The 60,948-nt window shown below is 39.1% G+C and overlaps 4 protein-coding genes across 14 annotated transcripts; 2 read left to right on the top strand and 2 right to left on the bottom strand.

Annotated features, from left to right (window-relative positions):
- Nucleotides 1–4,252: 4,252 nt before the first annotated feature.
- On the bottom strand, nucleotides 4,253–31,608 carry LOC106080851 (thioredoxin reductase 1, mitochondrial). 4 transcript variants are annotated; one of them, XM_013242445.2, is made up of 6 exons: nucleotides 31,348–31,608; nucleotides 6,292–6,509; nucleotides 6,102–6,232; nucleotides 5,789–6,018; nucleotides 4,967–5,723; nucleotides 4,253–4,891 (listed from the first exon to the last, which is right to left on the bottom strand). In XM_013242445.2, exons 1-6 carry the CDS (start codon nucleotides 31,358–31,360, stop codon nucleotides 4,762–4,764), a joined length of 1,479 nt encoding a protein of 492 aa, XP_013097899.1. In that variant the 5' UTR covers nucleotides 31,361–31,608; the 3' UTR covers nucleotides 4,253–4,761. The 4 variants fall into 4 exon arrangements, with proteins under 4 accessions (XP_013097899.1, XP_013097897.1, XP_013097896.1 ...); XM_013242443.2 differs by lacking the exon at nucleotides 31,348–31,608 and adding an exon at nucleotides 29,321–29,626; XM_013242442.2 differs by lacking the exon at nucleotides 31,348–31,608 and adding an exon at nucleotides 22,761–22,929.
- LOC106080854 (C-signal) lies at nucleotides 27,097–40,453 on the top strand. 7 transcript variants are annotated; one of them, XM_013242452.2, is made up of 4 exons: nucleotides 27,097–27,321; nucleotides 30,931–31,186; nucleotides 33,069–33,120; nucleotides 33,194–33,808. In XM_013242452.2, exons 2-4 carry the CDS (start codon nucleotides 31,061–31,063, stop codon nucleotides 33,757–33,759), a joined length of 744 nt encoding a protein of 247 aa, XP_013097906.2. In that variant the 5' UTR covers nucleotides 27,097–27,321; nucleotides 30,931–31,060; the 3' UTR covers nucleotides 33,760–33,808. The 7 variants fall into 7 exon arrangements, with proteins under 7 accessions (XP_013097906.2, XP_013097902.2, XP_013097905.2 ...); XM_013242448.2 differs by lacking the exon at nucleotides 27,097–27,321 and adding an exon at nucleotides 29,021–29,267; XM_013242451.2 differs by lacking the exon at nucleotides 27,097–27,321 and adding an exon at nucleotides 29,352–29,436.
- A 486-nt stretch (nucleotides 40,454–40,939) lies between these two features.
- Nucleotides 40,940–42,292, bottom strand: LOC106080853 (steroid receptor RNA activator 1). The gene is made up of 2 exons (XM_013242446.2): nucleotides 42,086–42,292; nucleotides 40,940–41,964 (listed from the first exon to the last, which is right to left on the bottom strand). The coding sequence occupies exons 1-2, from the start codon at nucleotides 42,135–42,137 to the stop codon at nucleotides 41,141–41,143; spliced, it is 876 nt and encodes a 291-aa protein (XP_013097900.1). The 5' UTR covers nucleotides 42,138–42,292; the 3' UTR covers nucleotides 40,940–41,140.
- A 1,151-nt stretch (nucleotides 42,293–43,443) lies between these two features.
- LOC106080847 (putative uncharacterized protein DDB_G0277255) lies at nucleotides 43,444–52,629 on the top strand. 2 transcript variants are annotated; one of them, XM_013242436.2, is made up of 3 exons: nucleotides 43,444–43,539; nucleotides 51,442–51,889; nucleotides 51,955–52,629. In XM_013242436.2, the coding sequence occupies exons 2-3, from the start codon at nucleotides 51,881–51,883 to the stop codon at nucleotides 52,564–52,566; spliced, it is 621 nt and encodes a 206-aa protein (XP_013097890.2). In that variant the 5' UTR covers nucleotides 43,444–43,539; nucleotides 51,442–51,880; the 3' UTR covers nucleotides 52,567–52,629. The 2 variants fall into 2 exon arrangements, with proteins under 2 accessions (XP_013097890.2, XP_013097889.2); XM_013242435.2 differs by lacking the exon at nucleotides 43,444–43,539 and adding an exon at nucleotides 48,258–48,387.
- Nucleotides 52,630–60,948: the final 8,319 nt, after the last annotated feature.

The raw sequence follows: 60,948 nt of genomic DNA, 5'->3' as shown, positions 1-60,948 counted from the left end.
CCAATTCAGTCAGGAAACTAAATTGAAAGTGTCACATTCAGGAGCGAATTTCTAAAAATCAGCGTATTTTTGCCATTTCCAAAGTTAATTTCAATGGAAATTGGCAACAATGTGGTTTAGTATAATTATAATAAAAGATTTTATCGAATTATCGGAATGCAAAACAATTTTGAACAGTAAGCATATTCAAATCATATCTTTTGCGCCCTGAAACGCGTTCAAAGTTGAGAGTTGGTTAACTTATCCTGTCAGGTGCGTGCGTTCATTTTTTGTTTAAGGGTTGGTACCTATAACCATACCTACCTATTACGAATAATTTTAAAGCTTTTTTGGAGTAAGCTTAAAATGGACCCAGCAGCTGCGGTGGTGGCGTCAGACCGTAGCATGTTGTTCTCCCCTGCTATAGGTGTGGATGCTTTGGCACCTGTAGTCAAGAGTAATTCTTCAAGCGCACAACTAGTCGACTAATAAATGAGGAAGAGAAGGATAAACCAGAGGATTCAGACAACGACAGTGTTAATGAAACAGTCATCCCAGCCGAATTGAGAGATGAAGGCAGCGGGATGACCGCAAAAATGAGCCATGGCTTTGCTAAGCTCACCAGAAGACCGAGAAAACGATCCGGCGCACGACGACGAAGACTGTCGAAAGTGCAGGATGCTGGAAGGGATGGAACTGACTGACTAAAATGCTGAAGAAGTAAAAGAGCTCTCCACTTTCAAGTACTCTGTGGCACGACGACAGAGGCAGAGGAGTATGTACCGGTAGCGCATTCGGGCGAAAATGCATGATGATGGAAGGGATGGAACTGACTGACTAAAATGCTGAAGAAGGAAAAGAGCTCCCCGCTTTCAAGTACTCTGGGAAAACCAAGCCAGCCCTCCCGCAATGGAGACTTCAGTCGGTGTCCTGCTAAGGTACACAAAGTCGAACCGTAACGAAGAAGCGCGCACGACCCCTGAGTAGAGCTGGCAATATCGATAATCGCAACATTCGATATTTTCGATAGTTTTAATAATAAATATCAATACTATCGTTAATTTTCCATCACCTATGTTTCAAACGAAAATGAGAAGTAAAAAGAGAAGTAAAGAGAGAGGAGATCGATTTATAAAGAAGCGATATCAATGCACAGATCAAATAAAACCAAGTTTAAAAAAGTCAGTTGGAAGTCATGAGAGAAATCATTGTACGAAATGTTTGCCTAATTGGATGTTAAAATTGCGCCCTCTATAAGCGCGATGCATCTTAAGGGATACATTCAGTGTCGGATTGCTTATTTTTGCAAAACATTTATTTACATATTCAGTCAAAAAATTAAATATCGATATTTTGCCAGTTTACCCTTGAGCCTTCAAGGAGGTCTGTCTTTCTGGAGGTCTTACTTCTAAAAGTAAGCCACAGCCATCACGGAACGGGAAAATGGTCGCTGAAAAGGTAAGGATCCGCCCTCTTACGCCAGAATGGCAAGGAAGAACAACAGAGATGAGCTGACTTATGGAGTCATCAATATCGGCAGTGCAGACGGTAGGATTTCACCAGATCATCGGTCCCAAGTTGAGGATCTGGTTAACGAGCGGATTTTTGAACATGTGTGAAACTCTGTAGAGGGTTCACCTTTACAAAGGATGAGCTGCGAGTATAGAGGGGACATCTTTACGCTGTTTTGCGTCGGCGGAATATATTGATACCGTCACACAGCTCGTCGCAGGTATGCAAGCTACCTGGGAATTGCACAAAGTTCGACCCGGTGAGGAAGATGGATATCCCCCAGCTCACAAAGGCGAGGGGTCTTCATCGGGGGATGGGGCAGTAAATTTGGGACGGAACGCATGTTGGGATTCTTGGGCAAGCAAGACCAAGGTTTGTTCGTAGAGAAGTGGGATGTCTTCCACAGGGAGGAAAAGGAGGAAGGAACTCTCCTTATGGTTGGCATTAATCAAGTCTCCATGACAAGTTTGGCTAAGACTAAAGGTATGGCGCACTACGGGAGCAAGGCTGTCTTTTTCATGATTGGGAAGACTAGGATAGGCAAAAATCCTCATATTGAGATATCAGGCCGTGCAGTGGCAGGTGACTCAATACCGCCCAACAGACAGGGGGCTGACGGTTTCTCTCAATATTGGGAAGACAAAGATAACAAAGATCCTAATAATAAAATAAAACAACAGCAACAGGCAGTGCAGGGGCAAGAGAGCCAACACAGCCTAACGAACAGGGACCCGACGACGCACATTGGAATGGGAAAAAATAAGTGGAAATAAGTCTGCCATTTTGGAACGAATGGAGATATCTTTATGAAATTTTACATGGTTATAGCTGAGGTGTTATCCTGTTTATATGCTGGTCCCTAGATTTCCCAGGGGTCCATTGGTGGGCCTTCAAAGTTGGTCACCTCGGCCCCACAAATGGACAAATTTCTTGATGAAAACACCCAAAATCCCCACACTGGGGAAAGATGTTTGAAAAATTGGCATTTTTTAGTAAAATTTCTGTGTCCTGCTAAGGACACGGATGGCGCAAAAAATTTTTAGCATGCGATTAGTTTACTTGGGACAATGAAAATCTTTTATATAAAAATCAATCTGTGTTCGTTTGACGGTTTGTGTTTGCTTGTGTGTTCCTTATACTCAAAAACTGCTGAACCGATTTTCTTGAATTTTCACAGATGGTGCACAATGATACCGTGGTGAAAATAGGGTACTACATTATTCCCCTCAACCTTATTTTCAGAACGCCAGATCTCGGTGATGGGTGGTGCGATTAAAGCGAAATTAACCTAAAAATAAAAATTTGGTATTCAAATTTCGGATAGGGTACCTAGGGGGCCCCCATCCCCAAAATCTACCAAACATATATTTAGACCAATGAGGACAATATGGGTCTAAAATGAAAGGTTTTTTTTGGATCAAAAAAAGTATCTGATATCTAATTGTCGGACCAAGTGTTAGAAGAACCACCCCAACCCCCAAAACACCACTTAATCGGACATATTTACTGACCATGGCAATATGGGACTCAAATGAAAAGAATTTACGAGTAGAATACGAATCTGATATCCAAATGTGGGACCAAGTTTCTGGGGGTCCACCCCTTCCCCAAACAGGACTTATTTACGAATCATGGCAATATGAGGCTTAAATAAAAGGCATTTGAGTGTAGAATACTAATTTGATAAAAAAGTGGGGCCAAGAGTTTGGGGGGCCGCCCCTCTCGAAAACACCCCCCCCCCCAAAAAAAAAAAGACAATTTTATAACCATAGCAATATGGGGGTCAAATGAAAGGTGTTTGGGAGCAAAGCATGAATTTGATACCAAAATTCGGGTAAAAGTGTCTATGGGGCCACCCCACCCTCATAACACCACCCATTTAGGACATATTTGCTGACCATTCCAATATGGACCGGTCATGTTTGCGGACTATGGAAATATGGGATTCAAATGAAAGATATTTGGGGGTATACCACAAATCTGATATCAGCATTCGGGAACAACTGTCTAGGAGCCGTCCCACCCCCAAATAGTAAGTTCTTGCTCACCGTAACAATTTGCGCCTTAAAGGGAGTGGATCTCGATATTGTTTTTAGGGCCCATACCCCAAACCGGACATATTTGCGGACTTTTGCGATAAGGGGTTTAAATGGAAGGTATTTGAGATTAGAAAGCAAATTTGATATTAAATTTTGAGGCCAATGACAATATGCTGTTCAAATATATGGTATTTGAGAGTAGAGCACGATGCTGATATATTTTCAGGGCTAAGTGTTTGGGGGACATCCCCACTCTCCAAAACACCCCTAAATCGGGCATATTTACCGACCACGTCAATGTGGGGCTTAAATGAAAGATATTGAGGAGAATTGGTCCCCTTTTTCGGGACCAATTTTCTGGGGGTCTACCCCTTTTCCAAAACATCCCCCAAAGAGTAAAAATTTTGGGGCCAAGTGTTTGAAGAAAGTATTAAGGAGAATATTATACCAACCATGAGACAAACATCTCAACAATCAGTTTCTTCTTTATTGAACTATTCCAAGACAGTTGATTGTAAGTCGAGCAGAATTGGCTGGGAAAGTAAAAATGGTTACTTGTGGTCCCTGGTTAAAAGCGGGACAATAAACTTTTCAAATAATCATGTGAAGACAATTTGGCACTTTGATTACTTTAGTTATCTTAAATTGAAGCCATCCATCAAAATATGAAAAATAAAATTAAAATGGCTCAAAGTCGTTGCGGTTTAAACAAAAAAATCAAGTTGGTTTTTTTACATATCATATCCTTTTTATTGAACCGTGATGTTATTACAACTTTATTGGTGTTTATTTTTATTGTGAGTCTAAGAAAGCTTAAAAACACTAAGCTTGGCTTCGTATAAAACATGAAAATAATGAAGAAATCTAAGACAATCAGCAACTCACATTATATAATCGGGAAAGAAATAAATACAAACTAATGGGGATGGTGGGTTTCGAAAGCTACCTCCAGTATTTTGATGACAAAAACTAATTTTTCTCATCAAACTTCATAAGGATGATGATTTGGTGAAAATTTTCCTACTAACATAAACACTGACGGCCGTATTCACAAAACTTAATGAAGCCCCCAAATTAGATTCATTCGATAAGGAAAATCCGCCATATAAATCTATTTCCAAGCTACATTATGTTTTGTGCGCACCGGTGTGAACATTTTTGATGATTTTTAAGTTTCTTTTTGTTTCTAAACATATTTAAATTAGGCAGTACCCATCAAGTATTTAACAGCTTAACTGCAGCAAGAGGCGGGAGTGGGATCCATACCAGATCGCTTTGTAATCGAAAGACGAGTAAATTCTTCGGCGGTTGTGGGATGAATGCCCACAGTGTTCAAGAGGATTTTCATGGTGAGCCCAGATCTGTTAAAAGAAAATACCAAAAAAAAAAAAGGATGAAAATGCAAGTGCCAATGGTTATGTATAGCATCGTCTTACTTGACAGCGGCAGCGAAACCTTGAATAACTTCTCCAGCGACTGGTCCAACATAATGAAGACCCAATACCTTTTGATCTCCACTACGTTCAGCAACAGCCTTCACATAACAGTAGCGAACGCTCTTTTGAGGGATAAAGAATTCAGTGGGCTTATAGAAGCCGTGGAATACCTCAATGTTATCTTCGCCATATTTTTTGATAGCATCCTCTTCGGCCATACCGACACAAGCGTATTCCAAGGGGGAGAAAACTGTAGTAGCGACATCCGTATAGTCCATGATTTGCTTAGAACCACCAAACAAACGACGTGCCAATAACCGACCAGCGTGTATAGCCACAGGTGTCAATTCCGGACGACCATGGATAATGTCACCAATAGCATAAATATGGGGTACATTTGTTTGTTCGGCTTCATTTACGGCAATCTTGTCAGCTTTAACTTGAATTCCTGCAGCATCCAGGTTAAGGTCATCCACCAAACCTTTGCGACCAATGGCCCACAAAACAGTATCGTAAACATCGCTGCCTTCTTCTTGTGTCTCAGTATTGACATATTTGACCAAAAGTCGGCCATCCTCAGTTTTTTCCACAGACTTCGGTATGGTTTTGTGCAGGAAGGGTATACCACGTTCAACCATGGAATCAGCAACTATATTGGCCATTTGTTGGTCAAAGCCGCGCAGCACAATGGAACGAACCATAACGGTGGACTCATAACCCAAACCCTTCAGAAAACCTGCACATTCTAGGCCAATGTCTGCATAAAAATTGTGTTTTATTATTATAATATTTTTGATTAGGATTACAAAATTTCAGACTTACAGCCAGCTCCAACCACCAATGTCTTGCCTGGTGCTCTATCCAAACTGAAAAGATCATCACTGGTGATGCCATATTCTAAAGCGCCAGGAATATCGGGATACCGAGGACGACCACCGACAGCAATAACAATTTTGCTTGCCGTAATTGTGCGTTCGGTGTTATTCTTCAATTTCGCCACAACTGTATGGGGATCCTTGAAGAAACCCAATCCATTTATGTATTCGACTTTTCTAATTAGGCAGAAGGAGAAAATAAAAGCAAACATTTGCATTAAGACTTTTCCATCTTAAACTTTCCCAGCACTATCACTTACTTGTCCCGCAAATCAACACGCGTTACCCAGTTCACGGACTTAATGTGATTCTGCACAGATTGCACCAATTTCTCCCAGTCAGGTTTTATGGCCTCTTTGTTAGGAATTTCCCAGCCATAAGCGGCAGCCTCCTGTAAAATTATTTTGAGTATTACATCGTTTTCAAATTTCGGATAGATGTTTCACATACATGAACGGATTCTCCCAACAGTGACGCTTGGTGCATAAGTTTTTTGGGGATGCAGCCAACATTTACACAAGTTCCGCCAATGCCCCATTTGGTACCTAAAGGAGTGGGTTTGACAAAATCCAAGCAGGCAACTTTAGCACCATTAGCAACAGCTTCTTTTGCGCACGCTAGGCCACCGGAACCACCTCCAATTACAATTAAATCGTAATCATATTCATCTGCAATAAATGTTTCAATTTAAATGTTGTGCTTAGTTTTTGATTTTTTGTTTAAACCATTTGGCCTATTCCAAAAAGGAAATCATATAGAATGCAATGATGACTAGATGAAAAGTCTATATAAATAATTTCCCTCCATTGTCTTTCTTTCCAAATAGAGTACCTTATTGATCCCTTGGGGGAATTTATTTCTCAGGTCTTTGCGTCGATAAGCAAATAAATTTAACTCAATGGGAACCTCATTTAAGAATCGAGACAAATGGGCTACCCTTCCATAGTTGGAAAAATTTATTGATTTCAAGAGTTCAGCGTCGTTATCCGTACGTCACCTCACTTATAGGATCATCGCCGCTTTCTCCTTCTACAGATAGTAGAGATACTTTATTAGAGAAGCGTCCCCCCATAGTCAGGATGTTACGTCCCAAGGTTTGCAGTCGATGGTTAAGCGACTATATTCGAAAGGAGCCTTGCAGATAACTAGTTGCTTGAGCAAGTAATAGGCGATTTTGCTGCCAAGTACTGCGGTGGACCACTTCTCCGCTATACTCGGGAGAAGAATAATGAATGAAGACAATAAAAATACCAAAAACAATTACAATGACAACAATGACACCGATGATGATTGGTTTATCGGCGAGAAGGTGATGGTGAGACTATCGAGGTGGTTTCTGTTCGTCCGACTGATCCGTCCGCGAAGGATAACACCATAATGCAGTCAGAGATCGCTGGCAAGAAGGATGCAACTCTCTCACTACTGGTGGAATCGAAGAAGACAGATGGCGTTGGCTCGTCTGACAAAGGTCTCAGTGTCCGGGTGGGTAGAGGTGGCGCTCATGCTGCAACCAATGGCCCGTAACCAGTCGCAGTAACACCAGTGGAGACTGGGCTAAGAGAGAGAGGGAGTCTGGAGGCATGAAGGTGGTTGCACCAACTTTCTCGGCCTGGAGGAGTCCTCTGCCAATTGTCGAGGAGCCTTCTAACTCGCGACGGGCGGCTTCTCTCTCGCAATATACCTCATAGCAGTCTCCTATGGAGAGAATAACACTACAGGTAGCATGATTCCCACTGGGAATCCCACACGCACAATACCTTTCCGGTCGACAGGTTGGAAAGGGGCGAACAGGCCTTACGGACTAGAGATTGGCCATTGTGGAAGCTGATGGAAAGGTCAGCTCACTCCACTGGAAGGAGTTCGAAATCAGGTTAGTCAGGCTGATGCTTTCAGATAAGTGGGGCGATGATATAATGTTTGAGGAGAAGGATTGTGCCAGCGAAAAATTCAAGGATTTCTTGTGTTGGGCAATTGAGAACATTGAGTTCCCCTTGGTCAGGGGCGAAGCTCAAGGTTATATTAAAGACTGAATTGCCTGTTCGGATAGTGGCTACAGTATGGATCCCGACTGATGGTACTGAGTCGGACCTGCTGTCGTTGCTGAGGAAGCAGAAGGTCGGGCACTGCACAGACAGGTGGAAAGTTATTTCCACAAAACCCTGCGCAGAGTGAAGATCTGATTTTGAAGGCATATATTGACGAGGATTCGGAACGCTACCTGAGGGATAGAGAATGCAGACTAAAGTTTGGGTTTTCAGTTCTGCCGTGTCCGGCTCCAGAAGTCAAAAAAAGGGTTCGAACGGGTTCGTTCAAAAAAAGAAAGTAACACTCGGTGGCTGTCTCGAGCTAAGTTCTTCTTCGATTCTATAACTCCTCTGTAGAGAATTCAATGATTCAAAAACCTCTAGGTTGAGCAATGAGAATTAAACCATCTCGGGTGACAAGGCGGATAAGGACATGGATAAAAAGAGCTTAAATCTAATCGTTCAATCTAATTAAATCAATGACGATCTGACGGCGGTGAGATTAAAGAGGAGAAACTCGACCCCCTTGCTCATTTCATCTGTATACCTGCCCTATGAGGAAACGCACCCATCGGACCCAATGATGCGGTGCGGACGCTTGTGCGCTGATCTTGGAGGAGTTCTGATATCAATGGAGGAGTTCCGATATCAATGGAGGAGTTCTGATATCAATGAAAGAGGTGAGTAGATTTATGATTTTATCCTATTGTGTTGCCCAAAAAGTAATTGCGGATTTTTCATATAGTCGACGTTGACAAATTTTTTCACATCTTGTGACTCTGTAATTGCATTCTTTCTTCTGTCAGTTATCAGCTGTTACTTTTAGCTTGCTTTAGAAAGTGTAAAAGAAGTATATTTGATTAAAGTTCATTCTAAGTTTTATTAAAAATGCATTTACTTTCTTTTAAAAAAACCGCAATTGCTTTTTGGAGAACCAGTAGATTCTGGTCTGCCAGTGTTTTTTGTTGAATTTGGATTTGGATGTTGGGCCAGTGGTTTTTGTTGAATTCTTAAGAATTCGAATAGTCAGATTGACTTCTGTATGGGTGCAGTAGCTTTCAGGCAGAGGTTAACGTCATCCTTAGGGTTTTGGATGTGATCCTGAGTCAGGAGCGGCGGCTCTCTCAGACTGTTACCATTTATGTGGACAGTCAGAGAGGGTGCTGTCGGAGTGTGCTAGCATCAAAGGGTTATGGGTAACGAAGCAGCTGACGAGCTGGCCAGATTTGAGTCGCGGATGGACTTTGGAAGTGCGACGCCGATGGTAAACGCTCCTTTGTGTGGCTGTTTGGGATGGCGGATTCCTACTATGGACTGACATTGTAGGCTTGGACTGACATTGTAGGCTGCAGGTTTGCCAAGGCCCTGCGGCCGAGTTGGATTGTTGGCGGGAGTCTTGACCGACCACTGACCAGATCGCTGACATGGCGAGCCTATCGCCTCATCGGTAGGATGAGGATTTTTGCAGGGTCAATGGGAAGAGGAGGAATTGGATACAATTAAGCATCTGCTGAGCCAGTGCCCATCGATGACGGGGGGATTATGGGTGAATCTATCTCTACAGTCATTCGACCACCGAGTCATTCTAGAATATTGCAAGGGTCTGGGATGGCTGACGGGGCGACCTTCTAGTCGGCGAGACTTCTTTTGGTCTTTTTTCGTTTTTATTTATATTTTCTTAATAGCTTTCGTTTTTCTCTTCTTTCCTATTTTTTTCTTTCTAGGACGGACCAAATAGACCAGAGGTCTCCGAGTTGGCAACTGCGGTTGCCAGGCGCGAGCCCTTTAATATAACCTAACCTAACACGAAGTGACAATGTTGCTGCTACGAGTACATCTTTGGTGTGCTGAGAAAGTTTTATTCACATTCACACACTTTTGACCAAATCGTACCAATGTGGCAATTTTTCTTCAGTGTGACCTGTCTATAAACGATTTGTATATGTTATATTGTTCTTCTGTTTTTCCTATTTCTCTTGATTTATTTCGTTATTGCATTAATGCTCACACATGTTAATCAAGTTAAATTCAATGTTCTATTTGCTGTAATGACTAACTCATCACATACTATAAAAATAAAATTTTATTATTATAGTATGTGACTTTTTTTGTATGTGAAACCGTAATGAATAAATAAAAAAATTCAACTATTTATTTTAATTCAAGCTCAAGGTCGTTTTTTTATTTAAATTTTCAGTTTTTTTCAATGGGCGAAATATTGACAAATAAATGAAAATTTAAATCAAAAACAAAGACTTTGATCTATCTAAGGGGCGCCCCACCCATAAGCAAACCGCGAAAGGGATACACGGAGCGACCCAGTTTCGGCCACTTTAGTTCGCTAAACAATTAAAATGAAAAACACGTTAAGTTAGGCCGGACCAAAATCCTATTTATAACGCAAGAATTGTATTCGAGAAATCGATATACATTTATACAGCTGTATCACATTACGTTCCGATCTAGACTATAACCGGCAAGGGTTCGAGGTGTCAAAAACAACTTGCAGTTTCAAATTTTCTTTGATATCGAGTTTTTAGTACAATTTGGGCCCATCCTTTTTACATTTAATCGCAAAACGGACTATACGGCTATGCAAATTTTCCCATGAAAATTCCATTAAGGAACTGGGACAAACTTCTCACAAATCAATGAGTGCTCTCCAATTTGATTTTGAGCTCAATGATGAGGAACCACCTTTTTATAGCCGAGTCCGAACGGCGTGCCGCAGAGCCACATCTTTTTGGGAAGAAATGTTTACATGGCAACGTGCCTCATAAATGTCGCCAGCATTAGGAGGGGATAACCAACGCTGAAAAATTTTCTGATGTTTCTGCCAGGATTCGAACCCAGGCGTTCAGAGTCATAGGCTAACCTCTGCGCTACGACAGCTTTGTAAAAAAGTTCGAGATCGGTCTTTATGGCGGAATATTTTATTATGAATCTCGACACCTCGCCCGAAGTTCAACATAATGGGTGCGGACCAAATTTACAACTTTTAACACCCGAATTTACAACTTGGGGGGAGGGGGTGGAATTGCAAAAAAAATCAAATTTTTTGCACCCCTCCTTAAATTGACCCCAGAAACACGAACATGAAGTCAGTTTTTTGGGCTCGGGCCTGGGGGCCTCAAAAGGGGTTTTCCCCCTCATCAAGTTAAATGACAACGAATAAAGGCAATATGGTTTTAGAATTAAATAAATTTTGCGTAGAATACGACAATTAATAGGCGGGTGCTCGCCGCTTATGGCGTTATTTTCCAAGAAAAAAACAACATTTTTTTTTCCAAAATAAAAAATTAGAAAGATTTTTTCGCTTATGGCGTTATTTTCAAAAAAAAAAAATCAAAAAAAATTGTGCGATTTATTTAATGGTAATGTAAATAGACTATTTTTTTAAAAAATTAAAAAAAAAAACGCACGTTTTTTTAGTTTTTGGCCTCTTCGTATTCCATCGCAGGATATTGCTACATGCTACGGCTACAGACCATTTTGTTCAATGTTTTCTATTCAAAGAATAGCACAGCAAAGAACTTTCAAAAGTAAGGCAAAATGTGTGATGTTGCTCAAAAGCATTTGACCGGTTTTCTGCAACACGATTTCGGATTCGCCAAAATCAGCTGAAATTTGATAAATGGATCACATGGTGGTTTGCATACCAACCCAACCAGAGTAGGTTTGAAAGCACATATCTGAATTTGAACAGGGCTCTTTAAGACGACTTGATTCACAAGCGCAATAGAAAACAAGTAAAATCGTAACTTATCCAGCAATGCCAATAGCAACGAAAAAACACAATTTTGCCGAACTTATTTGTTCTCTGTTCTCGGCCGATGCTGCCAGTGCTGTTTTGTGTATAGGCAGTGATAAATGCGACGTGCCTTTTGTTTGGTTTGTCTGTTTGCGCTACATATTCCCTTAGGTTAGGTTAGGCTAGGTTGGAAAGAGGGTGCGGATATTAAACCGCCCCATGTCACTATGGACATACACCTAAGCCAGTAATCGGCTTCTTATGCGCTCTAAATACTAAAAAAGTAACCTCGAAAAAGAAAATCTAAGTTAGGAATTCGGAGCTACTTACAAAATCCCTAACTGCCACGCCCCTTAGTTGGTTTATGTCTGTTATTGTGTCCCCAGCTAAGTACCGGCATCTTTTAGCCGCGAAAGCCGGGCAAAGACATAGGAAATGCTCAACGTCTCATTATCATCTGCCCACATTCCTTACACATGCTTTCACTTGCTGCACCGATTTTGCTTAAGTGAGCTCGTAGTCTTATGTGTCCCGTTATGATACCAATAGCTATACTGACCTCCTTCTTTCTTCCTTTCAGTGATAGCTTAGTCCTCTCACGATCCGGATCACCCTATAGGATTTTCGCCGTCCTACCGACTGTTTTGCTGTTCCACAGTATAACATGCGCATTTGTCACCCACGCCCTTAACTCGGACTGCGTCGACCCGAAAGGCTTCGGGTTAACCAATTTTATTGACGGCAGTCCTCTGGCCTTCTCTGCCAAATCGTCTGCCCTTTCATTTCCCCTTACTCTGTTATGACCCGGCACCCAAACGATGGGGATTGTGCCATTATCAGAGAAGGCATTAATCTCCTTTTTACATTCCAAGATTGGTCGTGATCTTACCGTCCTGGTTGTTATTGCCCTTATGGCCATTTTACTGTCCGTAAAGATGTTCACACCCGGATCTCCGCCTGCAGGACTGTATTATGGTCAGGCAGTCTAAAACAGATCTCAGTCTGGGTTCTCAATGTAGACCCCCAGGCTCCAATGCAGACATTTTGTCATACTATTGAAAGCTCTTTGCTGTGCTAGTCATTGAATGGAAAGCATTAGACGAAATGTTCTATAGCCGGACAATATCCTGCAATGGAATCTAAATATGATTTTAAGATCAAAAGAGAAAGCGCAAACAGACGTTTCCTTTAATTTAAGTACCATTTTGCCAATATTCGGCGTCATTTCACTTGATGAGGAGCCGAAAAAACGGGCTTCATGTTCCTGGGTATTCAAAATATTAAGATTTTTTTTGCCATTTTTTCCGTAAACTGAACTTCAACCGGCAAAACTAAGTGTACGATTTTTGGAATTTTTGGAAGAATTGGAATTGTATGCACTAAGTCCTTATCGTTTTGGGGTTTGACTAATTTTTCTCAATCCCATGGCAGCCGGTTGTACGTACCGGATTGACCCGATGGAACGCTTCATCGACAAGGGCTGCCGCCTCGGTGTATAACACTGCTACAACAACAACAACTTATTTCTCAATCCCATGGCAGCCGGTTGTACGTACCGGATTGACCCGATGGAGTTCTCCATCGGCAAGGGCTGCCACCTTAGTGTACAACACACTGTTAAAACAACAACAACAACTAATTTCTAAACTTACTTTCACACCATCATCTAGAGGTCAGTCTTGAATTCTTTATTGGAATCACAATTCTAGTTTTTTTTTTTTTGTTTTTAATTTCAATGTTAGTCAACGCTCTGGCAACAGCAACAAAAACCCACAAAGGATTATTCACTTTTTGCAAATTTCTGTGAAATATGTACATAGTTTTGAATGATACACAACAGTAACGACGTCATAGTCTGCTACCTTCTATTTCCTTTGGTGTTGGTCGACACCGCGACAAAACTACGCCCATTCTCTGAGGTTTTTAATTACAAACGAAAAATCAGAGAAGTAGAGTTTAAACTACTGCCACCTCCTTTTGTAATCGATGTGATGCGATATGGCCTTTTGAGTGTTCAATAATCTATATTTTCTATTCACAAAAACCGCGGCCAATAACCAGACAACACTACTTGACACTCTCTTTGCGTTCTGCTCTATGGTTTATGAATTAAGTATGGAAAAATATAAATTGCTTTTTGCTTACTCAAATTAGAAACAAAAACATACAGCAGACGACAGATAACTTGATGAAATCATCGAATTTTTCATTTTTTTTTTTTTTTCATTTTGTTGCTGTTGTCGTTGTTGCAGCTGATGGTGATGGCGATGTTTTCAAGAGAAGATTTGTAAATCAGATGTCGATTTTGTTACTTTCTTTTCGGTTTGTAGTTAAAAACAGAAACAAACCGCTGTAACAGATGTGGGTTTCTCGTTTTGAGAGTTATTGTAGTTATTTTCCTAGCACAAACTGATAGCAGAGGATCGCTAAATACTGTTTGATATTTAAAAAAATAATACACAAAATTGACAAGCAATGAGAGAACCATAGGAATATTTATTGTAATAAATACCTCAACCAAATGCTTCACAAAATGAATCTGGGAAATAATTTGTTCAACAATAGCGTGACGTTGTTAGGTGGCTGTTATTTGATTTTTAATAAGCGCACGATATTCTTATGAATATACAGCGAGAGTTAAAAATGATGAAATTGTTTACAAAAACTGGTTTTACACTAGCCACTTTGTGATGACTAATAAGTAATTCGTTTATTTTTAATTTGCTGTATTTTTTGAAGAGTACTTATTATATATTGCCTGGATATTCAGCGAAGCAAGTGAGTATCTATCGTTGGAGAAATTATTTGGATAAAAATTATTTTCACATCATATCTATGTTGTGGATTGTGAAGGTTGGTAGTTTAAGGTACGCCGAGTTGTTGTATGGGCGAATTACCAATACGGGGGCAAGGGCTGCCACCGCACACTGGTAAAACAACAACCAATGCGGAGGTCATGGGTTCAATACCCACTAGAGGCTTGTCTGTAGCTACTGTGGTATCACAATGGACCTAATTGTCCAATTGAGTCAGTTTAAAAAGCAGTCACTCCAACCTAACCCATTGTACTTTTATTGTACATTGTACTATTTTTTGTAACATAATGAGGGAAAAGAATAGGTTAGGTTAGGTTGAAAAGAGGGTGCAGATATTAATCCGCCCATGCCACTATGAACATACACTTTAGCCAGTAATCGGCTTGTTGTGCGCTCTAAATACTAAAAAATTAACCTCTAAAAAGAAAAATTTAAGTTAGAAATTCCGTGTTACTTACAAAATCCTTAATTGTTTTCAATACCACTCCCCTAAGGTGGTTCATGTCTAATATTGTGTCTCCACCTAAGTACCGGCGTCTTTTAGACGCGAAGGCGGGGTAATGACAAAGGAAATGCTCCAAAGTCTCATCATCTATTGGGTTGCCCAAAAAGTAATTGCAATTGGATTTTTAAAAGAAAGTAAATGCATTTTTAATAAAACTTAGAATGAACTTTAATCAAATATACTTTTTACACTTTTTTTCTAAAGCAAGCTAAAAGTAACACCTGATAACTGACAGAAGGAAGAATGCAATTACAGAGTCACAAGCTGTGAAAAAATTTGTCAACGCCAACTATATGAAAAATCCGCAATTACTTTTTGGGCAACCCAATATTATCTCACATGATATCACTTGCCGCACCGATTTTACATAAGTGAGCTTACATACTGACTTCCTTCTTGCTTCCTTTCACTAATAGGATTTTCGCCGTCCTAACGACCGTTTCGCTGTACCACAATGTTGCATGCGCGTTCGTCGCTCACTCCCTTAACTCGGACTGCATCGCCCCGAAAGGCTTCGGGTTAACCAAGTTTATTGACGGCAGTCCTCCTCTGGCCTTCACCGACAAATCGTCTGTTTTGTATTATTTTTCTAAAAACTGTTATTGTGTCCATACATTTACGCCACATATATCTATCTAGGACTTTAGCCCGGGGCAAAGTAAGGAAATACAAATGACGACCGGAGCCGACTATTTATTGGGTTGCCCAAAAAGTAGAAGTAAAGGATTTTTCATATAGTCGGCGTTGACAAATTTTTTCCCAGCTTGTGACTCTGTAATTGCATTCTTTCTTCTGTCAGTTATCAGCTGTTACTTTTAGCTTGCTTTAGAAAAAAAGTGTAAAAAAAGTATATTTGATTAAAGTTCATTCTAAGTTTTATTTAAAATGCATTTAGTTTCTTTTAAAAAATCCGCAATTAATTTTTGGGCAACCCAATAAAACCATTCCTCACCGAGTCTACCTATTACTTTTAAGCAAATACGAAAACGAAAAAGATATGGTAGCTGCAAAATTGATTACCTAATGTAAATAATTCATAAGTGTTACTTGCACTAGGAGGGGATAACCACCAACAAGCGTTCACCGTCAAAGGCAGACATGACAACCCCTGAGGTACGATGAAAACAATGTATGTTTAAATCTAGTCAGATTTTGATTTTGCATACCTTTTGAGATATCGAATATAATCTCTTCCAAGATTTGTTGTAACCTAAATTATAGCTACTGCAGTCATAAAAGCACATATCGGTTAAAAGATTTTTGTGGAAGATTTGTACAATGTGATTTAGTGTCTCCCAAACATTATACAATATTACGGAACAAATCAGAGTGAAAATGACTTTTCACAATATCAACTGAATGCTGCCCGATCCAAATTTAAGCTCAATGATAAGCTGACCACCTGTTTCATGCCGAGTCCGAATGGCACGTCACTGAAAAGTGACACCTCTTTGAGAAGTTGTACATGGCTGAAATACTCACAAATGTTGCCAGCATTTAGTGAGGGGATAACCACCGGTGAAAATATTTGAAGCTGTTCTCGTCGGCGGGATGGAAGATTTGTTGTACATTAAATTATGGCTACTAGTCATGAAAGCACGTATAGGTAGGAATATTTTTACGAGTTTTACCATTTCCCGTGAACTGATATCTGAAGGGGCTCCCCTTTCATATATCAAGGGTAGCACCCTCCACCTTATCCTAGTTTGCAAAAACGCTAGAGCTCGCAGACGGGTTGAGCGATTCAAGCAAAATTTTGTTTGCCCTCTTATAGTAACATGAATACAAAAATTGGAATCCAAGTTTGGGGTTGTCTGACTAGGGGCCTTATTACCCCAAAGCCCGCCAAATTAATATATAGGCCAATTATAACAATATGGGACTCAAATAAATGATTACGAGGAGGTGCATCAACTCGCCAAACATATCTATTGCATGCTCTGATATCCTGAGGGACGTATCATGCCAAGCCGTCATTTCTTTGGGATCCACCACCTCCCCATAATACTCACCGTCGACAGACCACCCGACTTCAAAACATCTGAGCGCCCGACGTTTATCAACCAGAAGATGGCCGATTGGGGCGGCTTCAGATAATACACCAATCGCCGCTTTAGTGAAATGACACCCACCTCAGGGAACTGAATCTGGAAATAAACAGGGTAGTCGACGATCCTAAGCGGAATTTGTGGCTGCAAAACTTGGAGCACTTCAAATTTGGTACCAGTTAGGCAAGCTGTGGTCTACTGTTAAGTAACTCTCGAACCCCGGTAGAAGGAATGACAGGACCTCAGTCACTTTTGGCGACGTAACTGATACTGACCCGAAGGGTTGTCCCAGGTTGGTCAACCGTTAATTTACTGTGCATCCCGAGAGTGACAGTGCTAGAAGGAGAGCCATTCGTCCTATCCGTGGTCTCCGAGCCGACAGACAGTCCTCACAACAAATGCCATCCGTGGCGACAAGTCATCCAAGGCTTTAGGCCCCGACAGAATCCCTACATTGATTCTGAAGAATATGGATTTACCTGAAGTCGAGTATCTAAAAACTGTCCTCAACCTGTCTTTGAACACTCTTATAGCACCTGATGTCTGGAAGATGGGCAGTGATCCCGCTACTGAAGCCTGGAAAGAACTAGAATAAGTGGGAGTCGTACAGACCAATCTCCCTTTTCACACTAGTAGCCAAGACGCTTTACAGACTACTCCTCCCGAGCATCAGCATGGATTTCGAAGACTGCATAGCACAACAGACTGCATAGCACATGTCTTCACCGCACACATTTGCCGTGACATCAACCAGGACGGTTCTCGCGGCACTGAACCTATCAAAAGCACTCGGGCAATCTTTTTAAGACGTTGCTAACACATTCCTCCATACAGGCCTTAAACATTAGTTCATTAATTATCTGTGTGGTCGCCTATCATTGATTTAATTTAGGGATATATAGTGAAACAGGGAGTTCCCCAAGACGGAGTGATATCTTCGGCACTGTTGAACCTCTACTAATCTTCCATTTCACCCCCTCCAGACGGCATAAAGATCGTATCATATGCGGACAATTGTATGATCATTAATCATGATGTTCCAAAATCCTTAGCCACATTTGACAGCTGTCACACATTCTCCCCATATCCCACAGCAATTTGCGACAAAGTCAAAAGTACAAACAAGGTCCTCAATTCCCCACTTACCGGCATTACTTGGGGTGCTGACAAAAAAAACCTTCCCGGCAAGGGTTAGCTGTGAACACCATACAGGCTGGAACTTTGTGGTCCGATCTATGAGATGCTCATAGTTGTCACGTGAAGCCTCCATACACAGTAGCTGCCTGCAACGGCAGTCGCGGACAATCAGCGGTATCGAGCATAGAGTCTCAGTGAGAGGTCTGGCGACATCGGCCTTTCATAAAGACTGAGTGCCTATGATCCTCGATATTATGAGGCGACTTATTAGAGACTATGGCCACCATGTTCCCGCAGCAAATGTGGCTACAACAACAACATAGAATCCTTGTTTACCAACTACAAAGCAGTTGACTGGTCTGTGGTAAGTTATGCAGCGCCAATCGCCAGCTATGTGACACGCATTGGAATAATATTCAGATCTGTCAGAACACCGCTCTTCGTACTGCGACGGGCTGTAGGGGACAAAGAACCTTACTGTGCAAAGACAACTACATGCTATCCAAGCAATAACGTCTGGGATGTTATCGCAGGGACCATCCAAATCATCATCTTGTGGATAGGTATCCACCGCTCAAAACCTTAAGGTGGTCTAGAGTGAGAGGTTCAGCGCTACAAAAGAGAGCCCTAGAACAACGGGTCTAGACAACATACTTGCTGACACAGAAGCAGATGAGGTGAATAGCTACCGGTTGAATGTGGTCCTTGGAGAATGATCGCCTCCCATTGTACCTGAAGAAATTGACCTCCACCGGCAAACCAGGAGCCGCTTTCGTATCGAATTAAATTTCATTTGGTATTTAATGGACGTTATACCACTTTCATACTCATTTTAATATAATTTTTTTCATAAATTACGAACGATTTAAAAATTCACGTTGTTAAATTTAAAAAATCCTCGTTGAATAAAGAAATAGCTAATTCACAATAGAGATATTTCGAACGATTTTACTCGTTCACGAATGCGCTAATTCGGCCCCAGAGTAGTTCTAGCTCAATTACGATCCGGTAGATGCAGCCGTCTGAACTCCTACAGAGAGCAAGGATTGATGTCAACGTGCAGGATGTGTCTCCTGATTGTGAACTGGGACTACACGACACACGTCACCTGCCAAAGCCACTCGACTCAGACCTAGATCCCTTTGAACTTAGTCGCAAAGTTCCTGGATTTGGATATTCAACAGATTTAAGCAGATTAATGGAATTTCAGAGAAGATAATGAATCTGATATCCAAGTTTGAGGGCCACTCCACCCTTAAAACACTCCCCAAATCGGACATATTGCCGACCATGGCAATGTGGGACTCAAATGAAAGGTTTTTGGAAGTAGAGCACGGAATTAATATCCACTTTCCGTACCAAGAACAAGAAAAGAAGGCTCAGCGGAACGAACCCGGACCAGCTAGTATCTAAATAAAGACCGAGTTTTCCCAAAATCGTCCTTGGGTCCAAAAAGTTGCCAATTTCATGGCAACCTGACAACAAATTCCAGCTAACTGACAAAGCTAAATCGAATCAAGAAGTTATTCTAGGCCGATCGATAGCTTAACAAATCGTTTAGTTCTTCGTCTTTGTGTTGTAAACCAATGCACCAAGTTATAATACCCTGTACCAAAGAATGACCAATGTACCATTTCTTTGTATGCATGTTTTGCGTATCTATTATATAAAAATTAAAGTGTTGGAAAAAGAGTACGAAACTAATATACACATTTGGTGTCAAGTTCCACGGGGGCCATCCCACTCCAAAAATCAGCCCAAAACGAACATGTAGGCCGATCGGGACAATATGAGATTCAAAGGAGAGGTTAAGTTAGGTTTAAGTGGCAGTCTGCCACCAGACTTACTTAGACGTTTTCGTCCATTGTGATACCACAGGAACAGAAGAAGGAAGAAGCCTTCTAGTTCCTACCGTTGAACAATCCAGATCGCTTTAAAAAGTCCAATAACTTGCGAATGTTCACATTCGCTAAATCAGACAGGTTCTCAACCTAACCTAAAGTGGAACTCTTTCTAAATGCTAGTGCGGGACACACACACAGAAGGTGTTCTATTGTCTCCTCTTCCTCGATGTCGCTACAGCTTCTGCAAAAGTCGTTGCTGGCAATCTTCAGTCTGTCAGACAGTGACCTGTCATGACGGACACAATGAGTGAGACGTCTGTTCTAGCTAATGGCAGTAAACCGGTAGACCTCTTCATGTCTAGATGAGGCTATATAGTTTGGAATGCTCACAGCCCCCTCTTTGTGACCATCTATCATTCGTTGCCCTTCGGGCCTGGTCTGAAAACTTAGCTTACATGTCGCTAGAGGCGTACCCACAGATTCCAGTGTCCCTGGAGTGTGTAAGGTAGTTCCTAGCTTCGCCAAAACCACCTCTGAAAACTTTTATGATGTTCTCGCCAGGATTCGAACCCAGGCGTTCAGCGTCATAGGCAGACATGCTAACCTCTGCGCTACGGTGGCCTCCATCAAATATCTTCAGTTTGGTCTATAATTTAACCATGAATCGTCTTACAAACGAACAATGCTGGCAATTATTACATTTTATTATCAAAATGCGTGCTTTGTTAAGAAAGTTCATCGCGCGCTTCTTCCATTTTACGACGAAGCTCATTTTTGGCTTAATGGTTACGTAAATAAGCATAATTGTCGATTTTGGAGTGAAGATCAGCCTTGCAATAGCTACCAATGCATCAAGAAAAAGTCAAATTTCGGTGCGGTTTATGGGCTGGCGCCGTCATTGGGCCGTACTTCTTCAATCTATTCACAGGCCGCTGGCCTCACCCCAAACTTGTGCCCAAAATGAACATGTACACCAAACGGGACAATATGGGAATTTAATGAAAGTTATTTGAGAGTTAAATAAGCATATATAATAAACACTTATGGGTGTAGCGAATCACACCGGGCCAGATAGTAATATTATAAAAGCATGTATGCCCATGAGGATTACAATTCAATATAAAGGCAGTAAAGCTTTCAATTTATAACATACTACGGCAAAACGTTAAAGATTGTGCGAACAGATTATGGAATACGTGACATTATCATTGATAACATAACGACCAATATTATCGACTATTTATATTGTTTGATTTATTTATAAAGTTATGGCTCGTACTGCAAGCACTTAGAGGAACGTTGGACAATGCACCATAGTAAGGAATATCTTTTGAATAAAATTGTAAATTTTTTAAACTTATTCAAATATACATATAAAGGGTGATTTTTTAGCTATTATCTTTTTGACAAAACTGATTTAAACAGCTCCCGCACGTTTCGTGTTTTGTTTCTCTGGCAAATATCTTCAGTTTGGTCTATAATTTAGCCATGAATCGTCTTACAAACGAACAATACTTGCAATGATTAAATTTTATTATCAAAATGCGCGCTTTGTTAAGAAAGTTCATCGCGCGCTTCTTCCATTTTACGACGAAGCTCATTTTTGGTTCAATGGATACGTAAATAAGCATAATTGTCGATTTTGGAGTGAAGATCAGCCAGAAGCCTTGCAGGAGCTACCAATGCATCAAGTAAAAGTCAAATTTCGGTGCGGTTTATGGGCTGGCGCCATCATTGGACCATACTTCTTCAAAGACGATGCGAATCGTAACGTAAATATGAACGGTGAGCGCTACCGTGAGATGATATCCAACTTTTTTTCCGCTAAATGCCAAAGGTTGACTTGCATAACATGTGGTTTCAACGGTGCCACAAAGCACGCGTAACAATGGACTTATTGAGAGGCGAATTTTTAACTTTTTTTATTAAATTCAAAATTCCTTAAGTTTTTGTTTTTCAATAATAAAGATGTAGACAAATAAAAAAAAATATAACTTTTTCTTAAAAAAAGTATCATTTAAAAAAAAATTAACTGAGAGGGTGCTTAGGTTTTTGGCCGATACTGTACCTCAATAGGGAACTAAATTTATAAATAAATTAAAAAATTATTTGATTGGAAAGTATGAAGCTATCACTATAGTACAGTAATAGTTAATGACTGTAATCATGCAAGCAATTCATTGCAAATATATTTTTGACTATATGTTTCCTACTATTTTGAAAGTCAAATAGGAAAAATCAAATAGTACTCTGACATCACTTTTTTTTATTCGGCCTAGTTGTGAAACAAGAGTGTGCCATAGCCAAAAGCAAACCATTTTGACGTCATTGTTCTAGATAGAAATAATAAAAATAATCGGAACAATATTAGCGAGAGGATATGCATAGTTCTCTATAATTTCGTCATAGAACTAAAAAAGGGTCGCTCTGTAAAATTATCCTGCTATGAAAATATTGACATTAGCGAACATTCTACACAAAAGAAAAACAAACCAGCAAAAGATAACTCAGTCATAACACAAAAACAAAACTTCAATCCAATGCAGTTGACTACTAACTTACAACACAAAACCTAGTCAATATTTGAGGACAAGGCAAATACAAAATATCAATAAAAAAAAGCTCATAAATTAAATATACACACATAGCACTTGAGGTGGGAGGGGAATGCAAAGGTCGGTCATTAATAAAAAAAAAATGTGCACACAGAAACACAAACTGAATGGGAAAACAGCAAGTGCATTTTATAGATTATTAAGTAACTACAGTGCACCTATGGATGGCAGGAACATACCAACGATTTCGCCCCATATATCATCACTGCCATCATCTTGGTGTTGTTCTTCAATCCCATTATTGTCGTTTTCTGCATCACTCATCCTTTTCTTGAGGCGAATTTCAAGATAATCAGATTTATAAACAGAACGACGATTGTCTCTAAGATTCATAGCTTCAGAGGCGGATAAAAATACAAAATAATTCATGGAAATAGAAACTTTAAACTGGTCAGCAATAAGACACAGTACGAAACACACAGAAAAAGAAAAAGGATTCTTACTTGATTAAGAATAAGAAGGATACTGGTGCCAAACTACCAGTTTCGCCAACACAACAGCTCACTAGTTGAGTGGTTAACGAGAACCAGACGACAAGTTCTGAAACATTGCCATGTAAACAAGTTTCACACCTTCGACAAGCAAATAAGTCTCGTTTATCGTGCAATGGTAATTATAATGGAAACATAAATTTCAATGTTCGCATTGTTCCTTAGGGGTTAAGTACCGCTTTGTGTGACACTCTCAAATTACGAAAACAAGAAAAAATCAATTCCAAGTATCTCACACTCTTTACACACTTGTGTGACCTATTTGGACCGATGTACTGGTCAACAATCTCTTTTTTGAGGAGATATAATTTCGATACGAGTGGTAACAACGCCTTTTTCCAATTCAATATTGCGGGAGTTTCCTTATACATGTACTACCTCACCACAGGGTTGTTCTTTTGCGATTGGGCCTATATCTACATGAAAGTTGGTAGAAGTAATCGATTTTTGTCCAATACCATAGCAACGCATAGTGTAAATAAATATTTCGTATAATCGTGTAGGTACTGGATATAACTGGAATTTGATATGCAAAAATATTATTCATTTCGAATGCACATTCCGAGGATCGGTTTAAAAACGAGCTATATACATATATGGTTCGATATAATCTATTTATAAAAACCGGCCAACATCAAATTTTAAGCCTGGCAACCGAAGTTGTCAACCGGTTCACTCGGTTTACAATGGAGCTATATTCATAAATGGTTCGAAATAATCTATTTACAACAAGTAAAAGCGTGCCAAGTTCGGCCGGGCCCAATCTTCGGAACCCACCACCATGGATTTTGCTAAAAATTTATACAAAATAAATTAAATTGTAGTGCATAATTAAACATCTTTTAAACCAGCAAAAATTAAAGCTTCTGGGAACCAAACAAGGATGAAAGAGACACCGGTTTACATGGAAGATTTTGGCCGTACTTGGCACAGTTGTTGGAAGTCACAACGCCAAATCGGACAAAAATTACGGCTTCAAGGGGCAGCAAGAAGTCAAATCGGGAGATCGGTTTGTATGGGAGCTATATCAGGTTATAGACCAATTTGGACCGTACTAAGCGCTGGGAGAGATTGGTTTATATGGGAGCTATATCAGGTTATAGACCGATTTGGACTATATTTGACACAGTTGTTGGAAGTCATAACAGAACACTAAATGCCAAATTTAAGCCAAAGACAATACGAAACACTACATGCAAAATTTCACCCAAATCGGCAAACATTTAGGTTTACAATGGCTCATGAAGTCAAATCGTGAGATCGGTTTATGTGGGAGCTATATCAAATTCTAGACCGATTTGGACCGTATTTGACACAGTAGTTGGAAGTCATAACAAAACACTATATGCCAAATTTAAGCCAAAATTCATAATGGAACACTACATGCAAAATTTCAGCCAAATCGGGCAAAAATTTCGGTTTACAGTGGTTCAAGAAAGTAAAATCGTGAGATCGGTTTATATGGGAGCTATATCAGGTTATAGACCGATTTGGACCGTATTTGAGAAAGTTGTTGGAAGTCATAACAAAACACTACATGCAAAATATCAGCCAAAGCCAAAATAAAAATTGCGGCTTCCAGAGGCTCTAGAAGTCAAATCGGGAGATGGATTAATATGGGAGCTATACCAGGTCATTGACCGATTTAGACCATACTTAACACAGTTGTGTTGGAAGTCAGAACAAAACACTTCATACAAAATATCAGTCAAATCGGACAAAAATTGCGGCTTTCTGGAGCCCAAAAAGTCAAATCGAGAGATCGGTTTATAGGGAGCTATATCTAAATATGAACCGATATGGCTCATTTGCAATCCCCAAAAAGCTACATCGATACTAAGTATATGTGCAAAATTTCAAGTTACAAACGGAATGACTATATTAGTACACCTCATCCTATGGTGGTGGGTATAAAAACAGGCCAACATCAAAAATAAGTATTGTAGCGAAATTTTAAGCCTGGCAATGGCATTTTTCAAACGGTTCACTCTGTGACCTCTGGATAAAGGTAAACTAAAGAGCCGGCGTAGACTGAAAGAAGTCTCACCGACAAGAGGGCCGCCCCGCCGGCGTTTCCTTACAGAAGTTCAGAATCACTCGGCTAGCCTTAGGTTAGCTTAAAGGACACGCGCCTGGCAATCGCAGTTGTCAACCGGTTCACTCTATGACCTCTGGATAAAGGTAAACTAAAGAGCCGGCGTAAAGACCGAAAGAAGTCTCACCGACAAGAGGGCCGCCCCGCCGGCCATTCCTTACAGAAGTTCTGAATGACTCGGGGGTAGAAAGATTGTATAAAGCTCAGTTAAGAGAATATGTGGCCACCCATAATCCTACGCCTTGTCTCCGTCATCGCGGGGTATTATCTCCAAATTCTCCCCCACTTTGCCGAAACCCTCTTCGTCTCGAGCCCATCGACATGTCAGGGACCTCACATTGCAGTGGCCGGTAAGGACTTTCCTAGCTCAAGAACAATCGACGTCCTCGTTCCGGTGCCAAAGGGGCTGCAGGGTGCAGCGCCAGCCCACGTTGAGTCAACGAATTCTTCATAGTAAGAATCCACCATCCCAAACAGCACTCAAACGTCCGAGACGCTCGCTGCATCTCCCCACAAGCTTCGACCTCCGCAGCCAGGCCGCTAGACTTACTTAAAGAGCCTTCAAAAAAAAGTAATTGATTTTTTCCTATTTTTGATTTTTAAGATTCGCAGGACAAGCAAAATGTGAAGCATATATTCGATTTTAAAATTAAAAATTTTATTTTTCTTAATTAAAAGGAGTTCTAATTAGAACCCTTCTTTTTTGAGGTTACTTTTTTTACTGGTCTATAGTGGCATGGGGCAGATTTATATACGCACGCTCTTTCCAGCCAAGCACAGGTTAGCTTGAAAAGAGGGCGCGTCAACAATTTGCTTATAGAGAAATGCTACATACGGAGTAGCTGCAATGACAGTCGCGGACAATCAATGGCATCGACAGGAGTCTCATTTAGAGACCAGGCAGCAACGGTTCTGGCATAAATACTTAGAGCATATGATGCTCGATATGACAAAGAGAGTTTTTGACGCCATTAAATTAACAATGGCCACACTCTTCCCTCGGCTATCGTTCCTTTGGACTGGAACGAGCTTGCTCACCTACAGGAGCTTGATGAGGATGTCCACCTCCACATGAAAATGTGGCTACAGTAAAAACCATACCTACACCAGCAATTGGATATTTGTGCGCTCTGAATACTAAAAAGTAACCTCGAAAAAGAAAATTCAAGTCAGGAACTCCGTGTTACTTTCAAAATCCTAAATTGTTGTCCATACCACGCTCCTAAGGTTGTTCGTGTCTGGTGTTTTGTCCTGATTTAATTGACAGTGTCTGTTAACCTCGAAAGCCGGACAATGACATAGGAAATGCTCCAACGTCTCATCATTTTCCCCACATGCCCCACACATGATTACAACAAAATAGCTAGAAATATAAACTATTTAGAAAACTTGATATGCAAAAAATTCTCCATTGTAAAATTAAGAGGTAGTGTCATTAGCACAACAAACAAAAAATCTACCCCCGAAGAAACTACCGTGAGCAGCAGGATTCACTAATAGAAGGTTAGGTCAGTTGCAAAAACATAAAGTGAAGCATAAACTTTGTTTTACAACTTATCTTCTTCAAATGTAATTTCTATTTGTATATTTCATTATTATAACTCTCATTATAACAATATCGGATCAAATGGAATTTCTTTTAAAGATTTAATCAGCTGTTCGCATGACCTCTGCATTCTGACAATTCTCCAATATTGTAAAGTTACGTATGAACCAAGCATATACACATAGAATACAAAAAGTGAATAGGTCCAATGAGCATTAAGACTGTCAATACAAAACGACACTAATAAGAGATGACATAAAAAATTAAACATAAATAAATAATCTTAATCGCACATACTTTCAAAAATGCAATAAAAAATTTTAGTACTCGAACTGCTGTCCGGAATATTCTATTATTGAAACCTTGTATTTACATAAAATTGAATTTTTTGATTTCGTGAGCCTTATGCGAATTAATTATCCGCCTTATATGTTTAAATTTGATACGTGCCGAACACCTTCGCTTGAACAACCACAAATATATAAAACCTTCCCCAATTTGACTGCTTGAGCGTTTAAATTTTTAAGATTTTGTTGAAATTATGTGCGTGAAGTACACTAATGTCCTCTTCATCTGCACCAAATGTCGCCCATAATGTTCCATATAGGGTAAGTGCTCTTAAATTCAGCACATACCAATATTCGAACCTTTTCTAAACTCAAGTAACTAAGAATGTGTAAAACTTAATATTAAAAAATGGTCAATATACGTCATTTTTTTATTCGATACCGCCTTTAGGGATCATAAAATATTTAATTTTCGGCATTGAAATATTTCTCCTTCGCATAAAGGAATCGAATTGCCAGATCGGTTTATAAGGGTGATATAGCAAGACATTGTCCCATGTTGCCTATCTTGGAAATTAACCTTCCTATGGACAAAATAATTTGTACTAAGTTTGAGACCACGTGGCATTTTCCTCCTATGACTCTTAACGTCAGAATACTAATAAAGTAAATTAAGATTTTGAGCCTTTTAAAATGAAGAAATTTATAAAAAACTAGGAAAAGATTACTTTTCTACCCATAATCAGGCTTAGTTCGATAGATCCTATATAGCCGGCAACCCGATTTTCAGTCTTAGATTTTAGACTTATTTATTCAAACATGTAATTTTTATTTGTTCAAACATGCAATCAAAGCTTTTCGCCCCATTTAAGAATTATAATTTTAACATACAAAGAAAGGCTTCAGCTTTTAAAACAAATATTCTTAGCCAATTTTTACGAAATTTGCCATAAATGTTATATTAGATCTCCCTTCATTCGAAAATGGTCCAGAACGGATCATATTGTGATCCAATCCCCATTGAGGTCCGATCTGTGTGGTGTTCGTTGCTGTCGAGAGAAGCTTAGCACGAGCTACCGGGTGAGTCCATAGGTTGCGGATAGTGGAATACTCCATAAGGAGTAGGTGCAACGGCAGTCGCAGTGAGAGGTCGGGTGGCACCGGCTCTTACACGAATACTGAGGGCCTATGATGCTCGATATGACAAGGCGAGTTATTGGCGAAATTAACTAACCAATGGCCACACAATTCCCGCGGCGATCCGTCCTTTGGACCGGAACGAGCTGGCTCACCTACAGAAGCATGACGTGGATTGCCGTCTCCACATGAAAATGTAGCTACAACAACAACATAAAGCTGACATACAATTTGTTTCCGATTGTATAGAGAGAGGGAGAGTGAGAGCGGTATGGTACCCTCTATTTTCGCACCGAATACAATCCAGATCGGATAATATTTAGATATACCTTATATATGCCATCTCTCGATTGAACTTCTTGATCTCATAAATACGTATTTTTTAATCGATTTCCGCGAAATGTGGAAAATTTGTTTCAGTTTCAAATCGGTCCACATCGGATATACCTACGATTAAAGGTACCCAATAAAATTTAAAATTTTTAGTATTTAATAAGAGAAATTGTAAGTTTTTATTTTAATTTATTTATAATTTATTTGTAAAAACCAAATTTCAATTGAATTGAGCATTTGTACCCGGAAAGGCGATAGATTTAAAAGGCAAAGTCCTCAAACTGCCAACTGCTGGTGCACTCACCCTACATATATACCACCATATAGTCATCCGATTGACTTCCTGAGACCCAAAATCAATGTTTTTTTTTCAAAAAAAAAAAAAAAAAAATCAGATATAAACTGGGGTATTAGTGTAACCGAGATTCGGCCCGACTGAACTTGGCATGTTTTTCGTATGTAAGCGAACAGACCTATTTGAATTTTGACAACGCCAAAAACAATATGACGGTAAGCAGCATGTTACGGCAATTGAGATTACCTCTTTTTGCCTTACCACCATGTGTGTTAGTGGCGAAATATTAAAAAAATAACAACGTTGAGGGCTACAGTTAGAATAACGAGTAGATGTGAAAAACACAAAGGCTATAAAGAATGTCAATATAAAACAAAAACAACGACTGCAAAAGATAAACTCAAGAATTTGTGATCAAGTGAATGACTTTGCACATTCAATAGACTATAAAAAAAAGTGTAAATATAAAAGCAAATACTGACAATTGTTCCGCAGTTATTGGGTAATTATATAATCTATGAATGAATAAAAATTCAAAAGAATTTATAAACTTACGAGATCCGGACTGGCTCATACTTCGTTGTTGACGCAAATTCGTTGCAATTGTTCTCCTAACGTTTGAGGTGGCGGCAGAGTTAGCTACAACTGTCGGTTTGGTGGAACGTACAAATGTAACAACCAGCTTTGAATTCCATATAGTAAACATTGATTTTATAATTTACTTTGAACTTATATCAAGTGGTTGATCAATCTGCTTAAAAGCCACAGACAATAAAAAATATTTCACAATTTCGAACCGTTTGCACAAAAAAAAATAATGGCAGATAAACACCGATGAGTGAGAGTTTGACAGATTTTCGCAAATAGGCTGGAAGTCGGCTTGGAAGTAATTTGACATATGAGAAAGACTCTCGCGAAAGCACAAATAGAGAATCAACAAATGAGATAATGATCCGTGGTGCCAGATTATGCTACTATAAATGCTTTAACGGATTCCCAATTTGCAAAATTATTTCACAAAACTTAATGAAGCCTAAAAGAAAGTTTATTTGACAGTTGCTTTGTTTATTTACCAGTCTAGCGGATTCGCTAGCCTATGGTTTAAATAAAACGCTCTGCCCTCTAAATGCTTTGTACTTTAACGTTGGCAGCAGTGATACACATCCGAAATAATCTAATATCATCAAAACAAACAAAATACGTAATTCTAACTCTAAATAATTGTTTCTCAGAGTTCATTTTTTAAAATCCTAAGCAATTTTGCCATTCCAGAACGTTTAATCATTAAGTAAATATGTTGCGTTGTTCCTCTTTTGGTTTTGTCATTCAATCGAATGATGAAAACATGTTTTAATGAACGGCTATAGTAAGCGGCGATAAGATTAGCCGCTTAGCTAATCGGAGATAGCATTTTTCTCCATATAAACTCCGCTAAATTTGTAAATAAAACCCCTAGCAGTACCTAAGAATATTAATTATACCGCAATTATGAACTCCGAAAATCATTTATTTATGGCTAAATTTTTTCTTTTATTGATAATTGATTTTATCGGATGAGTGTTGTTGTCGACGTTGCCGGCCACATACTTTTGGATGAGTGTTAGCGTTGGTCCGTTTAAAGCATTTATAGAAAAAAAAAAGTTATCATTTGTCCATAAGCTCGCGAATCTGCCCGATTGGTAAATAAAATAACAAATGGTGATATAAAATAAATGTTTTACTAGATAAAAAGTAATGGACTTTTGGCCGATGCATATATGCGTTAAAATATAGAAGACAAATTTGTTCCAATCCAACAAAATCAGCCCTGCACACAAATATATGTTCGAAATCTCTCGCAAACGCAAGAGATTCCAACTTAAATTCCGCTATTTTTCTTAAAGAACATGTGGCAACTACGAAGAGAATGTGCAAAAAGCAACAATTGTTAATAACCCCGAGAAACATGTTCTTTTAGTTTCCATTGAATTCGAAATTTTATATTGTGTAAATTAGAAAGCACTTAATAACAAATAAGAGACGACAGGAAGGGGAATACGCGAAAAATAAATACTTGAATACATCGATTTTTTTATCAGGTTCAGATTGCGTCACTTTGAATATAAATCTTTACGATTCACATTGTGTATTTGTTTAATCTTTGCACTCATTTTAAAATTTTTTAGATTATTCGTCGTGGAACAGCACACGGCACTTACAAGATCGAGAATTTGCCACCAAGATCTTAATTTGGAATAAATTAAACTAGCGTATCGGAGAGACCTATATCGTCGTTGCCTTCTTTCTACCTACAAAATGAATTCAATTTTGATAACCGGATGTAATCGTGGTCTGGGTTTGGGTTTGGTTAAAGCTTTGGTGAAATTGCCCAAACCCCCGCAACATTTGTTCGCCACATGCCGCAACAAGGACCAAGCCAAGGTAAGACCTACATCAGACTTTCCATTTTAGGTTCTTTGCAAATAATTTTATAATTTCCTATGTATGCGGCGCAATACATACATGAAAATACGTATGTCATTCATAGGAACGACATGTATGATAATTTATGTGCCGAACAGCATCGCATAAATTTTACTTACTTATTGGTGCCATTTTTTGACGCTTATTTTCCAGAATAGCAACTACAGCAATTATTAGAACAGGCAATAGTTTAAAAGCTATTATGTTTTCTTCACTTTTGATACAAAATTCACACTCTGCTATGCTACAACTTAAGAGGCTTCTATATTTCTATACAACCGCAAAAAAATAAAGTACGTCACACAACCGCAAAAACGCTGAACGGTTCAACACGAGAAAGCTTGCACATGAAATAAGCCGCGTAGGGTTATTTACTTCTTTTTGTAATAGTTTATCTCACTCACTGTTCCTTCAAATGACAATTCCAGTCTCTCTTTTGACTCTCTTTGCGAATTTTAAAATATTTATCGTCTTGTTCTTTTTATTGGAATGTGGCCGAGTTGTATTTTGTATTGCGAACTTCTTGTAGACGTATCACATGTTGAGATACGTTTGTTTATTCAATTTAAATTGCATAGACTCTTTGCTTTTCAAGATTAAGGTTAGTACTATGTTCGCTTTTTGCGAAATTGTTTTACGATTACTTTTTCAGATAATAGATGTTGATGTAAAAAAACTTGCTGATTCCACTCCATTCAGTAAGACATTTTCTCATTACTTAGGAAAAAATTTTAATTAAAGTATTATGGTATCATTAAGATTTTTGAAGTGTTTCAAAAATTAATCGCGAAAAAAATTAGTTTTAAACTGTGAAAAACGAATATAGTACCATCCTATGTGAACGAACACATGGGTGAAGAGTCCGTAGGATAACATGAAAAATAATTGTTTTCATCAAAGTTTTACTCTATTCATCACATGGTTTCCTCAGAAGACAATACACCCAATTCAGCGCTAACATTTCAAGACCATTTTTGTAGATGGATTTATCTCAGTCATCTGGGGGCAAGAGCACATTTGCTCTTTTGCATTTTGGACCTTTCTTAGCATTTTTTTCCTTCAAACGGACTAACAACGCAAGTTAACTTTTCAAGGTGGTTCGATAAATAAAATTCCATGTGTATCCCAAAATACGAACGCCAGCGGTCTGTTGAGCTTTTGGCTGACCAGGGTTGGGAAATATTGACGTAAGATCCTAAAAGTTGTTGTTGTTGCCACATTTTCATGTGGAGGTGGCGATCCTCGTCAAGATCCTGTTGGTGAATAAGCTCGTTCCGGTACAAAGGACCGATCGCCGCGGGAATAGGTTGGCATTGGTTATTTAAAGGCGCGAATAACCTGCCTTGTCATATCGAGCATCATAGGCATTCAGTATTTGTGCAAGAGCCGATGCCGCCCGGCCTCTCACAGAGACTCTCCGCCCAATATCACTGATTGTCCGCGACTGCCATTACAACTACTCCGTGTGGAGCATTCCTCTGGACGCGCCCGGTATATCGCAGCTAAGCTTCTTGTGACAGCAATGAAAACCACACAAATCGGACATCAATGTTCCAGCCTGTGAGGTGCGCTTTAGTCCAGAATTACGAACGGACTATGTGCCGAAAGAGAAATGAAAAGTGTTCAACCGTCAATAAATCTGCTGCCGTTTGTCCCAAACAATATACATACACACTTTGTCGGTGTCCACAACCTTTGATGTTTGTGTTCCATTTATCTTAGCTTTTAAATGTATGCGCACTGTCAGCTTTTCAAGCGAACACGCATACAAATTCCTTTGAAACTTTTTTTTTTGGCAGTAAAAACTTAAGATTACTTAAAGAAAAAAATTCCTTTTCAGGACCTTCTAAATTTGGCTGCCCAAAATTCCAATATTCATGTAATGGAAATTGGTAAGTGTTGGTTGCTGTTCATCCAAAGCGATCGTAGAAGTTCAGAAATAAATTGACTGTTCTATTTATATAGATTTGCGCGACTATTATTCCCACGACAATTTAGTTAAACAAATAGATGACATCACAGGTGGCTATGGTCTCAATCTACTCTTCAATAATGCCGGAATTTCTCCAAAATCGACTAGGATAAATATGACTAAGGCAGAGGATATAATGAATACATTAGAAACCAACACAGTTGTGCCTATTATGTTGGCTAAAGCCTGTTTACCATTACTTAAAAAAGCCTCCAAATCACAGGAATCTCTCGATTTGTGTGTACAGAGGGCTGCTATTATAAATATGAGCTCTATGTTGGGATCAATCGAAATGAATGAAACTGGTGGCCTCTATGCATATCGGACTTCCAAAGCTGCTTTAAATGCTGCAACAAAATCGCTGAGTATTGATTTGTTGCCGCATAACATTCTTTGTGTTGCCTTACATCCCGGCTGGGTGCGCACAGAAATGGGTGGAAAGAACGCTCCATTGGAAGTTGATCCCACAACTGCGGAAATCATTGATACTATCATGAAGTTCAAAGCGAAGCATAATGGAGGTTTCTATCAGTACAATGGTGACAAATTGCCATGGTAGTTAAGACTAAGTGATATAAATGAATAAAATGAAATTGCTTGCAACTAAATTTGCTCTTGTTAATTGTGGTGGGAAGCAACCCAAGAGGATTAAATGAAGTTACTGCAACTGGAAACAAAACAGATTATATAGTACAGATCTGCGAAATATATCTAAGTTGTTGTATTCATCTCGTAGAAGCGTTTCGTGATATAAGTAAGACCTACCAGTGTAGAGAGCCTTTGAATTCATCTCATAGAAGCGTTTTTGTGATAGAAGTAGGGCCTACTGATGTGCAGAGCCTTTGAAGACTCCACACCAGAAAGTATTTGAAAAGACCTCTGCCAACGATCGAAAGGCATCATACTATAGTTGGTATGTGGTATCCTCTGGCTTTCCTTTTTCCATTGGAAGAAGTTTTCCAACATTCAGCTAGGCTCGAAAGAGGGAATATCCTAATTTATGTTTGTTTGTAAGTTTGTTCATGCCGTGTAGTCTCGAAAACAGCTGAAACTGTGTTTTTGCAATTTTCAGGATAAGTTTGCTATAGATATGAAAGGAACAATAGGATACTCTACATTTTTATATTTGAAGGGGGACTTTCCGCTCCAGCGAACGCATCTTTTCACAAACGCAAGATCTCAAAGATGGTTACCGAATTTAAGCGAATTTTCAAATGGATATATAGATCGATCATTACCAGTATTGCCATTCAAGAACATTATTTCCTACCAATATATATAGATATATATCCACCACCAAATATTTGGCCATTTTGGTATTGAGTCCATGATGCACTTAACGTTTTCGTCATAACAGTGATTTGCATAGTATTTCTCAACATCCGAGTATGGACCTGACCATATTTGTTTAGCCCGATTGTCAGATTAAAAGCGTTGAGCGCATAGGTTAGGTTGAAAAGAGGGTGCAGATATTAATCTGTCCCTTGTCACCATGGACCACCATAGCCATTAATCGTCTTGTTGTGCGCTCTGTAAAGTATCCGCGAAAAAGAAAATTTTAAGTTGGGAATTCCATGCTTGTTTTCCATACAACTCCCCTAAGTTGGTTCATGTCTGGTAACGTGTCTCCACTTAAGTATCGGCGTCTGTGAGCAACGGAAGCCGGGCAATGACATAGGAAATGCTCCAATGTCTCATTATCATCTGCCCCACATGCCCCACACATGCTATCGCTTGCAGCACCGATATTGCATAAGTGAGTTAAACGTATAAGAGTCGCAGAATTTACGAAACTTGAAACAGATCCATTGACACTCATATCAGTTACAGTCAATATCAGAACTTATGCACTTTTTCTATGAAATTTGAAACACTGAGGCACTTTGTAACAGTATTAGACCGCTCGACTTACATGCTGAGTATGGTACATGGGAGTTTTATCACCCGATGTAACATTTTGCTTGTAAAAGGCGATTTTTTCATTCTCTTTAAGCGAACGGAAAGTTTTATTAAATCCCCGGCATACGTTAGAAATATAGTCTAGATCGGATCATAACTTTATATATTTTATATAGCTGTATATAAAACTATCTAGATCTGAAGGCAGCCGTAGTGTAGAGGTTACCATATCTGCCTTTGACAATGAACGCCTTGTTTGAATCCTGGCGAGAACATTAGAAAAATTTTTCATCTATGGTACCTAATACCTAATGCTGACGACATTTGTGAGGTGTCGCACTGCAGCACCCCATTCGGACTCGGCTATAAAAGGAGGTCCCTTATCATTGAGCTTGAACTTGATTCGGACAACACTCATTGATATGTATGCACTTTTAACGAATACACAGATATGGTAGGAAGTGAAACAATTTGAGATATTCCCGGGGTTTTTTTCAGTAATCAACTTTGTATCTATATGTGGGGAAAACCTACCAAAATTTCAGGTCAGCCTTCCAAGAGAAAAAACTAACCGATTTTGGTAGGAACCTACAAAACGGCAACACTGATACTGACTAAAGATGGGCATCTACCCAATAAATTCCCACACATTGGGTATTTATCGTGGAGGGCGCGAACCCTCCACACACTCCAAACGGACATGTCAATCAGCTTTACCGTTGTGACCCTAATGACGTTGTGGTCATTTTGAAGCTTTTTTGAAACCATCACCCTTTTTGTGACATTTTTTTACCTTTTTTAATTTTCGCTTTAGTTCTTCTTGGTTAATACTTCTTGATCCTTGTAACGCAACAAGACGTTTCACCGTCAAATCTACCAACATGTTCGTATTTGATACGTTCGCCAATTTATCGGTATCAGCTGATTTTATAGAAGAAAGATACAGGATAACATTGAATTGCCAGGTGGCAGTGATCAATTGGTAAAAAATCTGAGGTAATTATTGGGAACAGGCTCTGAATCAGATGTCACATTTGAACATTCCATTTAAAAACAACGAGGCTTCTCTCATATCAATGACACCACGTAGTAAATAAGTTAACACTGCTTATTAACTAAGATTAATACCTCGGAAGAGTCGCCAGCACTAGGAGAGGATAACCACCTCTCAACATTTTTTGATATTCTCACCAAGATTTTGACCCAGGCGTTCAGCGTCAATGCTGGACATGCTAACTTCCGAGCTATGGTGGCCCCCAACTTTATTATAGATGGGTCAAACAAGATGACTAAAATAAAAAAGGCTTTGACCTTTTTTGAAAAAATACCCTTTTTGTGACTCCTTTTTCGAAAAGTACTTTTTTGACCCTCTTCATAAAATTACCCGATATTAGTTGATGGTGATAATATGTGACTCTAAGTTATGTGGGCAGAAATTCGAATTTGAGTCCAAGTGTATGTGAGGACGCCTGCTATAAATACTGCCAAGGTGCGGGATAACCGCATATTGCATATAGTGAAATGCTCCATACAGAGTAACATAATGGCTGTCGCGGACAAGAGCACCAGCTCTTGCTTAAATACTGAGAGCCTTGATACTCGAAATGACAAAGTGAGTTATTGGCGCCTTTAAATAGCCAATGGCTATCACGTTCCCGCCTCCCCCTACACGGGATAGCTGTGAGCACCACACAGGCTGGATCTTTGAGGGCCGAACTGTGTGGTGTTCATTGCTGTTACGAGACGTCCACAGGTTGTGAATAGTGGAATGTTCCATACGGAGTAACTGCAACGGCAGTCGCGGAGAGACTCAGTGAGAGGACGCACCGGCTCTGTGCAAGAGCCGGTGCCGCCCGGCGCATTAAAATAACTAATGGCCACCCTGTTCCCGCGGCGATCGGTCATTTGGACCGGAACGAGCTTGCTCACCCACAGGAGCTTGAAGAGAATCGCCACATCCACATGAAAATGTGGCTACAACTACAACAGACCGGTCTTATGGACCGGAACGCGCTTGCTCACCTAAAAGCTTGACGAGCTATATCGAAATATGGCGCAATTTGCACAAAACTCGGTACGGACATCGAGTGGTCTAATACAATTCGCTTGTTCAAGACGGTTAAACAGCTATATCCAAATGTAGGCCAATCTAACCATACTGGGCGGGTTTGTCACAAAGCCTAACGTAGATCACTGTGTCAAACTTCATCCAAATCGGATAATAGATACGCCAAGACCTTAAATCGGGAGATCGGCCTATATGGCAATTATATCCAATATAGAAATATCAAACCATATTGAGTACGGATATCGAAAAGCCTTACACAGCGCACTGTGCACTTTATGGACCCATATACTGTAAATCGGAAAATCTGTATATATGGCATGAAAAATAAAAATATAGGCCAATCTAAACCATATTAGGCGCATATGTCGAAAAGACTAACGTAGGACTCTGTGCCAAATTTCAGTGAAATCGGATAATAAATACGCTTTTTATGGGCGTATTTATTATCCGATCGAGATATCGGTGTATAGGGCAGCTATATCCAAATATACTCCGATCTTGACCATACTCGTTACGAATGTCGAGTAACCTAACGCAACACATTGTGCGAAATTTCAGTGAATTCGGATAGTAAATAAGACTTTAAAGGCCTAGAACCTTAAATCGACAGATCGGCCTATATTGGGGCTATATCAAGGTATACAGGTATATAATCAGATTTGTTCAGTGAAGCGGATTCGACTATAGTCCCATATATCCTATTTACCTAATAATAGGCTATACTGCCTATGGATAAAACAAGAATCTGTACAAAGTTTCAGCTAGTTATCTTTAACGATTTGATATCTTGTGCCCCTAGAAGCCGCAACTATTATCTGATTTGATTGAATTACAAATTCCAGCAAGCGTGCATAGTACCGTCCAAATCGGTATATATACGATAAAACTCCCATTTAAACCTACTTCCCGACATGACATCTTGATCCCTAGAAGCCGAAGTTGTTATCCGATTTGGTTGAAATTATGCATATGATCTCCAACATCTGTGTCATGTACGATCACAAATAAACCTACCTCTCGATTTGGCGGGTTTCCTAATTTACATACAACTTCTGCGCATCTTTTGGAAGCTGTGTCAAAAGCTTTGAGTGCTAAGACACCGGCGGTCCTTCTATGTTGCCATGATCGCCAGGATTCAAATCCCGACTGGGTTCCGCCGAATTTTTCTTGTTTGGTATCCTTATTTATTGTTTATGCTGGACCATAGTATAGTTGGTTTACTGCCATTCGCTTTGTATTGCATCGAAATATTTAACCTGTTACCCATTTTTCGACTCGCCTTAAATTCTACGTCAACATAACATGATTTGATAAAGCTACTACACAAACTGAACTTCCGCTTTGACTTTTTAAGCTACATGGTGGCATTTCTTATTCGAAAAATACAAAAATTTTGTTAATAAGTTATCGGGTTATCGATCTTCGTCAGGCTCCATAGGCGAGGAAACTCGTTTCGGTCCGCAGCGAGCACACGATGGCCATTTGTTATTCAAAAGCGCCAATTACTCGATTGGACATATCGAGCTCTCAGTATATAAACCAGAGCCTGTGCCTCCCGGGATCTCACTGAGACTCTCCACTCAATAACGCTGATTGACCGCATTTGCAGGATGAAGTATTCCACTATCCGCATGGACACGCCCGTTAGCTGAGCTTCTGGTGACAGCGATGAACACCACATAGATCGAAGCTCCTTTCGACCGGAAGGAGTTTGCTCACACAGGAGCTTGACGAGTATCGCCACCTCCAAATGAAGATGTGGCTATAACAAGAACAACAATAACATTAGTGTAGGTTAGTTGGCGTTGTCAATCGGTCCATGTTTTGATATATCTGTCGTATAAACCGATCTCCCTATTATACTACATGAGCTTTTAGATCGCGCAATTCTTATTCGATTTGGCTAAAATGTTGCACGTGGAGTTTTGTTATGACTTCAAACATCTGTGCCAAGTATGGTTCAAATCGCTCTATAACCTGGCCGCTATGGCCATATAAACGATCTTCAAATTTAACTTTTTGGGCCTTTAGAGAGCGCAATTACCATTAGAATTGGTTCAAATTTTGAACGTGGTGGTTTGGTTTGACTTTCAATAATTGTGCCAAGTATGGTCTAAATCGGTTCATAACAAGATAAAGGTGCCATATAAACCGATCTCCCAAGTTTACTTCCTCTGGAGGGAGCAATTATTATTTGATTTGCCAAGAAGTTTGAAGGTGGAATTTTTCTATGACTTCTCGGTCTATAAATTGGTAAAACTCGTAAATATTTGAAAAAGTCATTCAAAGAACTTTTCACATGTGATCCATGGTAGAGGTTATAAAAAATTCGACACGGCGAACTTAATGAACTTTTTTTTGGGACAATATCATTTAAACTTGTGCTTTTTGTTTTATTTTAGGAACTTCAAGACTTAGCAGCGGAACATCCTTGCATTCATATAATAGAGATTGGTAAGCATTCTGTTTTTTTAACATGAGCTTATTGATGGCATTTCTATTTCTTTTTTCGTATAGATTTGAACAATTTCGAGGCTTATGATGACTTAGTTAAGCAAATTGACGACACCACGCAAGGTTGCGGCCTTAATGTCCTCTTCAATAATGCTGCAATTGCTTATAATGAACCAAATCTTGATGCAGTTAAGGCCGATCAAATGATGAATACTTTTAAAACCAATTCGGTTGTACCTGTTATGTTGACCATAGCGTGTTTGCCTCTAATTAAAAAAGCGTCCGAAGCTAACAACTCCCTTGAGATGGGTCTGGAACGAGCAGCAATTATTAATATGAGTAGCAGTTTGGGTTCTATAAGCACTAATACGACCGGTGGTTTCTTTACTTATCGCTGTTCTAAAGCTGCCTTGAATGCTGCTACCAAGTCGTTCAGTATTGAATTATTACCAGATAAAATTCTTTGTGTTGCTTTACATCCCGGTTGGGTCCGTACTGAGATGGGAGGACCAAATGCTCCCATGGAAATAAATTGCACAACAGAGGAAATAGTAAACACTGTTATGAAGTTTAATAAAAGCCATCATGGTGGATTTTATCAGCATGATGGCGTTAATCTACCATGGTAGACACATTGTATTCTTGATTTGATAAAAAACAGCTTTTACCTCATTGTTGTATTGCATTTTAATGTTTTAAATTTTATATTATAAAAAAAAAGTCTATAATATTATCTAAAAAAGTTGTCTTTTCAGTCAGGTTTAAGCTTTTAAAACGATACCTAGTGTGCAAAGTAAAATATTGCCCAATAAATGAAAGGGGAACCACATGACTTTTCTGAGTATAGATTTTCCCATGTCCGCCTGGAAGTGTTTTAGGTGGTTCGACAACTTGGCCTTAAATTTGGATGACAGATCTGCATTGTATATTCAAATAGCCACATATTTGAATGTGAAGCTCCCATGTATGATGAGGTTCGTTCCGGTCCATACGGGGCATTATAGGCATTCAGTATTTGGAAAGCATGGGCCGCCCGGCCTCTCACTGAGAATCTCTTTCTCCGGTTGCAACTACTCCGTATGAAACATTCCACTTTATCAACCTGTGAAGACTCCCGGTAGCTCTCAGCTGTGCTTTTCATGACAACGATGAACACCACACAGAACGAAGCTCAAGTTTGCAAACTGTGTGGTACTCATAGTTATGCCATGCAGGGCTTTTCAATTTGTAATTTTCAAATTGAAACATTTTTGCATTAACTATCCAAAATGTTCTCATTAGTGTTTTTAGAATACGTTGCTCTAAAACAATGTTGGCATATTATATTATCGAGGAGCTTTTTTTATTATATTATTAATTATTACATTGTTTAGAATACCAAAGTTTAAAACTTTTTCTCGAGAGTTTAAAAGCCTTATAAGCAAATAAACACACGCACACAAATACATCTTGGAAGTTAAAAATTTATAAATAAAAACCTTCGCCTATCCTACGGCTCTGATATTCCTGCTGTTATTTATCATATGTGCTGAATCCTTGATATTGCAACATTGCTGCTGCTATTGCCATCGACTTCATTGCTGTTCGTTGCTGAACGTGGCATGGCCGACACAGTCATGGTGGGTATTGCAGATAGCGTCGTATTACCTCCGGTACTGGATCCAACTAGACTGCTATCGCTTCCTGTGAACGCTGCAATAGTTATATTGGCCGTATTTGCGGTGGCGGTCATTGGCGTTTGCGTTGGCGCTATTGTCAGTACTATATGTCTTAATGTAACAGCCCATGATGTACATTCGTTGGCGTGGTTGGCGACTAGCGAAGTGTATATTTCTGTAGCCTCATTGTGGGCATTACGCTGTACAGCCAAACTTAAGTTATATATTTTTTGTTTTACAGCCTCACTCAAATTTCCTGATTGCCAGAGTTGTTCTATGATGCCCAGGCGCCTCTCAATCTCCTCTCGCCGTACATTCACTGACTCTTGCACCAAAGGAACTTTGTCCCTTAGGTTACGAAAACTTACCATTAATGCATCGAGTGGCAGTTGAATGCTTTCCTGTTGGCTGCCGGAATTCTGTGACATGGGAGGCATTGGGTGGACAACAGCCACTGGTTGCATTGTGGCCATGGGTGGTGGTGGTAGTCCTTGACCGCTACCACCTACCAATTGATTAGGCAAAACTACTGCAGTGGGTTTCGTAGTTGGAGTAGTTGACGTCACAGAACCTTGTAGTGGGTAGGCAACACGCTTATTCAAAATGCGAGTCCTCCCCGGTGCTGTTGCAGCCAAGGGATTATATGACATGGTGGGCGGATCATTCCAGCCCGGGGTACGCGAACCTTGAATGAAGAAATGGTTTACTGATCACTAAGCGTTTTAATACCTGGGTATTTTTGTTTTTGTCCATCTTTCTCTATTCGTCGCCTGAATACTGTTTCATCTAGACTTGTGAAGACTTACCAGGGAAGGGGTCACTGGCCGGTGGCATAGCGGTTGGTGGTTTATCAGCCATCTTTTGGAACTAAGATATTTTGGATATTGTAGTTGTTGAGTTCTTTACAATTTTACAATTTTACATCTATTTTTCTATTTTTTTTACAATCTATTTTTTTCTTGTATTTATTCTCTCTTCTTGTAGTGCTGAGTAGAGATGGCAATTAACACGGGCAAACGATTATACTGTCTGATAATCGATTTATGGTATACAAAACCCAATCGATTTCCTTCAAATTTTTATAATATTTTTTTGCAGATAATGAGATGATAATAAAATAAAACATCAGTTACAACATAAACATTAACTTTAGTATTATAAGCCTTTTTCTTACAACATTTGATGATAGCCGTCATGCGTAAACTTGAACTGGATATCGATAGCTGCCGATAAGTCATACTTTACAAAATTTAATACAAGGTAGATTAAACAAAGTAACATTGTGTTTTGTGTTATAATTTTAGTACTGTATACTCCAAATCACGTGTTATCGGATATCACCTCTACAGTGTAGTTGACATGAATTGTTAACAATTCAAACATATTGTTTGTGAAAATTCTTTTTATTTATTGAAATCACAAATATGTGTGAAAACAATCTAAATTCGTACTCTATTCGGCTTTTCACGCGAATAACTGTCAAACTCCATATACAAAAATTGTAAATGAAATGACTTAAAGGCTAATAACTTAAAAGTAGTAATTAGGCACAATTAACCCGTAAAGATGACTAAGTAAATTAAGATATTTTGATAAAGTTTTTCACAACTAAAAATTGAGAACCCTACTTTAAGGGTGGTATTTTATTCGCTTTAAGATAATTTTTTTCATTTCGTTGTTGAGGCAGTGTATTGTATACTGAGGCCTTTGTCGATGAAGTAATCCATCGGGTCAATCCGGTACGTACAACCGAATGCCATGATAACCTTTTTTAGATAATAGATTTTGAAGCAAAAAAACTTGCTGATTTTATTCGGTAGGACATTCCCTCATTACTAAATTATAACAAAAGTTTTATGTTATCATTGGGATTTTTTTAGTGTTTCAAAAAGTAACCATAAAAAAACATGTGTTTTCACCTGTGAAAAACGAATATAGTATCAGCCTTTAGATTGAAAGATTCTTCGCAAAATATATGATGCATTGATGACGAATATCGACGTAGTATGAACCACAAGATGTATAAGTGCGTTGGTATAGAAAACATATCAAAATGCAACCATTGAGCTGGCTAGTCAAATTGTCAGAATGAATGCAAAAGTTCCAGCTACTCGCAAAAGTGGAAGACCAAAACCCTAATAAAAATATAAAGACATCTCAAAACTATGTTAAGTGCCAGAAATTGACGAAACATAGCAGAGTCGCGTGGAAATCTATAATGAGTTCGGCTAGTGGAACAAATGTTGTCTTAACCAATTAAGTAAGTAAAGTTGCTATAACACGATATGTGCGTTACATATGTGCTGTCACTTTCTGCTTCCATTTCCCTATGTACGTCAAATACGAATAGATCGCGCTCTAATTCATATGTAATCTCATATGTATTGTATTTTTTTAAAGACATGTGTCTACATGTACTTGAGATGAAATATAAATTTTTTAGAATATTGACATTTATTTTCAGTACTACTCTATAAAATTCATAGACAAGTGGCCCGGAGGGCCCTTAACATGCCCTTGCCCAAAAAATTAGGCTTTTAGTACCACGGTAACTTTCCTGTTCTCGAAACCTCTTCAATCATTTTGGGCCAATATGGAACAAATATAGATTGAATGGATTCAAAATTCTCAAGACCCTCTGGGACCCTTCCCGGGCTGGCTTGTTTGTGGATATGCTATTATCTTAAAGCAATATGTATTAGTGTACCGAAGCTGTTATTTTCCATACTTCTTTTTGTTATTATTTTTAGCATTTCAGTATTTGTACGAAGAATTCATAATTTGTCATCTGGTGGTATGTTTACTCTGAATCACTTTCCTTGAAGGTCATGCCAATGTTAAAGTATTATTGCGGATATATCTAAAAGTAAGTGGTTACTTTTATGGGCTCAAAACCTTGTATTGAAAGATCGGTCTATATGGCAGCTATATCCAAATCTGAACCGATCTGAGCCAAATTGAAGAATAATGTTGAAGGGCCTACCACATCTCACTGTAACAAATTTCGGCGAGATCTGACAATAAATGCGACTTTTATGGGTCCAACACCTTAAATCGAGAGATCGGTCTATATGGCAGCTATATCCAAATCAGGACCGATCTGTGCCATATTGCAGAAAGATGTCGAGGGGCCTTACTTAAGTCACTGTCCCAAATTTCGACGACATCGGACAATAAATGCGCCTTTTATGGGCCCAAAACCTTAAAAACGAAAGATCGGTCTATATGGCAGCTATATACAAATCTGAAGCCATCAGGGCCAAATTGAAGGTGGATGTCGAGTGGTCTAACGCAACTCACTGTCCCTACTTTCAGCAAAATCGGATAATAAATGTAGCTTTTATGGGCCTAAGACCCTAAATCGGCGGATCGGTCTATATGGGGGCTATATCAAGATATAGTTCGATATAGCCCATCTAGCTTATGGACAAAAGCAGGTTCTTTTGTCCATAAGCTCAATATCTCAATTTTTAAAGAGTGTAGCGTGATTTCAACAGACAGACGGACGGACATGGCTAGATCGTCTTAGATTTTTATGCTGATCAAGAATATATATATACTTTATAGGGTCGGAAATGGATATTTCGATGTGTTGCAAACGGAATGACAAAATGAATATACCCCCATCCTTCGGTGGTGGGTATAAAAATAATGGCCTATGTAATCGCGCTTTTATCATTGAGTTTGAATTTGAATCGGGCAGCTCTCATTGATATGTGAGAATTTGCTCTGTTCCTTAAAGGAATGTTAATGGGCAAATTTGCATTTGTAATTTATATAGGAAGTTGAAATGGTTACAGGATTCAATAGAAGAAGGTTAGAAGTGGATAGGCCACATGAACATCATTAAGTTTGTCAAATTTGACGATTGAAATCATCAAATAGGAGAAAATGTAAACAAAAAATTAATGTAAAAAGAGAAAAAGTTGACATCCTCAAAGCCAAGTACTGCCAAAATTTAAAAAAAAAATTATGTCGGCTGATTGCTTGGCTTAACCTTATTCAGTGAATCCTGAAATGGTTAGAAGATTTAAATATTTATTGTTTTATTTATTCATTTAACAATAATACAATAGCCTTCCCGGCCAAAATATTTATATTGCCTGGAAATAACCAGAGTATACATTTTATGAATTACTATACTTATGTGAAAAATAAAAAAAATCAATAATAAAGGTCCACAGCCAAGTAACATAAAAGTTAATTTAATAACTGATGTGTTTTATTAGAGTCCCATCCAGTGCAAGTCAGATTTTCTGGATAACAATGCAAAGTTGTACTGCTAAGTTATCGTTAACATGCAATAACAGATAATAAGAAACGATTTATTTGATTTGCACATAAATATATACTACTAAAATAAAACACAGCAAATATGTTAAAAAAATGTCCCGGTAGTTGTAACAACAGGCGCCACTGTTAATTTCGCCCAGCTTTTCAATAAAAGAAACTCGTGTCTATTAACTGTATATTTTTTAAAAACCACTTGTTAACAAAGACAAAGGAAAGGTATAGACCATAGACAAAGGCGTGTATATAAGGTGGCCGCATCGGCGAATTGCTACAACAAAGCATCTTTTTTGGGAGCTTGATATGTCAAAAGTTGTAAACAGGGCGAAGAAAATTCAATTCGCCGTGACATTTAAAATTTTTATTAATTTTTTAATGTGTCAAGCAAGAAAAAACTAATTTAACAAGTAAAATCATGCTAAGTTCGGCCGGTCCGAATCTTATATACCCTCCACCATGGATCGCATTTGTCGAGCTCTTTCCACGGTATCTCTTTTAAGGCAAACAAAGGATCAAAGAAAACAATTGCTATATTATTGGAACAATATCAAGTTATGGTTCATTTCGGACCATAATTGAATTGAATATTGGAGACCATAGTAGACGACATTGTGTAAAATGTCAGCCAAATCTAGTAAGAATTGCGCACTTAAGGGATGAAGAAGTAAAATAGGGAGATCGGTTTATAGGGGAGCTGTGTTGGGCTATAAACCGATTCATGCCATATTCGACACGTATGTTAAAGGTCATGGGAGAAGCCGTTGTACATAATTTCAGCCAAATCGGATATTACTTGCGACCTTTAGAGGCCGAAGAAGTTGAGGTCCCATATCGATTTATATGGCAGCTATATTAGGTTATGGACCTAATTGAACTATTCTTAACACAGTTGTTGGAAGTCATAACAAAACACGTCGTGCAAAATTTCAGCCAAATTGTATAGGAATTGCGCCCTCTAGTGGCTGATTAAAAAATCGGTTTATATGGCAGCTATATTAGATTATGGACCGAATCATACGTGGCACAGTTGTTGGAAGTCATAACAAAACACGTCGTGCAAAATTTCAGCCAAATTGGATAGGAATTGCGTCTTATAGTGGCCCAAGAAGTCAAGACCCAAGATCGGTTTATATGGCAGCTATATCAAAGCATGGACCGATTCGAACTATTCTTAACGCAGTTGTTGGAAGTCATAACAAAACATTTCGTGCAAAATTTCAACCAAATCCGATAGGAATTGCGCACTCTAGACGCTCAAGAAGTCGAGACCCCAGATAGGTTTATATGACAGCTACAATATATCAAGTTATGTACCGATTTCAACCATACTAAGCACAGTTGTTCACACAAGCACAGTTGTCATAATAAAACACCTCATGCAAAATTTCAGCCAAATCGGATAAGAATTGGCTAGCAGGTCAAGAAGTCAAGATCCTAGATCGGTTTATATGGCAGCTATATCAAAACGTGAACCGACAAAGCCCATTTACAATCCCAAACGACCTACATTACTAAGAAGTATTTGTGCAAAATTTCAAGCGGCTAGCTTTACTCCTTCGAAAGTTTGCGTGCTTTCGACAGACAGACTTAAGGACGGACGGACGGACATGGCTAGTTCGACTTAAATTGTCATGACGATCAAGAATATATATACTTTATGGGGTCTTAGACGAATATTTCGAGTAGTTACAAACAGAATGACGAAATTAGTATACCACCCATCCTAATGTGGAGGGAAAAATTCCCTTTTTGACGCTCTTGGATATTCGTGGGATTTTCAGGACATTTGAAAAGGAAGGTGTGAAAGTTTGTTGGCTACGAGGATGACCTTTCCATCTCGGTGCGTGGCCGTTCAGATTGCAAATAGTATGCTGCCAATATTTGCTGATGGGATGACGTACACCTCCGAAAGATAAAATTGGTGATATTCCCCAATATGAGGTAACTTGGTGTGTTTAGGAGACCCCTCCTATATGGGTGGAGCTATCGTTCTCACTACGGATAGGGGCCCTGACAAGCAATACCAATGTGAGAACTTTGACGTCGCGCTGGACCCCTGGTGGACTTACGCATTATAGACGGTTGAGCACGTATAGTGGCACTGCCTGAAATCGCGGGGGTAGGTGCAGTACTATGGCTTAACGAACACCTTTTTTTCTGTCTAAATTATTATCGGGCACATAGTCCTTTCGGAATTCTTGACTACAATATGGGCTGGAAATTGCAGATTGGAGGGAACTTCTTCAGACTGCCTTGCCCCCATTATTTTCTTGTCTGGCATTGCATTGCCTTGAATTTTGTTTGTGTTGTTTGTGAGGTTGTTAGACGCGTACCATTATATAACCGAAGCTGAAGAACCATAACAGCAGCAAACATTAAAATCAATTTATAAAATATTTATTTTGAAGCTCATATTATTATAAGGCGAATTCAAAAATTTATTGACATATCAAGTTCCATCAGCTGTGCTTGATATAGACCTTGAAACTCAAAATATTGATAAAATGACTCAAAAGTTTTTTTGCGCACTCGCTTATAAACGACTAAAGGCCTCGTCAACATACCGTAAATGTAGGAAAACGTGTCAGCTGTTTTGTTTTGCTTTGTGAAAACACAGTGATTTCTGTAAAAACAAAATTTTATGTTCCGTTTTCGTGTTAACTGATAAAATTTGAAGTTTGAAGACATTTCAAAACCAAAAATTTATGTTTAGAAAACTGCTATTCTCCTATTCTATGATTTCGCTGTGAAATTTAATAATTAAGGTTAAATGGGTAGGCCACCATGAAGAGGTGGCCAGTCTGACCTATTGTGAAAAGTAAATGAAAAAGTGAAAAATATGTGATAACAAGAAATTACATGTTAGCACTATGTCGTGAAACTGTAGTCTATTCACTCCGCTACGCACTTCGACCTCACTGTACTAGAACCCACGGCCTTGAGAGCCGTCATATACACATACTGATTTCGACGCGGCGCGGGATGATTATAAGCACCACATCAATTGAAACTCTGAGCTCCAATTTGTTTGGTATTCATCGTCATTACGAGAAGCTCAGCTGAGAGCTACTGGGCGTGTCCACAGGTTGCGGATAGTGGAATGTTTCGTATATGGAGTATACGAAGTTATGGTGCCATAACGACCACCATGAAGAGGTGGCCAGTCTGACCTGTTGTGAAAAGTAAATGAAAAAGTGAAAAATATGTGATAACAAGAAATTACATGTTAGCACTATGTCGTAAAACTGGGGTCTATTCACTCCGCTACGCACTTCGACCTCACTATACTAGAACCCACGGCCTTGAGGGCCGTCATATACACATACTGATTTCGACGCGGCGTGGGATGATTATAAGCACCACATCAATTGAAACTCTGAGCTCCAAATTATTTGGTATTCATCGTCATTACGAGAAGTTCAGCTGAGAGCTACCGGGTGTGTCCACAGGTTGCGGATAGTGGAATGCTTAAGTTATAGTGCCATTACGACTAACGCCAAAGGAATAGCTCTGCCTAAAATGTTGTGTGTCGCCTGTCTCCTGAAAGCCTCATCAGTCTGCCCACCGCATCCATAGTGTCCGGAAGGAAATTTTGGCCGTATTCTGTCTCCCCGTTCGGCTCAGGGCGGTGACTGTCGACCCATCTCCTCGTTGTTAAATGCCTTTCTCAATATTCAACAAGACCGCCATCGCGCAATCCTTTAGTTGGAGAGACATCTCAATTTATCGCTTCACTTCGTGGAGGGACGTCTTCTTCGACCTGCCCTTGAGTTATGCCAGAACCTCCCTCACTATCAAGGCATTTTTTTTATACCCTCCACCATAAGATGGGGGGTATACTTATTTCGTAATTCTGTTTGTAACTACTCGAAATATTCGTCTGAGACCCCATAAAGTATATATATTCTTGATCGTCGCGACATTTTATGTCGATCTAGCCATGTTCGTCCGTCCGTCTCTCTGTCGAAAGCACGCTATCTTCCGAAGGAGTACAGCTAGCCGCTTGAAATTTTGCACAAATACTTCTTATTAGTGTAGGTCTGTTGGTATTGTAAATGGGCCATATCGGTCCATGTTTTGATATAGCTGCCATATAAACCGATCTTGGCTCTTGACTTCCTGAGCCTCTAGAGTGCGTAATTCTTATCCGATTGGAATGAAATGTTGCACGACGTGTTTTGTTATGATATCCAACAACTTTGCCAGGTATGGTTCAAATCGGTCCATAAAATTATATAGCTGCCATATAAACCGATCTTGGGTCTTGACTTCTTGAGCCTCTAGAAGACGCAATTCTTATCCGATTTAAATGAATTTTTGCACGTAGTATTTTGTTATAATACCCAACAACTGTGCCTAGTATGGTTCAAATCGGTTAATAACCTGATATAGCTGCCATATAAACCGATCTGGGATTTTGATTTCTTGCGCCTCTAGAGGCCGCAATTATTATCTGATTTGCCTGCATTTTTTTTATACCCTCCACCATTAGATGGGGGGTATACTTATTTCGTAATTCTGTTTGTAACTACTCGAAATATTCGTCTGAGACCCCATAAAGTATATATATTCTTGATCGTCGCGACATTTTATGTCGATCTAGCCATGTTCGTCCGTCCGTCCGTCTCTCTGTCGAAAGCACGCTATCTTCCGAAGGAGTACAGCTAGCCGCTTGAAATTTTGCACAAATACTTCTTATTAGTGTAGGTCTGTTGGTATTGTAAATGGGCCATATCGGTCCATGTTTTGATATAGCTGCTATATAAACCGATCTTGGCTCTTGACTTCCTGAGCCTCTAGAGTGCGTAATTCTTATCCGATTGGAATGAAATGTTGCACGACGTGTTTTGTTATGATATCCAACAACTTTGCCAGGTATGGTTCAAATCGGTCCATAAAATGATATAGCTGCCATATAAACCGATCTTGGGTTTTGACTTCTTGAGCCTCTAGAAGACGCAATTCTTATCCGATTTAAATGAATTTTTGCACGTAGTATTTTGTTATAATACCCAACAACTGTGCCTAGTATGGTTCAAATCGGTTAATAACCTGATATAGCTGCCATATAAACCGATCTGGGATTTTGATTTCTTGCGCCTCTAGAGGCCGCAATTATTATCTGATTTGCCTGAAATTTTGTACGGCGGATTCTCTCATGACCATCAACTTACGTGTTTATAATGGTCTGAATCGGTCTATAGCCCGATATAGCTCCCATATAAATCTATCTCTCTTTTTTACTTCTGGAGCCCCCAAAGGGCGCAATTCTTATTCGAATTGGCTGACATTTTACACAGGTCTCCAACATAAATATAATTTAATTGTGGTCCAAACCGGACCATATCTTGATATCGCTCTAATAGCAGATCAAATCTTTTCTTATATCCTTTTTTGCCTAAGAAGAGATGCCGGGAAAAGAACTCGGCAAATGCGATCCATGGTGGAGGGTATATAAGATTCGGCCCGGCCGAACTTAGCACGCTTTTACTTGTTTTGTTCGAAATTTAAAATTTAACGTTTTAATAAGCATAATTGCCTCTTTACATTTACGATACATTTGTTCTACATCTACACTACATTTACAAGAGTATAACCAGGCCTTAAGAATTTGACATTTCTCCCATCTATTAGAGCTTTTTTGGCCAAATTGTTATGAGTCTATACATTTCCTTTGCCGTTAATTTACAAGTAAATCAAGTTTTTTTTTATTTAATAAAATAATGAAAATTGTTCAAATTCTTCGAGGGGACAAATTTTTAAGAGATTTCGTCATTTGCACCATGTCACATTCGTCAAATAACAATAGCTCTTTTTAAGTTTTAAACCAGGAATATATTCCCTAAATAACCATATTTTCCTTCTACTGCAGCTTAATGCAAATTTATGAGCAGTCAGCAAGATGCCAGTCTCATGTAATACACACCTGGTACAAGGTGATACATACCTGGTACCTTTTCGATTCTTTCGGATCCCTTAAAGTAGATTTAGGTAGATTAGAACCTGCAATTTTTTGATATATACTGTTTTGTGTATTTTGGAGATTAAATTTGGCTGCGTATAATTCCTCAATTAAATCCGACCGGCAGCTGTTCCCAAAGTCAAGTAAAAAATAGTCTCACCAATTTTCTTGGAAAGAGGATAATACGATTGGAGATAGATACAGGTAATATTTGTACAACCTGGTTTTATGGCACTGTCCTTTTTAGAACTATCCGTTTATTACCTGTTATCATATATAAAATGCTGAAAGGTGGTACATCCCACAGCAGTGTTCCAAGTGATATCAAACAGTTGAGAACTAACGAAACATGAGATTGGTAAGTAAGACAAGCAATTGTTAACTAGTCTGTGTTTGTAATTAGCCTGAAATTATTTTTTTCAGGTATTGTATATCCTGGCCACAATTTTAATCCAACTATGCCATGGTGGCATGATTTTACATAATATTCGTGATTCATTACACTCCAAGTTATATGGTCATGGTTTACATGGAGACAACCAAAATTCACCAGTTATAAATATTAACAATTATCAGGAAGTTTCTCAGCAAACAGCCACTACTAACCAGCACAGCCGAGGTGATTATGGACCGCTGCCCGGTTATGACCAACAGATGCATAGCTCAGACATGAGCAATGGTTTTATAAACTCAAATGTAAAGGCAGGAGTCTTTAAATACGGCCAGCCTGGTATAATGGGTGGATATGACGGTCATAGCTCAATGAAGCAAGAAAGCTATCATCACCGTCAGGGTCCAAAATTCGGGCTCCACCACGACACAAATATGTTTGGCAATACCAAAATTGGTTCAGCATCGTCTGCTGCGTCATCATCTGCCGCATCATTATTTGGCTCGGCAGCATCTTCTACAGCTACTTCGTCATCCTCGAGTTCCGCATCTGCTTCCTCATCGTCTTCATCTTCCAGTAGCAGTACAGGAGTTGCTGGTGGTACAAGTTATTACAATACCAGGGTTAAACCTTGGCGTTATTAGAAGCGTATTTGTTAATCAAACGATCGAATGTTCACAATTTGAAATAAAATAACAGAGGAGTAACTGAAAATGTCTTGATCTTTCCGGAAGGAAATCATATTGGCTCATAACTAGAAGTAGGAAAACCCAAATCGAATCAATAACAAACATAAATGGAGTTTAACTAATGTTCTATTTTCATACCCCCTACCATAGAATGCTTATTTTATGATTCCGTTTGTAACACCTCGAAAAATTCGTTTAATACCCCAAAAAGTATTGGGTTGCCCAAAAAGTAATTGTCGGTAATATAGTAGTAATATAGTCGGCGTTGACAAATTTTTTCAACGGCTTGTGACTCTGTAATTGCATTCTTTCTTCTGTCAGTTATCAGCTGTTACTTTTAGCTTGCTTAAGAAAAAAAGTGAGCGAAATTTTGTTTACATTTGTTTGTTTGGCGTCAATTTTAATATGGGTACCACATGTATTGAAAGAAATTCATTTAACAAACTGAATCAACGCTTGTGATATGCACCTTAAACGCAATGAATTCGATCCGTTTTTAAAACGAATCATAACTGGAGATGAACAATGGATTGTTTACAACAACGTTAGTCGAAAACGATCATGGTCCAAGCATGGTGAACCAGCTCAAACCACTTCAAAGGCTACCAAAAGAAGGTTATGCTGTCTGTTTGGTGGGATTGGAAGGGTGTGGTATATTTTAAGCTGCTTCCAAGAAACCAAACGATTAATTCGGATGTTTACTGTCAACAATTGGACAAATTGAATACAGCCATCAAGGAGAAGCGACCAGAATTGGTCAATCGTAAAGGTGTCATATTCCACCAGGACAACGCTAGACCGCACACATCTTTGGTCACTCGCAAAAACTGAGTGAGCTGGGAACTTTTGATGCATCCACCATATAGCCCTGACCTTGCACCATCAGACTACCATTTATTATGATCTTTGCAGAACTTTTTAAATGGTAAAACTTTCGGCAATGATGAGGCTATAAAATCGCACCTGGTTCAGTTTTTTGCAGATAAAGGCCAGAAGTTCTATGAGCGTGGAATACTAAATTTGCCGGGAAGGAAATCCGCAATCCAATATATATATATATGCTTGATCGCCCTGACATTTTAAGTTGATCCAGCCATGTTCGTCTGTCCGTTCGTTCGTCTGTCTGTCCACCCATCCGTCTGTCGAAAACACGCCAACTTTCGAAGGAGTAAAGCTAGACTCCTGAAATTTTACTACTTATTAATGTAGGTCGGTTTGGATTGTAAATGGGCAAATTAGTTCACGTTTAGGTATAGCTCCCATATAAACCGATTTCCAGGTTATACTTCTTGAGCATTTAGAGATTTTTATCCGATATGGCCGAAAATTTGCAATATGAGTTTTCCTATGACCTGCAGCAAATATGCCAAGTATGGTTACAGTCGGTCCAAAACCTAATATATTTCCCATATAAACCGATCTCCCGAATATACTTCTTGGGGAAATACTTTGGGAATACTACTTTGGAATATAGTCATTAACAATATATTATTGTCTCTGAAAGAAAAAGGCGTAGAAGTAGTCGCGCATGCTGATGACCTGGCAATTGCGGTTAGGGGAAGTTTCCAAGCACTCTAAGAGATATACTTCAGGAAGCTCTATGTGCAACAGCAAAGTGAGCTACCGAAAGTGGTATGGGTATAAATCCGTGCGAGAAAAAGTAGTTCTTTTCAGCAGGAGATGCAAGTTGCCTACAGTGGTACCTGTCTCCTTGGGTGGAGAGAAGGTTCCATTTACAGAAAGCGCAAAATACCTGGGTGTTTTGCTGGACAGGAAACTGAACTTCAAATTCAACATTTTGGAAAGGGCAAAAAAGGCCACTTCTGCCCCATACACCTGCAAGAGAGGCATTGGAGAAAGTTGGGGATTTAGACCGTGTGTCATACATTGAGTATATACTTGGCTATATGGTGTTGTGGTCTGGTGGACGCCGCTTCAAAAATCCACCTACTGTTCAATACTTAATCGGATCCAAAGGATTGCTTGTTTGTGCATCACAGCCGCACTGAGGACAACACCATCTGATGCATTGAATTTAATGCTACATCTTATATCTCTGGACATTGAGGTTAAGGGAGCTTTCTCATTGGTCATGTGACGGCCACGGACACTGTGTTATACTTGATACAATATCCGATGTTCCAGGAAGTGTGGATTACACCCTGCCTGAACCGCTTTTTGATAAAAATTACTGTACCACTATTCCTGATAGAACTGACTTCTATACGGATGATTCCAAACTAAATGACCAGGTGGGCTTTGGGATGTACTCTAAAGGTGCAGAACTAATTATATGGAAGAGGTTACGCGGCCACTGCAGTGTGTATCAAGCAGAGATTAAGAAAGTGGTAGAATGGCTAAGATATAATGTCAATACGACGATTGGCACAAATATCTTCGTAGACAGCCAGGCAGCCATTAAATCCCTGAAGAACGTATTTCTGAACACAAAAACCGTCCTCGACTGTCGCAGGTCTCTCAACGAGATGGTTGAACAGTTAAAAATTCACCTGTTCTGGGTGCCGGGCCACAGAGATATCCCAGAGAAATGCAAAGTTTATGAGCTTGCGAGACTAGGAACTACTCTCCACATTCCAAGGACACTGGAATCTGTGGGTATGCCTCTAGCGACATGTAAGCTAAGTTTTCAGGACCAGGCCCGAAGGACAACGAATGATAGATGGTCACAAAGTGGGAGCTGTGAGCGTTCCAAAACTATGTGGCCTAATCTAGACTTGAAGAGGTCTACAGCTTTGCTGTCATTGGCTAGAACAGACGTCTCAGTCATTGTGTCCGTCATGACAGGGCACTGTCTAATCGGAAGAAAGCTGTAGGGACATCGAAGAAGAAGAAACTATAGAACACCTTCTGTGTGTGTGTGTCCCACACTAGCAGTCAATAGGAGTTCCACTTTAGGTTCTCATTTGTTTCAGAACCTGTCTGATTTAGCGGATGTGAACATTCGATCTGGATGGCTCAATGGTAGGAACTAGAAGACATCTTCCTTCTTCTGTTCTTGTGGTATCACAATGGACGAAAACGTCTAAGTGAGTCTGATGACAGACGGCCACTTAAACCTAGCCTAATCTATAAATGTCTTGGCTGCAACCGAAAATTTCGTTAGAAGTGCATAATCAGTTTTATATACATCGATTTGTCTGAAATTTTCCAAACCGGTTTCTTTTATGAGCTTCAACAATTTTGTACTTCTTGAGCCCCTAGAGGGGCCAATTCCTAAACAAATTTTAAAAAAACAAGAAAAAACTCATTATTTTATACCCACCACCATGGATATATTTATTATCCTATTTTATTAAAATCTACTATATCTATATTAATGTCCAGCTCTGGGCCGATTTGGATCCTATTCGGTGCAGGTACCGAGAAATGTATACAAGTTACAGTTTAAAACTTCAAGGAAATCAGGTTATAAATGAGGATTTTATGGCTTAAGATCCCAAGTCTGCAGATCGGTCCATATGGCAGCTATATCCTAAGATGGTCTGAGATGGACCATACGCTGTTCGGATATCGGGTGCCCTAATGCAACTCCATATTAAAAACTTATATAAAAGTATGGCTCGATCTGGACCAAATTTGGTTCGGAAATCGGAAAATCTAGTCCAACTCACTGCTCTAAAATTCAGCGAAATAGGGAAATACGGCTTTTTATGGTCTTAAAACCCCAAATCGGTGGATCTGTCTATAAAGCAGTCATATCCAAATATAGTCCGATCTGGACCATGTTCAGTTTGGACAATAAGAGGCCCTGTGCTATTAACTGTTTAAAATTTCTGCGAAATCGTGTACCAAATGGGGCTTTATGGGGTTGAAACCCTAATTCGGCAGATCAGTCTACAGTACAGCTTAATTTAAATGTGGTCCCATCTGGACTATGTTCAGGTTGGATAATGAGAGGCCCAGTGACCAAATTTAAGCGAATTCGGGTAACAAATTGGGTTTTTGTGGGTTAAAGACCCTTAATTGGCAGATCGGTCCATATGACAGCCATATCTTACTGTAGTTCAATCTGGACCAAAATGGTGGGGGATGTCGCTAAATTTCAACAAAATCGGGAAATAAACGCCCCTTAAATCAGTAGGTATCTTATATCTAATTATGGTCCGATATTGACCGTTTTCGTTTAGTATATCAGGGGCAGTTTATTATTTCAACGTTATCGGATATTGAAGGCTGATTTAATGGGGATAAGACCCTAAACCGGGAGATCTATCTATATGGCAGCTATATATAATATAAGTTATATATAATATAATATAAGTTACAGTTTAAAACTCCAAGGAAATTATAAATGAGGATTTTATGGCTTAAGATCCCAGATCTACAGATCCAAACATGGTCTGAGATGGACCATACGCGGTTCGAATATCGGGTGGCCTAGTGCAACTCCATATTCCAAACTTATATAAAAGTATGGTTGGATCTGGACCAAATTTGATTCGGAAATCGGAAAATCTAGTCTAACTCACTTCTCTAAAATTCAGCAAAATAGAGAAATACGGAAATAAAACCCCAAATCGGTGGATCTGTCTATAAAGCAGTTATATCCAAATATAGTCCGATCTGGACTATGATCAGTTCGGACAATAAGAGGCCCTGTGCTATTAACTGTTTAAAATTTCTGCGAAATCGTGTACCAAATGGGGCTTTATGGGGTTGAAAACCTAATTCGGCAGATCAGTCTACAATACAGCTAAATTTAAATGTGGTCAGATCTGGACTATGTTCAGGCCGGATAATGAGAGGCCTAGTGATCAAATTTAAACGAATTCGTGTAACAAATTGGGTTTTTATGGGTTTAAGACCCTTAGTTGGCAGATCGGTCCATATGGCAGCCATATCTTACTATAGTTCAATCTGGACCAAACTGTGGGGGATGTCGCTAAATTTCAACAAAATCGGGAGATAAACGCCCCCTCAAATCAGTAGGTATCTTATATCTAATTATGGTCCGATATTGACCGTTTTCGTTTAGTATATCAGGGGCGGTTTATTATTTCAACGTTATCGGAATGAATGCTGCTTTAATGGGGATAAGACCCTAAACCGGGAGATCTATCTATATGGCAGCTATATCTAAATATGATCCGATATTACACGTTTAAGAACTTTACCTGCGTATAGACAAAATACGGATCTGTGCCAAGCTTTGGCTCAATATCTCAATTTTTGAAGGCTGTATCGTGATTACAACAGACGAACAGACATCTTTAAATCATCTTAGAATATTGCGACGATGCGGAATATATATACTTTGTAGGGTCGGAAATAGGTATTTAGGTGAGTTGCAAACTGAATGACTAAATGAATATACCTCCTTCCTATGGTGGTGGATTTAAAAATCCAAGGAGTTTTTTGCTTGATCCTTTTTAGTTTCTGCATATAAAAAGAGCTTGACAAATGCGATCAATGGTGTATACAATATTCGGCCGTACTGTACTTATCTCGTTTTCTCTTGTTTTGACTATATGACGAAACTTTTTACATTTGATACAAATCTGCTCTGTTATATGTTTTCGATAATTATTAAGCGAAAGTTAACTCTAAAGTTATCTCATGGTAAAAATATGTAGTTTAAAGATTTTATTTTGTCAGAGCGGATTTTGAGATTGGAAACAGATCCGCTCCCCCTTCGGGTTCAAAAAATTTCGTTCCCGCTCCACTCCTAATCCTTGGACAGCAACGCCAATGGCTGCAACCGAAAATTTCGCTATAGATGCATACCCAGTTTTAAGGGAAATATGATTTAAATTTGGGAAATATTTTGCTCTATTTAAATATTTATAAAATAAACTGAAGGAAATTGGTTTTAGATGAATGAAATGTTTACTCTTAATTTTGTTAAGAAACATGCTGGATTTAAGTATCCTTAAAAGTACTGATATTCCAACTTGCAGAATATTTAAACTAGATTTAAGTTTATTTGTATATACCTAAAATAATAAATTGAAAAAACTAAAGGGGAGGAAAACAATTTTTAGCGCTCAATCATGACCAATTTTACTATGTTTAAGTTAATTTTTCGTTTATTTGTGTTTCACTTTTTTTTGAGTGTAGGAAAATAACCATTTTGTGCATGGATAAAGAGAGTAAGTTCAAAATTCAATTGAATTGAGTTAGGTTGAAAAGAGGGTGCAGATATTAATCCGCCCCATGCCACTATGGACATACACCTAAGTCAGTAATCGGCTTGCTGTGCGCTCTACAAACAATAAAGTAACCTCTAAAAAGAAAATTTCAAGTTAAGAATTCCGTGCTACTTACAAAATCCTTAATTGTTTTCAATGCCGCTCCCCTAAGTTAGTTCATGTCTGATATTGTGTCTCCACCTAAGTACCGGTATCTGTTGGACGCGAAATGCGGACAATGACAAGGGAAATGCTCCAACGTCTCATCATCTTCCCCGCATGATCTACACATGCTATCACTTGCCGCACCGGTTTTACATAAGTGAGCTCGTAGTCCTATGTGTCCCGTTATGATACCAATAGCAATACTGACTTTCTTCTTGCTTCCTTTCAGTAATAGCTTCGTCTTCTCACGATCTGGATCCCCCTACAGGATTTTCGCCGTCCTACCGACCGTTTCGCTGTTCCACAATGCTGCATGCGCATTCGTCGCCCACTGCCTTAACTTGGACTGCGTCGACTCGAAAGGTTTCGGGTTAACCAAGTTTATTGAATTGAGTTAAGCTCATAAATACACTTCGACCTGTGGGAATATAGAGTATTGGTGGAGTCCAATGCAAACCAGAAGTAACACTTGGCAAATGAATTTGCATCTCCGTAAGAATTGTTTGGAATATGTTCCCAGTGAACATATGAAAACAAAAGGAATGAGAAACAAGTAAAAACAAAATGGATCGCATTTGTCGCGTCCTTTTCCCGGCATCTCTTCTCAGGCAAAAAAGGATATAAGAAAAGATTTGCCCTGGTATTAGAGCGATATCAAGATATGGCCCGGTTTGGACCACAATTAAATTATATGTTGGAAACCTGTTTAAAATGTCAGCCAATTCGAATACGAATTGCGACCTTTGAGGGCTCAAGAAGTAAAATAGAGAGATCGATTTATATGGGAGCTGTATCGGGCTATAGACCGATTCAGACAATAATAAACACGTATGTTGACGGTCATGTGAGGATCCGTCGTACAAAATTTCAGGCAAATCGGATAATAATTGCGACCTCTAGAGGCTCAAGAAGTCAAGATCCCAGATCGGTTATGATTTGAACCTTATTTGACAAAGTTGTTGAAAGTAAGAATAAAATACGTCATGCAAAATTTGAGCCAACCGATCTGTTTATATGACAGCTATATCAGGTTATAAACCGATTTAAACCATACTTGATACAGTTGTTGGAAATCATAACAAAATACTTCGTGCAAAATTTCATTCCAATCGGATAAGAATTGCGCCCTCTATAGGCTGAAGAAGTCAAGTCCCCAGATCTGTTTATATGACAGCTATATCAGGTTATGGACCGATTTGAACCATACTTGGCACAGTTGTTGGATATCATAACAAAACACGTCGTGCAAAATTTCATTCCAATCGGATAAGAATTGCGCACTCTAGAGGCTGAAGAAGTCAAGACCCAAGATCGGTTTATATGGCAGCTATATCAAAACATGGACCGATATGGCCCATTTACAATACCAACCGACCTACACTAATAAGAAGTATTTGTGCAAAATTTCAAGCGGCTAGCTTTACTCCTTCGGAAGTTAGCGTACTTTCGACAGACAGACGGACGGACATGGCTAGATCGACATTGGGGTCGCAGACATATATTTCGAATAGTTACGAACAGAATGACGAACTTAGTATACCCCCATCCTATGGTGGAGGGTATAAAAACAATTGAGTTAGTATGACGATGAATACTGAATTTTTGCGGAAATATCAATTTCGATGGTTTACGCATGTTCCACTAGTTGCAAAGATGCATATCTGCAATAGAAGCCCCTCTACTATGATCGTTTATTAAACTTTGCCTCTTGAATGTGGTGTTTTATAAATTGAAAATCTTTTCTTTAAGCACATTCAATTATTGACAATTTCATGATAGAAGACCATCATGCTTTAGATACAACTACAAAATTGGAGAGTTTCTTGTTTGTCTGCTTCAAGGCCAATAGCAGTTGATTTCATTTTAATGAAAAACAAAAAAAAAAATCAAAAGGAATCTAAATTGGATCAAACAATTGAAACGTGTCTTGGCTTCTTGCAAATCATTTAATTGCCTGCAATAAGACGTTGTTTCAGTGCTCTTTTGTGACACCAGATGCAAGAACACAATTGCCCATTTCATC

This window comes from Stomoxys calcitrans, chromosome 4, assembly GCF_963082655.1.
Source record: "Stomoxys calcitrans chromosome 4, idStoCalc2.1, whole genome shotgun sequence".
NCBI lineage: Eukaryota > Metazoa > Arthropoda > Insecta > Diptera > Muscidae > Stomoxys > Stomoxys calcitrans.
The sequence above is the reverse complement of the archived record's forward strand: the minus strand, read 5'-3'. Positions and strand labels throughout refer to the sequence as shown.

Excerpts from the sequence above, each read along its gene's own strand:
- LOC106080853 (XM_013242446.2), bottom strand. The coding sequence starts at position 42,137 with ATGGCTGATAAACCACCAACCGCTATGCCACCGGCCAGTGACCCCTTC. Across the intron at positions 41,965-42,085 it reads GGCCAGTGACCCCTTCCCTG|GTTCGCGTACCCCGGGCTGG; the intron begins GTAAGTCTTCAC and ends TCTTCATTCAAG.
- LOC106080851 (XM_013242442.2), bottom strand. The coding sequence starts at position 22,914 with ATGAATCTTAGAGACAATCGTCGTTCTGTTTATAAATCTGATTATCTT. Across the intron at positions 5,724-5,788 it reads ATTGGTGGTTGGAGCTGGCT|ACATTGGCCTAGAATGTGCA; the intron begins GTAAGTCTGAAA and ends ATTTTTATGCAG. Across the intron at positions 4,892-4,966 it reads GGTTTCGCTGCCGCTGTCAA|ATCTGGGCTCACCATGAAAA; the intron begins GTAAGACGATGC and ends TTCTTTTAACAG.
- LOC106080854 (XM_013242453.2), top strand. The coding sequence starts at position 31,061 with ATGAATTCAATTTTGATAACCGGATGTAATCGTGGTCTGGGTTTGGGT. Across the intron at positions 31,187-39,569 it reads GCAACAAGGACCAAGCCAAG|GAACTTCAAGACTTAGCAGC; the intron begins GTAAGACCTACA and ends GTTTTATTTTAG. Across the intron at positions 39,622-39,684 it reads CATTCATATAATAGAGATTG|ATTTGAACAATTTCGAGGCT; the intron begins GTAAGCATTCTG and ends TTTTTCGTATAG.